Here is a 72,089-nt window from a genome sequence, read left to right as displayed (position 1 = left end):
CTTTAGCATACTAACAGCAAGCTATTTATATGCACCACCTACCGCTGGTAGTACGCAGAGCTCGAAGGCACTTCAGTTTGTTCTCTTTACTACCAGCAAGATGGCGTTATGGGCGAGCTTGAAAGGTCGCCTCGCTCATTTTCCATCACCCTTGCGATGCGCGTGCGCTCACCACCTGCACTTTGCCCTACAGGGCGTGGTAGCCCGTGCGCGCGCGCTTATCTCGTGAGGGGAATGGTGGTTTGTAGGTCTTGTGCTTTCACCGCAAAGTTTGCGTTGAAGTTAGCAGAGCGCACGAAGGTCAGTTCGCTCACTGCAGCGGCCTCGTTTGCGAAAGGAGTGAGGTGCTAGCTAGAAGAGCCAAAGTAGGGGCAGTTGGTTGTGCATAGTCGACACTTGAAGTGCGCTGCTCAAACATAAAGAAGTAACAGGTAGGACAGTTGTCAGTTCGTGCTCGTCCTGTGCATACCTGTGCGATCGTTTCATGCGTCCTTTTTGTTTGAGCAACGCGCTGCAAGTATCGAGCTTTGACAGTTGCTGTTACGCACTCGTCACGTCTGTGTTCTTTTCGTGCGTCTTTCGGGCTTGAGCAGTGCGCTGCAAATTTCGAACTGCTTGCCGATCTCTTCGCGAGACATTCCAATTTACTGCTATGGCATTTATTGCTTCGCCCTTGCGGCGAAACTCTCACTTTTTTCAGTTTAAAATAGGCGCATAGTTGTTAATACGGTGATCTTCGGCTGTCGCAGTGAGCTCGATGTAGTACAGTGCCTTCCACTCTGAGAGTGAACACGGCTCAGCGTGGCCGCGCACGGCGGAGCGCCAGTGCATCCAGCGCGGCCATGCATCGAAGTGAAGTGGCGCAGGCGCATAGGGTCCCACGGGAGCTACTACATCGCGTCGTCTACTGCAGTGCGCGGCTCTTGGTTTGCTGTACTACAGCAAGAGCAGCGCGTTCCTGTGCGCCTGCGCCGTTTCGTTTCAAAGCGTGGCCGCGCTGATGCACTGGCGCTTCGCAGAGGTCTGCCACGCTGAGCCGTGTTCATCCTAAGAGTGGACGCCACTGTACATCTGTACTTATATGAGCCAGTCGCTCCTGTATACGAGCGACGACCGAACATAGTGCCATCGTCAATGACACAGCACAGGAAACTGCATCCCAACCCGCAACCTCGACGCGTGATAAGCACAGGATGAAAATATTTTAATTCGTGCCAAATCAGCAGTTTACTATAATCATACCTGTGACACGCGAAGTGATCACGGTGCAGCCCGTGCTGGATCACCGCTCTATTCGCATCGGGTCACGCCACATGGACGCGTTGGATAGAGATTTTTTTTCATCCGATGACATTAGATCGTGACCGAACGTCTGGGCAGCGATTATAGCCTCTCGTCTATATCATCGTATGAAACACTGTCGTACCGAGTAGCAGCGCCAACTCTCGATGCTGATTGCGCTAGTACGATCGCAGTTCGCCTCGACGGAAATTGCCCGAGCGATATCGGTGTGGCAAAGTCCGGCTCATATCGATATTTTGGATCATGATCGAGAAATGTCGTTGCTACACTGTTGCAACCACCCGGTGTCTACACGGCTGATTTAATTCGGCCTGACAGATTCGGTGCAATCAGCACTTGGGCGACTGGATGCTAGATAGAGCGAAGCATTACGGAAAATGCCCATGTCGCAGCACAGCCGCCGTAACACATTAGATAGCGATTTAAAATGAGCGTTTTGCGGAAGAAAGTGCCTACGTAGCATCGCACACAGACGTAGCGACAACCAGCATGTCAACAAATAGATCCCGCCCATTAATCAGTCCCACTGTTCAAGTTTGGATTACTCGCACATTGGACTACTCGGGACTGCGGTGACCTTAATTTGAATTACGCGTTCCCTGCCAGTTTATTTGGAGAACCTGTTTGGGGCAGCGCTAAGGAACACACGGACAAAGGCACATAGTAGACGCCACGGGCGCTGTCTTTGTCCGTGTGTTCCTTAGCGCTGCCCCAAACAGGTTCGACGATGAACCAGCTCGCCCAAACCAAAGTCTTGCTAGTTTATCTGGGTTTTCTTTTTTCATTTTCTCTGAACATAAACAGTACTGCTCCGAAGGAGCACTAATTTTCCTTTAGAAAAGAAGCACGGCCGCCGCTTCTTCCTTTAAAATAACGAGAGCGCCGAAAGAAGGCCTATGGCGAAGCGGCAACTTATGTCATGGCCCTCCAGTGACTCGAGCATACGACGCACATTGGCGAAATAGAGACAAGTGAGCATTGCAAATAATACTAGAAATAACTTGAGTAACTGTTTATCCTTACGCAAGAGACGGCGTTCTCGGAAGCGTGGCGGTACTCAGAGCTGACCTGTTGCGGGCCCCACCGAAACTCACTCCGCACTCCTAGCAAAAGCGCTGACCAGAGGCGTTACATCAGTTCCTCTTCGTTTTGTGAAGGTGAGGTCCTTCTGTTGCGCGAAAATACAGAAGGGACCGCGTCGCGTTTCAGTCGCGCAGACTTCGTAGTCAAGCATACCGAGTATATTCGAGACTGAATTCTCACGTAGTCTGCGTCAGCAGACTTGCCTTTGTAGGTTTGGAAGACTTTACTCCTAATAGCCGTGACCAACAGCCAAATGCCGCGCAGAACTTGGCATGGCGACCACGCTTAAACTGGAGGCATAGGTTGTTGCAAAGACCGAAGAAACGCTCTGGGTGAACTTCGCCATCGCAAGAATCTCGGAGAGCGAATAGGACGGTGCGCTGGTAAGCAAAGCCCTGCGAAGCCCGCTACCGACACTTCCCTTTGCGGCATGTAAAGAATCTGGCGCGACCTTCCAGATGACGTCACTTCTCTTCGTATCTCTCTCGGCCGCACTCCTCTCCTACGATCCCCATGGGCAGAGGGCGTTCCCGCGGCCAATGTCTGCCCGCTTATAGCGCCGTTGTTTAACTGAATATCGGGAAAAACATTTACATAGGTATGCTATTAGAGGTAAACATTCCGAACTACCAAAAAATTTGAGATTTGAAAACCGCTTCAATGTGCTTTTAAGCTTCATCTTTCAGAGTTGCCCGCACGCACGCACGCACACACACACGCACACACGCACGCACACACACACACACACGCACGCACGCACGCGCACACACACACACACACACACACACACACACACACACACACACACACACACACACACACACACACACACACACACACACACACACACACACACTATACTGCCTTCCCAATTGAAAGTCGTCCTTCGCTTCCCGGTGGACACCTAACCTCTGCCACAAGAAAGCAAAGTGCAAACGCCCTCCGGCTCTCATCTTTATTTGCATCTACCTCGAATTTTCGCTCACGGCCAACGCTGCTTTTTCGCTCACAACTGAAGACGCCACCGCCGACAGCGACACCGGCATTTCTAAAAAACGAGCTCCTTACACTTTCGCAATAATACTTTACTGCGATCACTAAATTTGCAAGAGTTATGGGCCGTCAACTTAGCCTCATGCTATACGCGATAACGAAAAAAATTGCCTTCCGTTTTCAAGTTCTCTTGCTTCTCTATCCTATTTAAAAGATATAAAGAAAACAACACCGCCGCGCATAACGTATGCGTCGTTTCTAGTGGCGTTGCAAAAAGTACAGTCGCGAGAAGTCAGCCTCGTGTAACGCGCGATAATGATAAACGGCATTCTGTTATCTGCCCTAGTTGCTATGACAACCGAAGCGGCCGATGTATATGAAATCACCGAGTAGCAGTTGACCATATATAGCCAGTGCGCGCTCTCACGGGCCAGTCAAGGGTTCGCGTCTGAATTCACATCGCCATGACGGATCTCCGACGAGTCCACCGTTTTCGCGACCACCCCATCGCAGGCGTAAACTGGCGACCGACTCGCTTTGTCGACGAGCTGCCCAGTTCCCGCGTGTGTGGACTCTGCCGCATGATACCGACGAGGACCGTGCTGTTGCCATGCTCGCACATTCTTTGCCAATCGTGCCACGCAGCCAGTCTCCAAGGCGGCAGCAGGCTGTGTCCCTTGGATCAAGAGCCGTTCGAAGAAGCTGAATGTACCAGTTTCGCTTTGCCTGTCAGCACAGCGAACGCCTTGAAGGTGAGAAAGCAGTGTCAGTCGTTTTTAATAACAATAATTGTAGAAGTTTAGCGTCCCGAAACCACGATATGAGCACGAGAAGACGCCGTTGGGGAGGGCTCCGGAAACTTCGACCACTTGGGGTTCCTTAACGTCCACCTAAATCTAAGCACACAGGCTTCTAGCATTTTCGCCGCCATCAAAAATGCGGCCACCGAGTCGTTTATTGGTAAAATCCTAACACTCCTGGTTATAATTGGATTAATGAAGTAAGCCTGTCACTTCCGCTATCCCCAAACTCGCATAAATATTAACCGCACAGCGTTGATTATGACATAGTTTGCGGTATTTTATGTCCCAAAACGACGATATGATTATAAAGGACGCCACAGTGGAGGGCTCCGCAGATTTTGACCATCTGGTGTTTTTTACGTGCATCTTAACCTTAATGCAGGTGCAAGGGCCTCTAGCATTTCGCCTACCTCGAAATGAGGCCACCACAGCCGGAATACGATTGCACCACCTTTGTCTGTAGTCGAACAACATAACCTTTACTGTCACGACGGTTGTTGCTTCGTTTTATTGGAAATTCAGAGAATCACCATAAAACAAGATATTATCGCTCTATCAGCTCATGACTTTTTTTTATATGCGACGCATTGTTCACTATCTTAGTGGCACACAAAGACAAGTACACACGTACTAATCGCTACTGTGCGAGCCAGCTGTTTTTAGAAAGCCAATCTTCTTGGTCACTGAAGCGGTCTCTTGTACAGACGTTATGAATGTTAAAGGCCCCAAATCTTGGTGTTTATTAACGCGAGAGTAGCATATATTTTATCTCTGGTGGTGCTTCTCCTGGAAGAGAGAGTGAAATCTTATTATAAGGAATATGTGCTCGAGCAATGCTAGGCTCAAGCACATATTATTTGTAGGATATTGTATATACACCGAATAATACGTTCAGTGGTTGGTTCGAATTTTCAGTACGGAAACATTACGTGGATCTAGCATTGATATCCCATTCGCTTTCTTTTGTTTTGTTTCCGATCAAGGTTTGTTGCTTGGAACGAAGCTAACGGATGCGAGTACGAGGGCGCCATGGAAGATATGCTGCAACACTTCGAGAAGGAATGCACGTTCCACGCCGTGGAATGTTTGCGATGCGGCGAAGCAGTCTTGCACAGTGAACTGGCAACGCACTACGTGGCTGGGTGCAGTGTCTGTGTTGCTTCAGCACGCAGAGACAACACGTCGTCGGAATGTGGAGCGGTGACAATTGAAGACGTAAGGAATGCCCTCGAAGACGTGAGCCTGTTGAGGGAATCGAACCTCGACCAGCTGCTTCCTGCTATACAGAGTCAGGTCAACGAGCTAACGGAACAAGTCGGGAACCAGGAATCCAGGTTGGCCGAAGTCACAGGCGAGGTTGAATCATCTTTAAATGCAGAGATGCCTGAGCACGCGGCGACGGCTTCCTCGGCTGTCTTACAGGAATCGGCTTCTTGTCAAAATGCAGCAGATGAAGCCAGCACGTCAACGTCGTCACTATCCTGCATGCAGGAAATGTTGATGAATCCAGTGCCTGAAATCTTCTCGGGCCTGTCACCTGGTGTTCTCGAGCAGATGCAGAAAACTTCAACGCAAGACTTTCCACGGCATTTCATTGAATATTATGGCCTTCCTAAAGGTGCATGTCACTTAACGTTGACCACGCCGCTGTCTACGACACTAACATGGAGAGAAGTGCTAGGGACGGTGACGTATGTCGTCACTCTCGAAAGCTGCTCGCGTTTATTGAGTGAATGGGGAAGACTGCTTTGTCGTATCACAGTGCTGCACACGAGGGACTCGTACTTCGAATTTGATGTGCACGCCAGTTTAAACCCTGCATTTCACCATGGACTGAATGTGGAAATTGCTTTTGCTGGGTTGGTGGTCGGCTCTCGGTATTTGGTGCCTTCTTTTGACGTCACTGCGCAAACCGGAGAACGAAAAGAAGCATTCACGCCCTTACCTGCACCTCCGCCTTTCATATCTGATGACGATGGAGCATCGAGGCTAGATTTTCTAAGCAGATTCGAAGCACCGCCTGCTCTATTTGAACTTCAAGGCGCTGGTTACCTAGGTAACGAAAAGATGGTGCTTAAAATTATGCTCTCACAAGAAAACATGCAGGACGGCCACTCGAGCTGCTAGACTACAATCTTAATATTCTTTCCTTCCAAGTTCTGCTTTTTGTACTATGTAACAGCCACTGCTATTGCGCAAAAAATAAAAGAATAAATAAATTGAGCTCCTCGGAGCTGACTGCACTATGTCCTGTTATATCCTCTTTACTACTTCACAAGTGCGCGTAACATCGACTTGCGAGTAGTTTGGAGTTTGTGAACATAAGTAGCAGCTGTAAAATATCTTAGATAGGTAGTTTTTGTATCATTGATGTAATGATCAAATTAGAGTGGGCATCCATATTTACCGCATGAGACGACATCACAGAGTAAAGGCACACAAAACACACGGAGCGCTTACTGACGAACGATATTTTGTTGACACCAGCTTTTATACCCACTAGTGGCGAGAAAAAAAAACGCGCAATAAAAATGCGCGGAGGGAACATTGGTGCAGGCAGAAAACAGACATCCGGCAAATTTCGCAGTCAAGATACTTGATTTCTCTCTGGGACAGTGCAATTGAGGATGCCCTTACACACATGTTCTGGAATCTTGCAAACTCATGTGCTTCCTGTATTTCTCTTTTTAGGGCATCACGATGTTTACCTATTAGATTGCAATCTGTGCACATTGGTTCACAGTGCTCGCTGTCATTCTCTTATGATCGACAATCACTGCAATGTTTGGCCACATGACCGCAAGTGGCTGCGCGTGCGACATTGTCGGGGTGTAGTATTAGTCCCTGGTTAAACATCGTGCAGTTAGTCTCACGTGGTGCTTTGCACGCGACAACGGCAGGGATTAAACGACACCTTTCTTACAGTCGACAGATAGCTTGACATGCCTAGCTTAACATCCTTGTGACTAGGCTTTTCGCTGAGCATCTTACGATTACGAACTGAACATCTCGCGATTAGCCCTCTTGCACATGCTAGCCAATTTTTTTCGGCGCCGTAAAGACTACTTCCATATGAGCACATTTTCCATTTCATGTGGGGATGTGTGAAACATGATGGAGCTAAGGAACAACAATAACTTCTCTTTTTTTTCTTTTTATGACCGACTCTATCACATCTCGAGTTCTAAGATTACGCTTCAGTTTGTGCGACGGAGACCATCAGCTCGGAAGAGTAGCCAGCCTTCGTTTGGCGATTGATCTGCTCCCAAAGGCTTTGTTCTAGGGTGTGTTAACAATTTTTAAAAACATTATTATTGCGATAGCAATTATATGGACAGTCTCGGCTGGATTTTGCCGTCGCCGTCGCCGCCGTCATGCACCGTATATGTATAAGTATGTATATATATATAAAAGCCCCAAAGAAAAATAATTCAGAAAAATGCTTCCGAAGCACGGAATCGAACCAGGGACCTCTTGCTCCGCAGCGAGTGGCGCTATCCACTACGCCGCGAAACGCAGATCCTCCACGTAGCTAACGGCGAGCGTTATATACATACCCTTTACCGCTGGACGGACTCAGAGACGGCAGGCGATAATAAGCGTTTCTTCATTGCCAGCGAGATGGCGCTAGCAGCGCGACGGGCGCATTTAAAAGTCGTCGTCGAGCTCGCTCGCTTCTTATATTTGCGCAGCGAGAACATTGCCCTTCCGTTGTCTGCTCGCGCGGTTTTCTCGCGGTGAGGGGAAGAGGAATGTTTCACGCTTTCACCGTGTTGTCCGCGCTCATGTTACCGAGCGTACGAAAGTCACTCGAGCTCAAGGGACGCCGCTAAACGAACAAACAGAAGATGAGCGCGAACTATCAAGTGTCACAGCTCGACACTTGAAGCACGCTAGTTTCCTTCGCTGCTTCGGCCGCCTTTGCAACAGGAACGCTGTTCAAACTGAGAGTATCCATTGGCGAGCCTCACTTCGTATAGCATTAATTTCTTGCTATCGCATTCATTGCTTCGCCCTTGCGGCGAAACTGTGACTTTTTAAAAACAATGAATAATGGCTCTTTTAACAAGTTTTGAATGGGCTGACGCGAATAGGCTGACGAGTTTTTGAACTCTTGACGCGTACGACGAACATATATGAGAGCGTGGGAAGTGAAAGATATAAAAACCTAATGGTATCATGAACTGGTGTTTCATGTGTTAAAACCAACGGTTCAGGGTGCTCGAGAGAGACGGGATGAACGTTTAAAAACAGTCGCTCAAGTTTTAGGTTGTCACAATGTAAAAACACAAAATAATAAACAAATCTGAAAGTGAGACACACACCTACTTTTTCTAAGCTGCCTTGCCCCTTTTGTCACGCATGGCCAGAAATATATCGCTGAGAATTCACCGACGATTACGGTGCCGACTAATGTGAATCCTGAGCGCAGCTTCGTGTCGTGGCAAGGCCAGCACTGTTTGAAGTCTTGGCTTTCCGCAAGGTATTGACTACGTCATAAATCATAATTTTTGAGAAGTAGGCCAGCACCCACTACTCAAATATTCGTCTTTCTGCGCATAAACGTGGTTCCCGCTACTAGAGTGTACTAGAAAAGGGGAGTGCTCGGAACGGCCGCAGCACCAATGTACAGAAAGTGAAGCCCAAACAGGGTCAATCCACCTGCGGCGCTGCGATCGGTAGTCTGCAATGTGTCGTCGTTTAAGTGTTGCGCGCTGCTGCGCCAAAGTGGTGTAGGGGTAGAATGCCCGCTGCACACTCAACAGGCCGGGGTTCGAATCGCCGCTGTAGATGGTGGGTTTTTATTCTTAGTGTCACCTTTTATAGCTGTGTTAGTTTTCCTTTGTTTCTTAAAACTAGCTACTGCTGCTACGTATGACTAAAAAAGTAACGTAAAATGTCAAATCTCGTTTCGAGTCTCGTATTCGCGAAAATCTCCGAGGCCCTACTTTACGTTTTTGTTCAATCCCGGGCAGTGGCATTGCAAATACCTGCGCTGACTGTCAAATTTCTTCTATTTTACTTCACATTTCGCGTTACTTTTTCAAGCAACACGTAGCAAGTGAAGCTAGTTTTAAGAAACAAAGGAAAAGCAATACAGCTATAAAAGGTGACACTAAGAATAAGAACCAACCATCTAGAACTGCGATTTGAACCCGGACCTTTTGAGGGGGAAGCGGGCATTCTACCCCTGCAGCACTTCGGCGGAGCCGCGCCCAACTCTTAAACGACGACACATTGCAGACTACTGATCGCAGCGCTGCAAGCGGATTGACCCTTTTGGGCTTCCCTTTTCGAAGCTCTTGCCGAGAACTCCCCTGTTCTAGTACACTCTACCGCTACACATGTGTATGGCATTATGTGCACTTTGTTGATGCTGCATGTGGCTGATGACGATGGAAAATTATGGCTTAGCACTTCGTAGTGGGTGGGAAACAATAAACCACACACTCGTTGCGCAATTAGCATTGTGTGATGACTGGTTGTAGTCTTCTGCCACGCTATATTGCATAGGTTAACGCGATTCCTTGCCCGACATGACGCCTCTATCGGGTCCTTTTGCAAATGACTTTCATGCACCAGCGTGGTTTTGTAGTAGAATACTCGACTGCCACACAAAGGGCCTGGTTTCAAATCCCAGCTCGAAGACGGGCAAACTCAACGTTCTCTGAATTTTTTTGGGCCGCCAGATCGTCCTGTGTGTTTCACTACTTAACAGCACGCGAACTCTAGGAGGAAAAAAAACGAACTAGAAAAAAAAAGAGAGATTGCGCGATTGCGCCTATCACGCGTACTTTGTCGAAGAGCCTGTAATTTTATATCTTATGAAAATACAGATGAGCTCTGTAAGTAGTCCCTACTGAAACGTTCCGTAAGCCATTGCCATAATTCCATAGGTTTCCGTACGGAATCCATATGTTATCCATATCCTTGTGTTTTTCACATATTTCCGTAAAGCTCTTACGGAAACTTACGGAAACATTGGAATGGCATTCGGAATGTTTCAGTAGGGGCTGCATGTAGATGTCGGGATAATATTGATTGAGTTCAGTATTATGTGCACGAGCGAAGCCTGCTTAACAAAAAGCCAAGGAGATGAGTTAGACATAGCGAGGCGAGAATTCGCACGGAAAGTGATAACTTCGTAGAAGTAAACGCAGGTATACTCACGGAAATCAACTTGAGTGATTCAGCCTTATCCCCAGAAATGCAAATTATCTGCGTCGCAGCTTATGTACGGAGAGCCAGTATTGTTCTGCAGTCGCGCAGCCGACACTGCAACAAACGGCGTAAGAAGATGTGGCAATTCTGGCGAGTGGATTTAGGCAGATCTCGGAAGTGCTTTTCCAATGAATACCACTACAGCCGTTCAATAGTAAATACGTCATCACTAATTGTACCGTCGGCACAAATGCAACAAAGAGGTAGCAAATTCAAGCTTGCGTTTTCATTAAATACTGAGCATTTCTTAGCGATCTATCTATCTATCTATCTATCTATCTATCTATCTATCTATCTATCTATCTATCTATCTATCTATCTATCTATCTATCTATCTATCTATCTATCTATCTATCTATCTATCTATCTATCTATCTATCTAACCAACCACCCACGTCTGGGGGCTCTCGTGATCGCCTCCTTAGCATGGTGTAGACCGAAATTAGTATGAGAGGGTAAGAGGGTATGACGAATATGACTGTCTGGTCATGACACGTATAACGTGAAAATCCTGTCCCGTACGTCGTCACACCCTTTCCCCCAGGAACATGTGGCACATACCCGTCTACCATGGGCCGCGGTATGCGGGTATGCGCCACAGGTGATTGACAGTTTATACCTTCCCAGGAACGGCGAGAACAGTCATCGGTAATTGAAATGCGAGAGCGTTAAGAAACACAGACATCGGTAGCGTGTTGCAAAAAGTACAGTCACGAGAAGTGAGCCTCGTGTAACGCGCGATAATGATAAACCGCATTCTGTTATCTGCCCTAGTTGCTATGACAACCAAAACGGCCGGAGTATATAAAACCACCCAGTAGCAGTTCACCATGCATAGCTAGTGCGCTCTAACACGGGCCAGTCAAGGGTTCGCGTCTGAATTCACATCGACATGGCGGATCTCCGACGAGTCCACCGTTTTCGCGACCATCCCATCGCAGGCGTAAACTGGCGACCGACTCGCTTTGTGGACGAGCTGCCCAGTTCCCGCGTGTGTGGACTCTGTCGCATGATTCCAAAGAGTACTGTGATGTTGCCATGCTCGCACATTCTTTGCCAATCGTGCCACGCAGCCAGTCCCCAAGGCGGCAGTAGGCGGTCTCCCTTGGATCACGAGCCTTTCGAAGAAGCTGAATGTACCAGTTACGATTTGCCTACCAGCACAGCGAACGCCTTACAGGTGAGAACGCAGTGTCAGTCGTTATTTGGGAAAATCCTAACACTCATGGTTAATAACGGTATTAATGAAATATGCCTGTCTCTTTTGCTATATCGAAACTCGCATAATTATTAACGGCACAGCGTTGTTTGTAACATTATTGTCGGGGTTTTACGTCCCAAAACCATGATACGATTATGAAGGACGCCGCAGTGGAATGCTCCGGAAATTTTGACAATCGGGTGTTTTTTTAACGTGCACCTAAATGCAGTGCACGGGCCTCTAGCATTTCGCCTCCATCAAAATACGGCCACCGCAGCCGGGATACGATAGCACCACCTTTGTCTCTGTAGTCGAACGCTGTAACCACTAGATCATCATGCCGGGTGTTGCTTCGTTTTATTGGTTATTCAAAGAAACGAGATAAAAAAGAACATTATCTCTCTGTCAGAACATGAATTTTATTTTAAGCGACACATTGTTCAATATCTTAGAGGCAGACAACGAGAAATACGCATGTTCTAATTTCTGTTGTGCAAGCCAGCTGTTTTCAGAAAGATAATCTTTTTGACCACAGACGCGCTTTCTTATATTCGCATTATGAATGTTCATATGCAGCTTTTCTGGACACCAGCGGCCTAGTTCCCGTGAACGACACCACGTGGCGTATCGACCTTAAAGAATTCAAAAGTCCCGCCATGACGTATGCAGTGACGCGGCACTAAATAAAATAGAATCAAAAGAAACAGTACACACGCCCCGAGACTGTCGCTTCACCTCAGTGCGCAGAAAAGAGAGCGCTGTGTGTCGGCGTTATCTCGACGGAGACGACTGGCAATGAATCGGCAGTTTTTCTAGACGTGCCACGCCAAATGTCTGGCCGTTATAGACGCGCCCGCGATGCATCAAGAGAATCGTGCTTTTATTTGTTTGTTCAGTTTCTTGCGCTGCCGTACCGCGGTGGGATATTGAAGCAGCATGCTGCTTTCCGAGTTTCTTTTTTCAGCTAGCGGGAGCCATTAGGTTTGGGTACGAACAGGATATTGTGGTTGCATATTAACCAAATTTCCTTTGGTGTACCACTCGGGTGATGCTTGTTTGCTCCTTGCGTTACCTCAAATTAGAACTGGATAAGTTTGAGAACGCTAGGAATGAGAGTAAAAAAGGGAAGTTAAAGATAGTTTTTATTTGTTTTCATTTAGTTCTTACTGAAATGTGGCTGCCACTGCAAGCTTGGCGCCGTCAAAGTGGGTGTGCAGAAATGATACAGTCGTTGAAAGGTGATCTTGTACACCGGAAAATGTGAACTTGGTTAGTTTTTTTGTTAGGAATGAACGTATAGTAGAACATATACGACTGACGTGTTGTGTAATAATCTCTAGATCAGCCGTCTATCTCGCTAAAAAAGGCACTTATCTATCATAATTGCATTTCTTCTTTCCCTTTCTTTTTCTTCCCTTTTTTCTCACGGTCGACTGACTCATATGCTCGAGGTGATTGTCTTTAATCCTGTTGGCGCAGATACACCAATAGGTTACTCTAATGGGCTGGAAGTTCTCCTGAAGCTCTCCTTTCATGTTCTGTAGACGCAGTCTCTTTCAACTTTGCACTACAGCAAGCACAAAGTCGATCATGAATCACCTACTGGCCCAATCGTCCACTTTGATCAGCACAAAGAAATTCAGAAGAGCGAATTATGGCGTTTTTGCGCTGACAACAACGATTGTTAATTCAACATAATATAGTAACTATTCCTACAATCTCTCAAAATCACTTCTTTATTCTGTATCACTCCTGATGTAGAATACAAAATGTATTTGACTTGCTCAACAACGGGTCACAAGACACATCAGAGAAAAGCGAACCCTTTAATTCCCCCTTCTTTCGTTCACCCAGCATATGAAAATTTCTTTAGTTGTGAGTGGAGCTCATTCTGTTGCCAGCCACGAAGATGTGCAGGCGTTCCAAAGAAAATCTTAAGCCTTTCTTTCCAGGAGGTTCCCATAAGAGAACAATGGTGTTTATGCGCACAGGTATTTTGATTAGTAATTTTTCGCTCGATGCAATGACTGAAAAATACCAGTCTTCAGCCACATAAAGCCTAGCGAAATCTGCTTTTTCCTTTAATATCTACTGCTTTTCAAGCAGTAGTCTTCTTCCTCTGAAAGCCCAACGGAAAATGACCCATGTCGAATAGAATGATTACAGCTCCGCTCGAGGGTCTTCAAAACCGGAGCTTTTTTTTTTGTACTTCATGATGCAAAATATCAGCCGCGTATTGAATCCTGGAATCTTCAGGCTTGATAGGAATGTCAAAGCTGCGAAGACATTCCTGGTTGGGATTCTTTTTTGGCTCAAACGTGTAGGCCCACCTTGAAAGTCCCTTCCACTGTATCGGGTAGTTTTTTCTCTATTGTAGATAAGGAAATCATAGTAAAGTAGATAGTAAGAAATATATTATTCAATATGAAATTTTACTGCAACATAAAAGTTGCAATAGAAATACGCGCGAAAGCGACTAAGAAAAATTAATAATATTTCAGAAGACACGATAACTGGCATGTAGCCTCGACTTTAATAGTAGGGATATCTGTACACAGGTGTGAAGTCTGGTTAATGCGCATCAATAGCACAGTGCTATCATAGATGCATGCGTTTTAGAAAACAACCTCTAGACATGGTATTCCCTCTCAGCTTTGTCTGAGTGGAAATAGCTCAAAGAATTGAATTCCTGTCAATCTCATAACATGTTATTTTTTTTTCTTAGATTAGGCCCTAAATCTGCCCTAAATGGTGGCTCTGCGCTGTACAGCGCACACGTGTGCTGTACAGCGCAGAGCCACCATTTAGGGCAGATTTTGTAGTGACGCGGAAATTACCTCCTTGATAGTGAGAAAGTTCACATATGTATACACAATAACCTTCTCAATATTTACTTATGGACAAATATTTGGGATCGTGGAACATGAGGTGAGCATTAGTGAGGTCACGCCTTTTTAGAGTAAATACTTACTCTATCAATATATATATTCGCGACGTGCTTTCTCAAAGGAACTGACAACCAATCGAAATGTGTCACAAGACCCTGGCTGTGAATTACAGTGACATAAACGAGCTTTTTTTTCACCATATGATTAGGATTTGCATTGTTGAATTGCGCTTTGAAAGTCACAATGGCATGTCGCGTTGCCTGACGGGCAAGCCTTCATAGTGCACGAATGAGATGTGCAGAATGCTGTACGCAGTCCGCTGCTATTTACTAAAAATAATGCGTTTAAAGTTAATTCGCACGTTATTAGGCATTCTCGATTTATTCTGTGCTTATAAAAGAGTAAAAGGAGTTGACGTTGAGAGGTGGCTTTGCCTTTGCGACTACTAGTGAACGCATGTCGAGCAACGGCGCATGCGCGCGGCGCTTTCTACATTGAATGAACTTCCATGTAGCACACATCAAAAACCGGAAAAAAGGCATTCCATACCGCTGGGGCTGTTGCATGGGCTTCGCAAGACACTGACCTACGTAGGCGGTGTCACGGCTGGAACGTTAGTAAAATTTACATATATATATATATATATATATATATATATATATATATATATATATATATATATATATATATATATATATATATATAGTGCATTACCGGCCACGTTAGTCATAAACCTGAGGCGATCAAGCAAGGCGAGCTTGATCTGCTCATTAGTTTGATGAACCGTAATTAGGCTTGGCTCGGGAACACAGTGTGGAGGGCAATCTAGTGAGCGTCGAATACTTGGCTCATTGAATCGGTAAGCAGAACTGTAAAGCGAAAAGCGCTTGTTAGTTTTGAAGTCTTCTTCCTCGCTGTTTTCATTCACTCTGTTGTACATTGCTGCTAACAGGGGTACCTGTTAAGGGAAAGTCATCAGTAAAGACAACATGCATGTGTCCATGCCTGGACTTCCCTCTTAGTTACTCCCTCTTATTACTCTTTCAACGACGTGAAGTGGCGTTGCGGCAACAAAGGCAGTGTGTAATCGGCTAATATTCCCTATGAAATTACCTATGCTTTTCAGGAAAGCAGCGTACACTAAAGAACGTGTTAAAAGGGTTTCGTGTCGCCTCACCGCCTCCGTCAAACTTTTGGGTGGGAAGGCGGGCCTTTGTGCCATACCCCCTAGCTACGGGCCTGGCCTCTGGACTCCAAGGTGGCCCCGGTCGGTTGAGGTTAACTAAAATCTGGGTTCCTTTTCTTCGTTATTAAGTAATGGGTTGTGTGGTAATAAAAAATAAAACATTAGAAGTTTACTTGCTCCATTTCCAAAAGCGAAACCGAAACTGCAGCAACTATCTTGGTTGCAATGCTCCAGCGAAAAAAACAGGCAACTAAATCTTCAACAGCGTTGTACTAGTAATAATAATTGCTGGAGTTCTACGTGCCCAAACCATATTATGTTTATGAGGCATGCCGTAGAGGAGGGCTGCGGAAATTTCGACCACTTCAGGTTCGTAACGTGCATCTAAAACCAAGTACACGAGCCTCTAGCATTTTCGCCTTGTTCAAAAATGCTGGAGCCGCCGTCAAACCTGTGCCTTTTGGGTCAGCAGCCGAGCACCGTAACCGCTGTACCACCGTGGCAAACATAAGCAATTCTGAGAGAGACAAAAAAGAAGAAAAAACCGCATTGGGATTCGAACCAAGGCCCCAGCGATTGCGCGCAAACAGCCAGCATGGATGATCAACCCATTCAGCCACAGCGCGCGGCCGCTAGCCCGTGATACGATAGCTCTTATAAAGATACTACGGTCAAACTCTCCTTGCAACGCTCCTTGCAAGTGTTCCCACCTTCCAAAGAGCAGGAACGGAATGCAAAAGTGAAAACAGCTGCTTTCTGTTTGCAAAAATGCGCTGTAGACCATAATTCGATGTTTCGCAGCGCAAGGAACAAGGACGACATTGGAAAACACACACAGCGCTGAACTTAAAACTGACTATATTTTCAAACTTACAGCAATATATATGCGCTCTTCACCAGGAAAGAAAAAAGAATAGAGCAAATGAAGCATACAAAAAATTCCAGAAAAAATTGTAGAAGCCCAAACAATTTTGAAACGTGATAAAAAGTGCAAGAGTGCAGCTTCGCTTGCTCTTTCGAGCAACGAAAGTGAATTTCTCGTAATCGTAAAATATATGTGATATCGATGATGGGTTGTTGCTTCCTGCGACTACAATTTTTTGTACACCAAGCCTGCAATTGTCGCGTGACCAAAATCACGTAACATCGCACATCTACTTATGTGACTACAATCAAGTAACAACTAGCCACGTGACTAAAATCACGTAAAATCAAGTAATTAGTCTCGCCACTAAAATCCCTAACGTCAGGTAATTATTGACGTGACGTGTTGGTGCCAAAAACTTCGGAACAACCGGGTGGCGCGGGGCAACCTCAGCGTCCGCACTGGACTCTAATAAAGATGTACTTTCTCTCTCACGTGACTAAGATCCCATCACGTAACTACTAGTGACGCGACATTTCCCCTTCAGAACCACGCAACAAGTGCGTAGTCTGGGGAACCGACCGAAACCTGAGAAGAATAGATTATCCAAGCCTAGCCATATCCTATAATACTATACTAGCAAAAGCTTTGCCCCTCTAGCAATAGCTTGGTATTACTAGCAAAACCTTAGAAGAAGCTAGGTCGAACGCTAGCTCCGCTTTCGTTTCCAGCCTTACGCAACCAGTACATGCTGCGCACATTTTCATTTACAGATGTTTAAAATGGCATCTTATTGCGGTACGTTGAGGTGGGCTGCGAGTGTGTGCGAAAAGCTGCTGAATCACAGGATTTTCGTTGTGTAACTGGAAGCACCAGTCCCTGGACTTCCCGAAAGCTTTGATCCACACACGTCATACCACACGGACCTATCCGATGCAGCGCACAGTGCTATGTGATGTTAAAGGAGAAGGCATGCTGGTTTTTTTCTGTTCACGTAGGGCGATAGATATGACAAGAGATGAATAAAAATCCCAGTTTCACCGCAAGGACGATGCAATGAGTGCGATAGCAACAAATGAAGTAAAGCTGCAGGCAGCTAACTCAGATGCAGTCTCGCGTAACTCTACAAAATGGTGCTGTAAGAGAACAGAGCCACTCCAGGTAGGAAAGGGGATTTCGCACAGTCTCTTCGAGTTGAGAGCGCAGCATATAGTAGGGTATATGAGCCACCCGCTGATGCTTGTCGAGATAGCGATTTTGATTTCATTTAAGTTAGGGCGAAATCATTGCACTGCGCTTTGAAAAAGAACAAATAATTTTTCCTATTCTTTGATTGGCTTAACTACCTGTTGGTTTCATTAGTAGTGTCTAACAAAAAAAGAACCCCTCGAAAAATTCCCCTTCGTTCGTTAAGATTACGACAAACACTTGCGTTAGCCCTAAAGTAAAAAGCAACTGCAAAAACGTCTAACTTTGTCATTTAATTACTATGCCTCGCTTTTCTAAGCTTAGTTCGCTTCCTTTACGTTGCTGAATGGTAGGTACCTGAGAAGGTCGTAACGACATCATTGAGAAGGGAGAAATAAGTTTCCACCACAATACGCGTACAAAAGCTCGAAAGAGCTTTGTTCACCATAACTTGATCTGTCGTTCTATTCCTTAGGACGTTTATAAAAGAGTAAAGTAAGAATTACAAATGTAGATCTGAACGATGTGATACGCGTGGAGTGTTTAAACATACACTAAAAAGGTCATATAATAAAGAGAAAAAAGAAACGGCAGCTCAAGATTACAGTCAAGAACCGAAACCGAAACGAAAGCTCTTTTTTGTTTCGGCGGCGACATCCTGTGCGAAGCTGCAGAACTAAGTCACGGGCTGAAAAAAAAATGCTGATCCGTCACCAGGAATCGAACCTATGACGGCGCGGTTACGCCGCGCTCTGAACTTGAGCGATTAGCTCGCTCGGCCACGGTGGACGCCTTGTCGCCGGTGGTAAGCAAGGGTTTATCAATTTACCACAAACATTTGAACGACCGCGCTTCATAAAACGCGTTAGGGAACAATGTTATGCCACTTGCGGCAAGTTGAGATTGGCTTCAAACGAAAGCTGATTGTCAGGACTACATGTCATTTCCTGACCATTACCACAACTTGCTTAGTTTTACGACAGTGACCGTTTTTGTCTCGAAAAACAGGCCACATTTTTCGCCGTTTCCATAGACTCCCATTGTACAATCTTTAACTGCTCTGGGAACAAAATTGAAGCTTACTGCAACATAATCGCTGCAGTCTTCTCGTCCGTTTAGGTTCCCAGAAGCGCGCTGTGGTCTGCGTTTTTCAACATTCACCCTCTACATTTAATTATTCGGGAAAAACTCGCCAGTTCCATTGAAAACGCGCTAGCTTCGCGCCGGGGCCGCCAGGGGCGCTGGCTGTGATGTGTCCACAAAAGCTGGATATGAAAGGCCACGAAATTTAATATCTATTAACGCGAGAGCCGCATATGTCTGATATCTGCTGGTTCTTCCCCTGGTAGAGCGAGCGAAATCTTATTATTAGGGATATGTGCCCGAGATTTGCCATGCTCAGGCACATAATATTTTTAGGATATTTTAATGTACACCGAACAATGGGGTCGGTGGTTGGTTCGAATTTTTAGTACGGAAAGATTACTTGGATCTTACAAAAATGCATTGTTCTTGTGTTTTTTTTTCGAATATTTATTGCTGGAACGAAGCTCACGGATGCGAGTACGAGGGCACCATGGAAGATATGCTGCAACACTACGACAAGGAATGCGCATTCCACGCCGTGGAATGTGTGCGATGTGGCGAAGCAGTCCTACACAGAGAACTGGCTACGCACTGCATGGCTGGGGGCAGTGTCGGTGTTTCTTTAGCACGCACAGAGAACACGTCATGGGAGCCTAGAGCGCTGAAACTTGAAAACGTATGGAATGCCCTCGAAGAAGTGAAGATGCTGTTGAGGGACTCGAACCACGACCAGGTGCTGCCTGCTCTACAGTGTCAGGTGAACGAGCTGACGGAACAAGTGAGGAGCCCGGAACGTAGGTTGGCCGAAGTAACAGGCGAGGTTGGATCATCGGTACCTGCAGGTACAGCTCAACACGCGGACACGGCTTCCTCGACTATCTTGCAGCAATCGGGTTGTCGGCAAAATCCAGCGGAAGAAGCCTGCACGTCAACGTCGTCACCGTCCTGCTCGCAGGAAATTTTGATGGATCAAGAGCCTGAAATGTTTCGGAACATTTCACGTCATGTTCTGGAAGGGATGCAGAAAACATCCACGCGAGACTTTCCGCAGCATTTCATTGAATATATTGGCTTTCCTAACGGTGCATGTCGCTTAACGTTGACGAGGCCACTGTCTACCACGCGCACATGGAAAGTGCCAGGAAAGGCGACGTACGTCGCCACTCTCGCAACCTGCGCACTTTTATTGAGCGAAAGGGAAAGACTGCTTTGTCGGATTACAGTGCTGCACACGAGGGACTCTCGCTTTACGGTTCAAGTATACGCCAATTTCAACTCTTTATTTTGCCAGGGATTGATTGTGAAGATTGATTTTGTTGGGGTGGTGTTCGGCTCTCGGTGTCTGCTGCCTTCTTTTGACGTCACTGCGCTCAACGGAGAACGAGAAGACGCATTCGAGCCCTCACCTGCAGGTCCGCCTTTCATATATGATCACGCTGGAGCATCAAGGCTACATTTTCTAAGCAAATTCTAAATACCGCCTGCTGTATTTCAACGTCAACGTGCTGGTTACCTGCGTAACGGAAAGATGTAGATTAAAATCTTATCTCTCACAAAAAGAAAACATTCAAGACGACCACTCGAGCGGCTAGAGTAGCGTCTTAATATTCCTTCGTTCAGGTTCGGCTTTTTCTACTATGTAACAGTCGCTGCTATCGCGAAAATAAAAAAAATAAATTGAGCTCCTCGGAGCTGACTGTACTATGTCCTCTCATATCTTCTTTGCAACTTCACAAGTGCGCGTAACATCGACTTCACAGTAGTTTCGAGTTCGTCATCTTAAGTGAAGTAGCAGCTGAAAAATATCTTGGTAGTTTTTGTATCGTTGATGTAATGATTAGACTATACAGTGCGTCCATATTTACAGCATGAGACGACATCACAGAGAAAAGGCACACAAAACACACGGAGCGCTTATTGACAACCGATATTTTGTTGACACCAGCAAGCCTTTTATACCCACTAGTGGCCAGAAAAAAAAAACGTGCAGAAAGCATGCGCGGAGGGAACATTAGTGCAGGCAGAAAACTGACATGCGTCATATTTCGCAGTCAAGATACTTGATTTCTATTTTGGGACAGTGCAATCGAGGATGCGCTCATACACATGTCCTCCAATCACGCAGTCACACGTGTTTCCTGTATTTCTCTTCTTAGGGTATCACGATGCCTCAGTATTACATTGCAATCTCTGCAAATTGGTTCACAGCGTTCATTGTAATTCTCTTCTGATTGGCAGTCTCTGCAGTGTTTTGCCACATGGCCACAAGCGGCTACGCGTGCGACATTGTCGTGGTTCTTCTTTAATCTTTTGTTGAACATCGGCCAGTTTGTCCCACGTACCGCTTTTCACACGACAACGGCAGGGATTAAATGACATCTTTCTCACAGTTGACAGACGGCTTGACATGCCTAACTGAACATCCTTGTCATTCGCTGTTCTTACAGTAAACCCTTTTGCGCAAGCTAGCAATTTTTTTTTTCTGGCGGCAAAAAGACGACTTCCACAACCGCATGTTTTTCAATCCCCCCTCTTTTTTTTTTTTTTTGAGGTTGTGTGAAACCTGACGAAGCTACGGCGCAGCAACTTTTTTTTTCTCTTTTTGTGACTGACTCGCTGACATATCGAGTTCTAAGGCTACTCTAGATTTTCTGCGCGACGGAGACCTTAAGCTGAGCCTGCTTTCGTGAGGTCACTGGTTTGCTCCTTAAGGTTTCTTTCCGTGGGTTGTGCACAGACATTGCTAAAGTATTATGAAAAACAATTATGTCTCTCTCAACACGTTTCGAATGGGCTGAAGCGTATGAAAGGATAGGTTTTTGAGCTTGGGGCCCGTAAGACCAATACACATGAGAGGGCGTGAAGTGAAACGTCTAAAAACATAAGGCCAACTGTGTCTGAAGTTTTGGCTTTCTGCAAGGTATGGACTACGCCCTAAATCATAATTATTTGAAGTGGGACAGAACCCACTACGCAATTATTCGTCTTTCTGCGGATGATGATGAAAAGACATTTATTATAAAAAGAAAAAAGAAAGAGAGTTTGGTAAGCGAGGTACCCGCTACACGTCTGTAAGGTATTATGTGCACTTTGTTGATGCTGTATGTGGCTGATGACGATGAAGGAACACGGCTGAGCACTTTGCAGTGGGTGGGAAGCATTACAGCACACACTCGTTGCGCAATTAGCTTTGTGTGATGACTGGCTGTTTTTTTTTACTCTAGTGCCACGTTATATTACATAGGGTAACGCCATTCCTTGCCCGACATGACGCCTGTATAGGGTACTTTTAAAAATGAGTTTCAAGCACCAGCGTGGCTTTGTGGTGGAATACTTGATTGCCACGCAGAGGGCCCGGGTTCACATCCCATTTGATCCTTGGTATTTTTTTCTCATTTCATTTTAGATGTGAAGTATCTTATGGCGGAGTTCAATCCGGTGGTGGTGTGCGGCGTGACCACCCTTACTGCGCATGCGCATACCCTCTCCACACACCTACTCTCCACTCCCCCTCGCCATTCCTACTGTCGTCTTTCCCTCTTCCCTTTCCCCTCTCCACCTTCCGTCTCCCCTCCCCCTCTCCACTTCTCCCCTTCCCCTCTTCACTCTTCCTCTGAAACGCGGGCTAGGCATGCCGAAATTCTCTCCTGCGCAACGCCGCGATGAGCACTAGCGCATGCGCGTCCCCTTCCCCCTCTCTCCTCTTTTACGCTGCGCCCCTCTCGCACGCCTGTCGACCGCGTTCCCCGCTCGCCCTGTGAGAATTAACGGTCAGGCTAGAGGGAAGACAAGATGCGCGTAGCGTTCCTCTTCGCGTTCCACGACGCGAGGTCGGTAGCATGCCCAACGAACGCCAACGGAACGCGATCGTGCAAGTGCTCCGGCTTCGCTTCGCCTCATGGTCGCCTTTAGCGGGAAATGGTGTAATTGTTTTTTCAGAAGAGACGCCTAAGAGCTTCGCTTTAAGAAAGTTGTTGCTGTGCCCTACCTTCTTCAGCTTTCACACAACCTCAAAAGAATTGAAATACGTGCGGGTGTCGATGTCATCTTTTCGGCGCCAAAAAAAATTGACTAGCATGTGGAAAAATGTTAATCGTAGCAATGGCGAATCACAAGGATGTTCACTTAGGTATGCCAAGCAGTCTTTCTAGTGTAATAAAGGTATCATTTATTCCCTGCCGTTGTCGTGCGGAAAGTGGTACGTGGGACAAACTGGACGATGTTTAACCAAAGATTAAAAGAGCACGACGACAATATCGCACGCGTAGCCACTTGTGGCTCTGTGGCCAGACACTGTGCACAGAGATTGCCGATCAGAAGAAAATGACAGTGAACCCTGTGAACCAATGCACACAGAGCGCAATGTAATAGGAAAACATCGTGATGCCCTAACAAGAGAAATACACGCATGTTTCTTGCACGTTTCTTCTGGCCACCAATGGGTATAAAGGGCTGGCTGGTGTCAGTGAAATATCAGTTGTCAGTGAGCGCTCCCTGTGTCTTGTGTGCCTTCTTCTTTTTGATGTCCTCTTGCACTGTCTATATGGAAGCTAGGAACCAACTCGCCCAAATGTTTTTTTTCTAGAGTGCAAGTCATGGAGTCGTTTTTCCTTCTTTTTTTCTTTAGCGGCTAGATGCAGTCACGCTTGATTTTCGAAATACGCCTTGTGCTAAAATTCACTTCTACCCAAGAGCCGTGCTCATATTTGCTGGGCTCGGGAAGGTTAAACGATATTTCGAGGAAGCCTCTTGTATTCCCATGTTACGTTAGATAGCGCTAAGGTCATGCGTAATCAGGGCAAGGATGCTGTTATCATATCATCTCCGTCTGTCAGATATTGTTTCGTGATGACGAAAACGCCTGTTTCTATCCTTTGCGGATTGGATAGTACCTACACCTGAATGCAGTTGCTGAAGACTCAGGGCACAGATTTCATGATGACGTCAATGTCGCAAGGTTTCTCTTTTCTGCCCATTAGCCAAGTGATGTTTAAAAATAATAACTTCTGGTCTATTGGTACATCTTAGCGAATACCAGTTGGCATTTGAAAATGTGTTTGAACATCACATGATTGCCGGGGCTACTAATGGAGAATGTATCAAATCGTTTACTACGCATTTATGAAAGAGATATAGTCAAAGCTATCCACGTAAGGGTGTTTTTACAGCAGAGCAATTATACTCGAGGTTTGCCGTGTGTCGTTGAAAGAAAACTATCGTCGCCACGAACCGGCACGTGCTTTCTTCGCCCTCTTCTGCAGCTTCGTCCACTCTGCCTCGATCCCAGAACGCGTGTGCCGATTTCTCCGGTGCGGTTTGGCATAACTTGATGGGCGAGGGAGGGAATACAAAGAGAGGGAAATAAAAGGATAAAAAGCAAGAAAAAGACAGAAATTCTTGGCAAAAAATTTCTGGGCAAGGCGAGATTCGAACCCGCGCACCCAGATAGAAAGGCGGGCGTCATAACTACTCGGATATCCCGGCATTTCTTTCTTTTCTTTCGTGCATATTTATTACGAAATGTGCGTAATGTACATATATAGTGAACGAAATACTCAAGGCGGCCTCTACAAGCGTAAAACAGGTGTTACACAGAAAGAAGTTTCAGGTAACAATGCGTCCTAAAAGGGCATTAATTCGGTGCATTTTATGAACACTGGAAACCAGTCCGGCTGAAACTGTCGTTTGATAAAAGTCTTTTAGCTGAAGAGCAATCTGTAGGAAACGCAACCACGATGACACCATTGGTTCCGCATGCCTGTCTAACATGCGCACTAGCAGAGTCTAGCATTGACTTGTATAGCATAGTATAGCAAAGGTGGGGGGGGGGGGGTGAAGAGACAGGAGAAAGGGAGAACTAAAGCATAGCATGGAAAGAAAGAGAAAGAGAGAAATAAAGAGGAATGAGAAACAAAGATAGAACGAACGAGGAAGAGAAAGAAATACACAGAAATAAAAAGAAATGGAAATATCTAGACCGACAAAAAAGAAAAGTAGAGCAAGCACAGCCATGTATATCGTATTATAGGATAGAGGAGTGAGTGGATAAAAGCCTAGACCCAGCCTTGCCCGACTTAGCGCAAGCTGCGCTAAATTTTTTAACATTTCACGTAAACGCGCGCATCGCGTTCAGAATGCCGTTACGATGAAGAGTGCCAAACGCGGCAACGTTACGAGCCGCATGAGCGCCACAAATTCCAAGAGACATCCCTTCTACTCTCCGGGCCTTTCAAAAATCCCCAGCGACGACCGTGACGTCAACATTCGCTACTGGTCACGTCATCCACAAAAAGAACATGTTTGTGGGCTCGCAGGTACGCGCGCTCGCCGCTCTTCCTCCTTGCACGGCGAGGAGGAGCACTCGGCCAGGAGGAGAGACGAGCCGACGAACTGAGCGCAAAGATTGTAAGAGCGAAGGAAGTGCGGGCCGCTTTTAGATCAGCGAATTCCTGTAACTCCGCTAATACGGCATCGTTTCTCAAAAAATCTCGTGGCTACGTGTTTGTGGAAGACTCGTGCGCAACTGTAACACCACAATTAAATTTCGACCCACGGGTGGTTTAGAGGCCCACTGACTCTTTCGTGACGGTGAGAAAAGTGGGCACATTTTTTAGGTTTTTGTAACTATTTTTTGTTACGAATAGTGTTATAGGTACAGCCTAATAATATATACCATTATAAAGAGAAGTGACCGTACTTTTTAAGGTATTACTTCAGGGAGCCTATATTAAGATATAATGAATATTTATGAAAAACAAAATTTATTGAGCAATGCATAGAACACTTCAAATGTTGTGCTCCCAACATGACAGCGAAGAAACGAGAAATAATCTGAAATGCACAGAACGTTTCCTCAACAGTTATCTACATTATTTGCAAGTTCGAATTATCTAGAAAAAAAAAGCGCATTAGTTAACTTTTTTTTCTGACGAGTGCAAAATGCATGCACACGGTTACACGGTTACAAATCGTGTTACACGGTTTTATTCTTTTTTTGTACAAGTTTTCTAAACACAGCAATACAATGAATATAATTGAAAATAAGATTTTTTATTTCTCTATAGGTATATTAGCAAGTTATGCTTTATAGCAGCACAGGAAAAAATTTCTGTACAAGACAACGCTGAAGATGACACCAAAACATTGTAAAGTATGGCTTCAGCGCACACAATAATGGTATTCTAAACGTGTAAGCCACACGAAAGCCTTCACATTTCAATGTACAATACTGTCGAAATAGGTGGAGCCATGTCTAAAAACATTAAGGTGCGAAAGCAATTTTTTTTCTAAGGTTGGTGTGCCACTGGGCAAGACTGGCTTTACAAGTGGCATTTGTCTGGCAGTCAAGTTTCTTTTTCTCATAGAAATTTTTGTATCTTCTTTGCTTCGTCAATCGCTAGGACTTGTTCTGAAGGTTTTTTTTTTGGGGGGGGGGGGAGGGGGGGTGTATTCGTGGAAGTTCGACGGTGCCCGAATAGATCGGCAGGCAAATGAAGTTCCCCATCTCTGCGGCCGTGACCATTGTCGAAGAACTATAATCCTCGGAATAAGACTGCTTCTATAGATATGCAACCACGCATACTTATTTTTGTTAACACAAATCCCGTTTATTACTTCCGCTCTGAAAAAGGTTCCACAAAAGGCCGATTTTCTTTCTGACGCACATCGCTTCGCGGCGCAACCCTACTCGTCGTAAGCACAAGATGAAAATATATGAATTCGTGCCAAATCAGCAATTTACTATAATCATGCCTGCGACACTCGAAGTGATCACGGCGCAGCCCGTGCTGGATCACTGCTCCATTCGCATCACGTGACGCCACATGGACACGTTGGATAGCGATTTTGTTTGATCAGCTGACATTAGATCGTGACCGAACGTCTGGGCAGCGATTACAGGCTCTCGTCTATGTCATCATATGAAACAAAGTTCTACCGAGTAGCAGCGGCAACTCTCAATCCTGATGGCCCTAGTACGATCCAGTCAGCCTCGACTGAAATTGCCCGAGCGATATCGTAGTGGCATAGCCCGGCTCTTATCGATATTTTGGATCTTGATCGAGAACTAGAAGAGAACTAGTCTGTAACTAGAATAAAAAGTTGAAGAAGTTGAAGTTGAAATGTCGCTGCTACACGGGTGCAACCACCCAGTTTCTAGACAGCTGATTTCATTCGGCATGACGATGTGATCAGCACTTGGGCGACTGGATCTTAGATAGATCAAAGCATGACGGAAAGTTCCCATGTTGCAGCACAGACGCCGTTACGCATTCGATAGTGATTTAAAATGAGCGTTTTGCAGAAGAAAGTGCCTACCATGGCACCCAGACGTAGCCACAACCAGCGTGTCGACAAGTAGATCCCGCCTATTAATCAGTCACACTGGTCAAGTCTGGGCGCGCAGCGGGCTAACGCACAGTGGAGCACTCGGGGCTGCGATGATCTCAATTTGAATTGCGCATTCCCTGCAAATTCCTTTGGGGTTTCTTTCCTAATTTTATTTCAACATTAACAGTACTGCTCCGAAGGAGCACTAACTTTCTTTTAAAGAAGAAACACGCCCGCCACTTGTTCATTCAAAATAGTGAAAGCGCCGAAAGAAGGCCCATCGCGAAGCGGCAACATCCAGTGGCACGAGCAAACGACGGACATTGGCAAAATAGAGACAAGTGCGCATTGAGAATGACGCTGAAAATAACTTGAGCAACTGTTTATCGTTACGCAATGAACAGTGTTCTCGGAAGCGAGGCGGCACCCAAAGCTGACCTGTTGTGGGCCCCGCCAGAACTCCGTCCGCACTCCAAGCAGAAGCGCTGATCAGAGGCGTTACATCAGTTCCTCTTGTTTTTGTGAAGGCAAGTCTTGGTTATGGTGAGATTCTTTTGTCCCGCGAAATTACAGAAGAAACCACGTCGCCTTTCAGTCGCGCAGACCTCATAGTCAAGCATAGTGCATTCGAGATGTAATTCGCACGTAGTGTGCGTTAGCGATTTGCTTTTCTAGGTTTGAAGATTTTGCTCTTAATAGGAGCGACCAACTTTGAAGCCGTCTTGTGATCTCGCGGGAATTCGTAAAATGCGACATCATCGCCACCGTAGGTGTTAATGATATCTGGGGTTTTACGTCCCAAAACCACGATATGATTATGAGAGACGCCGTAGTGGAGGGCTCCGGAAATTTCGACCATCTAGGGTTCTTCAACGTGCACCTAAATCTAAGTACACGGGCCCTTACCATTTCGCCTGCATCGAAATGCGACCGCCGCGGTCGGGATCGAACCCGCGACCTTCGGGTTAGCAGCCGAGCACCGTAACCGCTATACCACCGCGGCGGACCCACCGTAGGTGTTATTGCAGCCAAATGCCCCGCAGAACTCGGTATGGCGACCACGCTCAAACACGGCGCATAGGTTGTTGCAAAGGCCGTGGCAATGCTTCTAGGGAACTTCGCTATCGGGAGAATCTCTCAGAGTGAATAGGATGGTGCGGTGGTAAGCAAATCTCTGAGAATTCTGATTTCAACGCTTCCCTTCGCGGTAAATAAAGGCTGAAGCCAATGCAGCGATCTTGCGCGGACCTCCCGATGACGTCACTTCCCTACATCTCTCTTTCTGCCGTCCTCCTCTTCTAAGCTCCGCGTGCGCGCAGGGAGTTCCCGCGGCCAATGTCTGCCCGCCTATACCGTCGCCGTTAAATTGAATATCGCGAACAACATTTACGTAGGTATGTCACGAGAGGTAAAGATTACGAACTATCAACACACTTGAGAATTGAAAACAGCTCTAGTGTGCCTTTAAGCTACGTCTTTACTAGTTGCACGCATGCACGAACACACGCACGAGCAAACGCACACACGCACACACAATCGCCTTCCCAATCGCCTTGACTTCTCGTTGTAGACCTAAACTCTGCCGAAAGAAAGCCAAAGTGAAAACGCCCTCCGGCTCCTATCTTTATTTGCATCTACCTCGAATATTCGCTCACGGCCAACGCTGCTTTTCCACTCACAACCGAAGACGCCGCCGCCGACAGTGACACCGGCAATTCTACGAAACGAGCTCTTTAACGCTTTCACATTAATACATTGCTGCGATCACTAAAGTTGCAAAAGTTATGGGGCGTGAACTGAGCTTCATGTTATGCGCCATAACGAAAAAAATTGCCGTCCGTTTTCAACTTCTCTTTTTTCTGTATAATGATTTAAAGATATAAAGAAAACACTATCGCCGCGCATAATGTGTGCGTCGTGTCTAGTGGCGTTGGAAAAAGTACAGCCGCGAGCAGTGAGCCTCGGCATTCTGTTATCAGCCCTAGTTGGTACGGCAACCGAAGCGGCCGGAGTATATAAAACCACCCAGTAGCAGTTGACCATATAGTATAGCCAGAGCGCGCTCTCACGGGCCAGTCAAGGGTTCGCGTCTGAATTCACACCGACATGGCGGATCTCCGACGAGTCCACCGTTTTCGCGACCACCCCATCGCAGGCGTAAACTGGCGACCGACTCGCTTTGTCGAGGAGCTGCCCACTTCCCGCGTGTGTGGACTCTGCCGCATGATACCGACGAGGACTGTGCTGTTGCCATGCTCGCACATTCTTTGCCAATCGTGCAGCGCAGCCAGTACCCAAGGCGGCAGTAGGCGGTGTCCCTTGGATCAAGAGCCGTTCGAAGAAGCTGAATGTTCCACTTACGATTTGCCTGTCGGCACAGCGAACGCCTTGAAGGTGAGAAAGCAGTGTCAGTCGTTTTTAATAATAATTGTTGGAATTTAGCGTCCCAAAACCACGATATGAGCATGAAAGACGCCGTTGAGGAGGGCTCCGGAATTTCGACCACTTGGGGTTCCTTAACGTGCACCTAAACATAAGCACACAGGCCTCTAGCATTTTCACCGCCATAGAAAATGTGGCAACAGAGTCGTTCTTTGGGAAAATCCTAACACTCCTGGTTATTAATTGGATTAATGAAGTAAGCCTGTCACTTCCGCTATCCCCAAACTCGCATAAACATTAACCGCACAGTATTGATTATGACACAGTTTGCGATATTTTATGTCTCAAAACGACGATATGATTATAAAGGACGCCGCAGTGGAGGGCTCCGGAGGCTTTGACCATCTGGTGTTTTTTTTACGTGCATCTAAATCAGGTGCAGGGGCCTTCAGTATTTCGCCTACATCGAAATGCGGCCACCACAGCCGGGATACGATTGCACTACCTTTGTGTCTGTAGTCGAACAACATAAGCATTGAACTGTCATGTCGGGTGTTGCTTTGTTTTATTGGAAATTCAGAGAATCACGATAAAACAAGACATTATCGCTCTATCATCTCATGAATTTTTTTTATATGCGACGCACTGTTCACTATCTTAGTGGCACACAGCGAAAAGTACACACGTACTAATCGCTACTGTGGAAGCCAGCTGTCTTTAGAAAGCCAATCTTCTTGACCACGGAAGCGGTCTCTTGTCCAAACGTTATGAATATTAAAAGCCACAAAATTCAGTGTTTCTTAACGCGAGAGTAGCATATGTCTCATCTCTGGTGGTGCTTCTCCGGGAAGAGAGAGCGAAATCTTATTGTAAGGAATATATATATGTGCTCGAGCAATGCTAGGCTCGAGCACATATTATTTGTAGGATATTGTATATACACCGAATAATACGTTCAGTGGTTGGCTCGAATTTTTAGTAGGGAGCGTTTACGTGGATCTAAAAAAATGCATTGATATCCCGTTGTTTTTTTGTTTTTTTTTTCGATGAAGGTTTATTGTTGGAACGAAGCTCACGGATGCGAGCACGAGGGTGCCATGGAAGAAATGCTGCAACACTTCGAGAAGGAATGCACGTTCCACGCCGTGGAATGTTTGCAGTGCGGCGAAGCAGTCTTGCACAGTGAACTGGCAACGCACTGCGTGGCTGGGTGCAGTGTCTGTGTTGCTTCAGCACGCAGAGACAACACGTCGTCGGAATCTGAAGCGGTGACAACTGAAGACGTAAGGAATGCCCTCGAAGACGTGAGCCTGTTGAGGGATTCGAACCTCGACCAGGTGCTGCCTTCTATACAGAGTCAGGTGAACGAGCTAACGGAACAAGTCGGGAACCAGGAAACCAGCTTGGCCGAAGTCACAGGCGAGGCTAGATCATCTTTAAATGCAGAGGTGGCTGAGCACGCGGCCACGGCTTCCTCGGCTGTCTCGCGGGAATCGGCTTCTTGTCAAAATTCAGCGGATGAAGCCAGCACGTCAACGTCGTCACTATCCTGCAGGCAGGAATTGATGATGAATCCAAAGCCTGAAATCTTCTCGGACCTATCACCTCGTGTTCTGGAGCAGATGCGGAAAACTTCCACGCAAGACTTTCCTCAGCATTTCATTGAATATTGTGGTCTTCCTGAAGGTGCATGTCACTTAACGTTGACCACGCCGCTTTCTACGACACGTACATGGAGAGAAGTGCTAGGGACGGTGACGTATGTCATAACTTTCGAAAACAGTGGACTTTCATTGAGCGAAATGGAGAAACTGCTTGTTCGTATCACAGTGCTGCACACTAGGGACTCGCGCTTTAAGGTTGAAGTATACGCCAATTTCAACCCTGTATTTCGTGAGCCACTGATCGTGAAGATTGATTTTGCTGGAGTGGTGTTCAGCTCTCGGTGTTTGTTGCCTTGTTTTGACGTCACTGCGCACAACGGAGTAAGAGAAGAAGCACTTGAGCCCTCAATTATAGGTTCGCCAGTCATATATGATGACGCTGGAGTATCAAGGGTACGTTTTAAAACCATATTCGAAACACCGCCTGGTGTATTTGAACTTCAACGCACTGGTTACCTAGGTGACGGGAAGATGGTCCTTAAAATTATGATCTCACAAGAAAACATGCAGGACGGCCACTCGAGCGGCTAGACTGGCGTCTTAATATTCCTTCCTTCCAGGTTCTGCTTTTTCTACTATGTAACAGTCACTGCTATCGCGCAAATAAAAACAAAATAAATTGAGCTCCTCGGAGCTGACTGTACTATGTCCTATTATATCCTCTTTGCCACTTCACAAGTGCGTGTAACATCGACTTCCGGGTAGTTTCGAGTTTGTCAACCTAAGATAAGTAGCAGCTGTAAAATATTTTAGATAGGTAGTTTTTGTATTATTGATGTAATGATTAAACTATAGTGTATCCATTTTTACAGCATGAGACGACACCACAGAGAAAAGGCACACAAAACAAGTGGAGCTCTGACTGGCAGCCGATATTTTATTGACACCGGCAAGCGTTTTATACCCACTGGTGGCCAGAAAAAACATGCTAGGAACATGCGAGGAGGGAACATTAGCGCAGGCAGAAAACAGACATGCGTCAAATTTCGAGGTTAAGACAATTGATTCCTTTCTGGGACAGTGCTATTAATGATGCCTTTACACACATGTCCTGCAGTCTCGCAATCGCGTGTGCTTCCTGTATTTCTCTGTTTAAGGCATCACGATGTTTACCTATTAGATTTCAATCTGTGTACATTGGTTCACAGTGCTCGCTGTCATTCTCTTCTGATCAAAAATCACTGCAGTGTTTGGCCACGTGACCACAAGTGGCTAGGCATGCGACATTGTCGGGGTGCTCTATTAGTCCCTGGTTAAACATCGTCCAGTTAGTCTCACGTGCTGCTTTTCACACGACAACGGCAGGTATTAAACAACATATTTCTTACTGTCGACAGATGGCGTGACATGCCTAACTGAACCCTGCGATTTGCAGTTCTTACGATTAGCCTTTTTGCACATGCTAGCCAATTTTTTGTCGGTGCCGTCAGGACTACATCCACACCAGCCCATTTTCCAAATTCTTTTGGGGTTGTACGAAACCTGATGGAGCTAAGGCACAGCAACAACTTTTTTTCTTTTTCTATTTTTTGTGACCGACTCGCTGACATATCGAGTTCTACGGTGACGCTTGAGTTTCTGTGCGACGGAGACCATCAGCTCGGAAGGGTAGGTAGCCTTCGTTTAGGTGATTGAATTGCTCCCGGCTTTGTTCTAGGGTGTGTTCACAACACCTTCTTAAAAAACATTATTAAAAACGAAATGAGTAACGGCTCTTTTAACAAGTTTCGAATGGGAAGACGCGTATGAAAGGACGAGTTTTTGAGGTCGTGGCGCTTACGACCAGCGTACATGAGAGGGCTGGAAGGGAAAGGTCTAAAAACGTAATGGTATCATGTGTTAAAACGAAGGGTTCAAGGTGCTCGAGAGAGACGGCATGAACCTATAAAAGCAGTCGCCCAAGTTGGTCGCGGTGTAAAAATACACATTTCGCAGCTTCGTGTCGGGCCAAGGCCAGCTGTGTTTGAAGTTTTGGCTTTCCGCAAGGTATCGACTACGTCATAAATCATAATTTTTGTGAAGTAAGCCAGCACGCACTACTGAATTATTTGTCTTTCTGCGCATAAGCGAGGTGCCCGCTACACATATGTATGGCATTATGTGCACTTTGCTCATGCTGCATGTGGCTCATGACGACGAAGAATTATGGCTGAGCACTTTGCAGTGGGTGGGAAGCATTAAACCACGCATTAGTTGCGCAATTAGCATTGTATGATGACTGGTTGTTATTGTAGTCTTCTGCCACGCTATATAACATAGGTTAACGCGATTCCTTGGCCGACATGACGCCTGTATAGGGTCCTTTTGCAAATGAGTTTGAAGCAGCAGCGTGGCTTTGTGGTAGAATACTCGACTGCTACACAGAGGGTCCTGGTTCATATCCCATTTGATCCTGAGTATTTTTTTTATAATTTTATTTTTGAGGTCTATCGGTCACCTCTTCATGTGTATCGGTTACGCCACCCACGGTGATGGCGATAGCAACGGCGACACCGCTCAATTCAGGAACGGACGCCTAAGAGCTGCGCTCTAAAATCTCGCGGCTTCGTGTTTGTTGATGCGTACCTGCAACGCCACAAATACATTTCTGCTTACGGGTGGTTTAGGGGCCCCTTAAAGTGCTTTTGTTGCGGTGCACTGTTAATTAAAGATGTTGCTATAAACAATAGGCGTTGCATACAACCAATGTTTACGTCTATTTTCTATTAACAGTGACGTCGTTCAGGAAATCGCTCCTTGTGAGACGATCAAAAAATTATCATCGTTATAAACGGGTATGTGCCACAGAAATTGGGAAAATCCCACTACTCACCTCTGGTCCAGTAAAAATGACAAAGGCTTGCACTGAGTCGCGCAAGACTTGAAACAGCTAGCGAAACTGGACGAAAAGTATCATTGTCATAAAGGGGTACGTGCCAAAGAAATAGACCATTTTCAAGCAATCCCAGAGCGCCCCGCGGTCGCGCGGGGCACTATGGAAAAAGCGTGTACGCCGAGCGAGCCGGCTGTTCGCTCGCCTTCTGCTCGTTGGCGCCGTGACATTGGTGGTACCACGAAACGTAAATAACACGCCGCCGCTTCTGGACACATCCGGAATATTCTGCTTACATCCGAAATACTGCACACATCCGGATGCATATGCCTGCATCTCTACGCATGAAATGTGAAAGGATTAACACAGTGCAATGTCGGTATTAGCTTTCGGATATGCATCGGATGTAGCAGTTAAGCAGCATGCGTATTATCGCGTGGCTATATAATCTAAGATGTATTAAATATGAGCTGGAACACCGAATTTATTCTAAAAGGCAGTGCGTGCAAACACGGACGCAAGGAAGAAGTCCAGACACCGCAGGCGCCGACTAATAGCTGGAGAGGCGCACAACGGCGAAAAAAGAAACGAAATCTTAACTGCGCATGCCCGTGCAATAGGCGAACCTATCAATCCGGCACGCGAGGGGGCGTACGTGACAGACATCTGTTAAGGCATTTGATATCTTCTCATGCAAGTTAATCGACGGTTAACTCACACATGCGCTATCACTGCTATCGATATTCCATGCCTCAATAAATGAACGCGTTTCTTCATTCCTGTGCCGGTACAAAACTGCGCTTGTATCCAGTGGTGTAGCCAGGAATTTTGTTCACACACACACACACACACACACACACACACACACACACACACACACACACACACACACACACACACACACACGCTACCGCCTTCCCAATTACAAGTCGTCCTTCGCTTCCCGGTGGACACCTAACCTCTGCCGCAAGAAAGCAAAGTGCAAACGCCCTCCGGCTCTTATTTGTATCTACCTCGAATTTTCGCTCACGGCCAACGCTGCTTTTTCGCTCACAACCGAAGACGCCGCCGCCGACAGCGACACCGGCATTTCTACAAAACGCGCTCTTTACACTTTCGCATTAATACTTTTCTGCGATCACTAAATTTGCAAGAGTTATGGGCCGTCAACTTAGCCTCATGTTATGCGCGATAACGAAAAACATTGCCTTCCGTTATCAAGGTATCTTGCGTCTGTATCCCGGTTAAAAGATATAAAGAAAACACTACCGCCGTGCATAACTTATGCGTCGTTTCTAGTGGCATTGCAAAAAGTACAGTTGCGAAAACTGAGCCTCGTGTAATGCGCGATAACGACAAAACGGCATTCTGTTATCTGCCGTAGTTGCCATGACAATCCAAGCGGCCGAAGTATATGAAATCACCGAGTAGCAGCTGACCAATATATAGCACTGCGCGCTCTCACGGTCTAGTCAAGGGTTGGCGTCTGAATTCACATCGCCATGCCGGATCTCCGACGAGTCCACCGTTTTCGCGACCACCCCATCGCAGGCGTAAACTGGCGACCGACTCGCTTTGTCGACGAGCTGCCCAGTTCCCGCGTGTGTGAACTCTGCCGCATGATACCGACGAGGACCGTGCTGTTGCCATGCTCGCACATTCTTTGCCAATCGTGCACCGCAGCCAGTACCCAAGGCGGCAGTAGGCGGTGTCCCTTGGATCAAGAGCCGTTCGAAGAAGCTGAATGTTCCAGTTACGACTTGCCTGTCAGCACAGCGAACGCCTTGAAGGTGAGAAAGCAGTGTCAGTTGTTTTTAATAATAATTGTTGAACTTTAGCGTCCCAAAACCAGGATATGAGCACGAAAGACGCCGTTGGGGAGGGCTCCGGAAATTCTGACCACTTGGGGTTCCTTAACGTGCACCTAAATCTAAGCACACAGGCCTCTAGCATTTTCGCCGCCATCGAAAATGCGGCCACCGAGTCGTTCTTTGGAAAAATCCTAACACTCCTGGTTATTAGTTGGATTAATGAAGTAAGCCTGTCACTTCCGCTATCCCCAAACTCGCATAAACATTAACCGCACAGTGTTGATTATGACATAGTTTGCGGTATTTTATGTCCCAAACCGACGATATGATTATAAAGGACGCCACAGTGGAGGGCTCCGCAGATTTTGACCATCTGGTGTTCTTTTTTACGTGCATCTAAATGCAGGTGCACGGGCCTCTAGCATTTCGCCTACATCGAAATGCGGCCACCACAGCCGGGATACGATAAGCACCACATTTGTGTCTGTAGTGGAACAACATAAGCATTGAGCTGCCATGTCGGGTGTTCAGAGAATTTAGAGAATCACGATAAAACAAGACATTATCGCTCTATGATCTCATGAATTTTTTATATGCGACGCATTGTTCACTATCTTAGTGGTACACAGCGAAAAGTACACACGTACTAATCGCTACTGTGCAAGCCAGCTGTTTCTAGAAAGCCAATCTTCTTGGCCACTGAAGCGGTCTCTTGTACTGACGTTATGAATGTTAAAGGCCACAAAATTTGGTGTTTATTAACGCGAGAGTAGCATATATTTTATCTCTGGTGGTGCTTCTCCTGGAAGAGAGAGAGAGAAATCTTATTATAAGGAATATGTGCTCGAGCAATGGTAGGCTCAAGCACATATTATTTGTAGGATATTTTATACGCACCGAATAATACGTTCAGTGGTTGGTTCGAATTTTCAGTACGGAAACATTACATGGATCTAGCATTGATATCCCGTGCGCTTTTTTTTTTTTGTTTTCCGGTCAAGGCTTGTTGTTGGAACGAAGCTAACGGATGCGAGTACGAGGGCGCCATGGAAGAAATGCTGCAACACTTCGAGAAGGAATGCACGTTCCACGCCGTGGAATGTTTGCAGTGCGGCGAAGCAGTCCTACACAGAGAACTGGCAACGCACTACGTGGCTTGGTGCAGTGTCGGTGTTTCTTCAGCACGCAGAGACAATACGTCGTCGGAATCTGGAGCAGTGACAATTGAACACGTAAGGAATGCCCTCGAAGACGTCAGCCTATTGAGGGAATCGAACCTCGACCAGGTGCTGCCTGCTATACAGAGTCAGGTGAACGAGCTAACGGAACAAGTCGGGAACCAGCAAACCAGCTTGGCCGAAGTCACAGGCGAGGCTAGATCATCTTTAAATGCAGAGATGGCTGAGCACGCGGCCACGGCTTCCTCGGCTGTCTTGCAGGAATCGGCTTCTTGGCAAAATGCAGCAGATGAAGCCAGCACGTCAACGTCGCCACTATCCTGCATGCAGGAATTGTTGATGAATCCAAAGCCTGAAATCTTCTCGGACCTGTCACCTAGTGTGCTGGAGCAGATGCAGAAAACTTCCACGCAAGACTTTCCTCAGCATTTCATTGAATATTTTGCCCTTCCCAAAGGTGCATGTCACTTAACGTTGACCACGCCGCTTTCTACGACACTTACATGGAGAGAAGTGCTAGGGACGGTGACGTATGTCATAACTTTCGAATCATGTGGACTTTCATTGAGCGGAATGAAGAAACTGCTTTGTCGTATCACAGTGCTGCACACTAGGGACTCACGCTTTACGGTTGAAGTATACGCCAATTTCAACCCTGCATTTCGTGAGCCACTGATCGTGAAGATTGATTTTGCTGGAGTGGTGTTCAGCTCTCGGTGTTTGTTGCCTTGTTTCGACGTCACCGCGCACAACGGAGAAAGAGAAGAAGCATTTGAGCCCTCAAGTACAGGTTCGAATTTCATATATGATGACGCTGGAGTATCAAGGCTACATTTTCTAACCATATTCGAAACACCGCCTGCTGTATTTGAACTTCAAGGCGCTGGTTACCTAGGTGACGGAAAGATTGTCCTTAAAATTATGCTCTCACAAGAAAACATGCAGGACAGCAACTCGAGCTGCTAGACTGGCGTCTTAATATTCCTTCCTTCCAGGTTCTGCTTTTTCTACTATGTAACAGTCACTGCTATCGCGCAAATAAAAACAATAAGTTGAGCTCCTCGGAGTTGGCTGTACTATGTCCTGTTATATCCTCTTTGCCAGTTGACAAGGGCGCGTGACATCGACTTGCGAGTAGTTTCGAGTTTGTCATCCTAGGTTAAAGAGCAGCTGTAGAATATCTTAGGTGGATTTTGTATCGTTGATGTCATGAATAAACTGTAGAGCGCATCTATATTTACAGCATGAGACGACACCACGGAGAAAAAGGCACACAAAACGCATGGAGCGCTGACTGTCAACCGATATTTTATTGACACCAGCAATCCTTTTATACCCACTAGTGGCCTGGAAAAAACGTGCAAGAAACATGCGTTGAGGGAACATTAGTGGAGGGAGAATATAGACATGTCTCAAATTTCGTAGTCAGGATACTTGATTTCTTTGTGGGACAGTGCTATTGAGGATTGACTTACACACACATGTCCTGCTATTTTGCAACCGCATGTGCTTCCTGTATTTCTTTTTAGGGCACCACGACGTTTACCTATTAGATTGCAATCTGTGAACATTGGTTCACAGTGCTCGCCGTCATTCTCTTCTGATCGACAATCACTGCATTTTTTGGCCACATGACCACAAGACTACGCATGCGACATTGTCGGGGTGCTCTATTAGTCCCTGGTTAAACATCGTCCACTTGGTCTCAAGTGCTGCCTTCCACACGACCATATCTCGGCAAACTCACTCATGAGTCGGCTCGCTCAGGTTCACTCAGATCAAGCCGTGAGTCTGAGTCTGTGTGAGTCCGGGTGAATAATATTTTGACGAGCTTGAGTTCGAGTGAGTCCGGTCACGAAAAAAATTTAGTGAGCCTGAGTCCGAGTGAGTCCGGTTCAGGAACACTTTGGTGAGTCTGAGTCCAAGTGAGCCCTAAGGGCAAAATATATTTCTTGAGTGAGTCTGAGTGAGCTCCACGCCTTTTTGCCGATCTATCGTTCTATCTACACCATTTCAGCATTACTTTCAGCCTTATGTCGGCTCACGTGTATACTCCCGTCGACTTACAAGTACTTCAAAGTCCCAGAGTTGATACGCCAGCTCAGTATTTATTGATCATAGGCGTGAGTTAGAGAGGCAGGGGGGGTAGGGGGGGGGGGGAGGTGCCGTGACTTACCCCCATAAACTCTTTCACAGGAAGTTCTTGATAAAAATATCTCATGTGCGTCATCTCCTTCAATAAAAAAAGATGGTTGATCCCCCTGTCATAGGAATCGGCATAACACGAAAGTGAAACGTGTCGTCCCAGAAGTAGTTGATTGCTTAAGTGCACTGGTATATCGGAGCTTATACAATGGCTACTGTTGTTTGGCAGATATAAGACCGCTTGATGTGGTCGCACTTACGTTGACGCCTAAAGGCACATCTCCGTACCGCCGACTAACGCCCATGATCATGATTTAACCCTTGCAGTAGCTGAAATTCTTAACATATACGTGGACACCGCATATGGTGAAGGCCACGCAAATATGGCCTCAACAAGCACACAATAAACACTGATACGCGATATGCACTGCTAGAAAGCGTCGTGAAACGCGAAGAGAGACGCAATGCGCGTTGTGTGTTCCCTCTAGCCTGGCAGTTAATTTTCACAGGGCGAGCGCGGAAAGCGGGGCGACAGCCAGGCGAGCGTCCGAGAGCTATGTTTCGATATGGATGGATGCTATGAGCGAGGTTTGGCCTAAAGCCACCACCTCGCGGTGTGTTAAACGAAATTACACTTCTATTGGAAACGCGCCGAATGGGACGGTCGCAGCAACGTGCGTTTTTTTTTTTTTTTTTGAGCCTGGTGGCACACATGTCACCCCGTTAAATGGATGGAAGGATGGATGCTCATAGCATCCATCCTTCCATCCATGCAAGAGCACTGTGCGAGGAAAGTGTGAAAGATGAAAGGTGCGATATTGTAGGCTCCATTACGTGTTTGGCGGTAGCTCAGTGGGCTAAACGCCCCCCCAGCCATCGTCGCGAACCGAGAGGTCATGGGTTCGACTCCTGTCCACGGAACTTTTTCTCAGTTTTTTTTTCTTTGCCATTTCATGGCGTTCAATTTGCTGACGTATTTCTGTGACGGAAATATGTGATGAAAATCTTGGTGGATGCCGGCATAAAATACTTTCATGTTAAAAATGTCCTTAATGGATTGCAACCACTGATACACTCATATTTGAAGGTATACCAGGTCAAAGGCGCCAAGTAGACCACCAATTATGCCAGATATTGGGGATAAAGAGCATTGACACCACGGTCGAAAAAGCCAATTATACGCCGACGGACTCAAGAGTCGACTCACTCAGACTCAGATAGAGTTGTGAGTCTGAGTATGAGTGAGTCCGAGTGAGTAAAAATTTGGTGAGTTTGAGCCCTAGTGAGTCCGGTTGAGAAAAATTTCAGTGAGTCTGAGTTCGAGTGAGTCCGGTTGAGGAAAATATTCGTGAGTCTGAGTCCGAGGGAGGTCTAAGGGCAAAATATACTTAATGAATGAATCTTAGTGAGCTCCGCATTTTTCGCCGACCTATGCACACGACAACGGCAGGGATTAAATGTCGCCTTTCCTACAGTCGACAGGGGGCTTGACATGCCTAACTGAACATCCCTGTGATTCGCCGTTTTTACGATTAGCCTTTTTGCACATGCTAGCCAATTTTTTTCGGTGCCGAAAAGACTACTTCCACACCAGGACATTTTCAATTTCTTTTGGGGATGTGAGAAACCTGACGGAACTAAGGCACAGCAATATTTTTTTTCTTTCTCTTTTTGTGACCGACACGCTGATATCTCGAGTTCTAAGGTTACGCTTGAGTTTCTGTGCGACTGAGACCATCAGCTCGGAAGGGTAGCCAGCCTTCGTTAGGCGATTGGTTTGCTCCCAAAGGCTTTTTTCTATGGTGTGTTCACAACCATTTTTAAAAAGAATATTAAAAACAGAATGAATAATGGAATAGGCTGGCGCGTACGACCGACACATATGAGAGGGCGGGAAGTGAAAGGCCTAAAAACTTATGGTATGATGAACTGGTTTTCAATGCGTTCAAACCAAGGGTTCAAGGTGCTCGAGAGAGACGGGATGAACATTTAAAAACAGTCGCACAAGTTTTAGGTTGTAACAGTGTAAAAATACAAAATAATCAACAAATCTGAAAGTGCGACGCCCACCTAGTTTTTCTAAATGGCCTTGCAACCTTTTTTCACGCATGGCCAGAAACAAATCGCTGAGAATTCACCTACGATTACGATGCTGACTAATGCAAATTCCGAGCGCAGCTTCGTGTCGGTGCAACGCCAGCTGTGTTTGAAGTTTTGGCTTTCCGCAAGGTATCGACTACGTGATAAATCATCATTTTTATGAGGTAGGCCAGCACCATTTACGCAATCATTCGTCTTTCTGCGCATAAGCGATGTACACGCGATGCTTATGTATGGCATCATTATACCCTTGTTACACAGACAGCCTAAACCTCGGTTAGTGTAACCGCGGTTACGCGTAACCGCGGTTCGCCTATGTTACACGGTATGCGAAACCGCGGTCGTGCCAAACCGAGCTTGGCGACCTCGGTTTGGCAGTTAACCGAGAAAATGGCGGCCTCCATGGAGGACATGTGCACGCCGGCGAGCGTTCGTGAAGAACGAGTTGGACTGCACGAACCACAGAAGGCCTGATTAGGCTTTGGGAAAACAATTTGCGTCATATACGGAACACCTCAAGGAATGCGAAAGTGGACGCGGCAATAACAGCCGACTTGAACGCCGGACTACCGCCAGACGCAGAGCCATTCACGCCAAAGAAAGTCCGCTTTAACCGAGGACGCTTGTCCGCCGTGTAAACCGTGGCTCAACGCGGTTAACCGTGGTTGGTCGTAACTGCGGTTAACGTGCCTGTGTAACAAGGGTATTAGATGCGAAGTATCTTATGGCGGAGTTTAATCCGGTGGTGGTGGTAGTGGTGGTGTGCGGCGTGACCACCCTTACTGCGCATGCGCATACCCTCTCCACACAACACTCCTCTCCACTCCCCCTCACCATTCATCCTGTCCTCTTCCCCTCTCCCCTCCCCCTCCCCACTTCCCCTCTCCTCTTTCGCCCTCTCCACTTCCCTTCTCCCCTCTCCTTTTCCACTCTTCCTCTAAAACGCGGGCTACACATGCTGAAATTATCTCCTGCCCAACGCCGCCATGAGCACCAGCGCATGCGCGTCCCCCCCTCTCTCTCCTCTCCTACGCTGCCCCCCTCTCACACGCCTGTCGACCGCGTTCCGCGCTCGCCCTGTGAGAATTAACGGCCAGGCTAGAGGGAAGACAAGACGCGCGTAGCGTTCCCCTTTGCGTTCCACGACGCGGGGACGGTAGCATGCCCAACGAATGCCAACGGAACGCGATCGTGCAAGTGCTCCGGCTTGGCATCGCCCCATGGTCCCCTTTAGCGGGAAATGGTGAAATTTGTGCACTTTGTTGATGCTGCATGTGGCTGCTGACGATGAAGTACAGTGACACCTCGGTGATACGAATCTCACGGGACCACCAAAAATATTCGTATCATCCGAAATTCGTATCACCAGAAAGCATGGGAAATTAGCATGCGAAAATGGCGTACATTTTCATTTATTGTTTTTCATGGCCGCATCAACGTCAGGAAGAACCCTGTATAATTGTCAGCTAAGTTTTTAGATGTCGGCAATCATAGCAGTACTCGTAAATATACGGCCCGTACGCGCGTACTTATTTAATGAACCAGGTGCGTTGTGACCCGCGACAGCAGTAGCCCCTTCCAAATTTTAGTATGCTTTTTTTGCATGATAACATAGCTCTGCAGCGAAAGTAACGTAAGAAGCACTTTGACGCGATCGATCAAGGCCACAAAATTACAGAACCACGGTCCTGTGTATACATTTTGTTATCGCGGAGGTGTTGGGGATGTTTTAAAGACGATAGTCTTTCTTGGGATACTTAAACGGAGAAATTTTGGTCTGTCTTTCTGTCTGCCTTTGTTTGTCGGCACGTCGCTCGATTCAGCCACTCGGCCAAAGTTGAACCACTTGCCCAAGGGCCAGCCATCTTGAACGGCTGACTAGGTTCATACTTGTGTACATTGTCGATCAAAAAATGCCAGGCCTGCACTGAAACCGCAGCACAGCCACAGCGAAAGCTGGAAGAGCGGCGTTTCTAAAGCCCGTTGGAAGATCTCTTGGGGCTACAATACAAGTACACTAGAAAGGTACCCACTACGCCATAAATCAAAATTTTTGTGAAGTTGGGAAGCACCTACTAAGCCATTATTCGTCATTCTGCGGAGAAGCGGGGCACCAGCTACACGTCTGTAAGGCATTATGTGCACTTTGTTGACGCGACGACTGATGACGATGAAGAATTATGGCTCAGCCCTTTGTAATGGGTTGGAAGCTTTAAACGGCCCACCAGTTATTTAATTTGCATTGGGTGACGCCCGGTCGCTATTTCCCTCTCTCGTCATGCTGTATAACATACGTTGACGTGGGAGAGAGACGGGGGGGGGGGGGGGGGGGGCGAAGAACTTTACTGAGACCCCGAGGAAATGGATCATGCGCTTATGGGCTTCCTTGGCAACCAATACAAGTGCACGTGCGAGGAACCCACTACGCTATGAATCATTGTAATTTTTGAGAAGTAGGGAAGCAGGCACTGTGCCATTTTTCGTCATTCTACGGAGAGTCGTGGTACCTGCTAAACACATGTAAGGCATTATGCGCACTTTGTTGATGCTGTGCCTGATGACGACGAAGAATTATGGCAGAGCCCTTTGTAATGGGTTGGAAGCATTCAACAACCTACTCGTTGCGCAATTCGCTTTGTGTGACGCCTGGTTACAGAATTCGCGTTGTGCGACGCTTGGTGCTTACTTTACTCTTCTACTACGCTATATTGCATATGCTAATGTGGTTCCTTCCCGACATGAAGCCTGTAGAGGACTTTTCTGCAAAGCAGTTTCAAGCACCGGCATGGCTCAGAGGTTGAATACTGGGCTCCCACGCAGAGGGCCCAGGTTCGAACCTCGTTCCATCCTGGAACTTTTTTTTCTTATTTCGTTTTTTTTTTCTTATTTCGAGCGATACTGGTTACGGACACCGGCGGCGGCGGCGGCGGCGGAAAACTACGGCGCCAAAAACGGCCGGTGAAATGATCCCATAACAGCTTTCGCTGTAAAAAGCGAACATTACACACATTTGGGAAGGTTTACGGCCGTGCCCGCACAAGTGCGACCTCAACGGTCGCGGATGTTGACGTTGTGAGGCCTGACTCCTTCGCTAAGTCCGTTCACGCCTTCTTTCGGTCCTCGTCCATCTTTCGTAGGATATCTGATGCACGAGGCAGGCACGTGTAAACACAGTACAACGATAGCAGCGCGCGTCTACGCATTAGAAAAAAAAAGCATGGCGCTAATGTTCTCTATAATCTAAACACGAAGGCACACGGAGCCACATAAGAGCCTCAAAGATTCGCGAACACAATATCGGAGGCCGTGACGCGACTCTGAAGGTTTATTCTGACCGTAAGGAAAGTTTTTTTCTTACACCGTGATTCTGACGATTTGGCGGTGCGGCGCGCATGCCCACGCTTGCGTTCCCGCGCTCGCATGTGCTTGGCGCGTCTTCCCCGACAACGCGGACAGCACCTCTTCGTACCTGGGCGGTAGCGTACGTTCGTGTCAAACGTCGCTGGGTGAAAATCGGTTCGCAACAACCGTACTCCATTACCTTGCAGGCCAATGGGCCTTGGTCGGGACCAACAAAAAATTCGTATCACCCTGAAATGCGTATGAGCTGTGATCGTATCACCGAGGTTTCACTGTATTATGGCTGAGCACTTCGCAGTGGGTGGGAAACATTAAACCACATACTCGTTGCGCAATTAGCATTGTGTGATGACTAGTTGCAGTTGTAGTCTACTGCCCCCTATATAACAAAGGTTAACGCGATTCTTTGCCCGACATGAGGCCTCTATAGGGACTTTTTGCAAATGAGTTTCAAGCTACAGCGTGGCTTTGTTTGTGGTAGAATACTCGACTTCCACAGAGGGCCCGGGTTCAAATCCCATTTGATCCTGAGTGTTTTTTGATGATTTTATTTTAAAACGAAAGGGTTTTCTGCCGGGGTCCACCAAGACATTCATGACGTGTTTCCGTCCCGGAAGTACGTCAGCAAAATGATCGCCATCAGATGGCAAAGGAAAAAAAAGTATAAGAAAGAGTTCCATCGACGGGAATCGAACCCATGACCTCTTGGTCCACGACGATGGCTTGCGGGCGTTTAGCCCAATGAGCTACCACCAAACACACAACAGAGGCGACATGAACGTGCCTTTTATCTTTCACACTTGCCTCTCACAGTGCTCTTGGATATTTAGATGGTATGAGCGTCCCCTTTATAACGGGGCGGTGACATCTGTGCCACCAAACTGGAAAAAGGCAAAAAAGAAAACAAAAAAACGCGCCGTAGCAACGACCGTCCCATTCGGCGCGTTTCCAATACAAGTTTAATTTCGTCAACGCTTTAACACACCGTGAGGTGGCGGCTTCAGCGCATGCCTTGCTCATAGCATCCATTCATATAAACAATTAGACCTCCGACGCTCGCCTGGCTGTCGCACCGCGTTCCCTGCTCGCCCTGTGAGAAGTAACGGTCAGGCTAGAGGGAAGACACGACGCGCATAGCGTTTCTCTTCGCATTTCACAAAGATTTGAAGGAGTACATATCGAGCATTAGTGTTTATTATGTGCTTGATTATACCATCTTTGCGCGGGATTCACCATATGCGGTGTCCGCGTGTATGTTAAGAACTTCAGCTACCGCAAGGGTTAAATGATGATCATGTGCGTTTGTCGTCGGTACGGAGATATGCCAGTAGGCGTCAACGTGAGTGCGATGCGTCCACATCAAGCGATACTATATCTGCCAAACAACAGTAGAATGAAGGAAAGAAGATGACTCTTAAGGGCTCGTTTTCTTTGTTAGACACAATATTAACGACAACTAACAGACAATAACGCCAAGGAAAGTATAGGGGGTGTTATCTGTAGTATTTAGAATATAAATGTGAAGAAAGTAAAGTGGACGAAAAGATAACTTGCCGCCGGCAGGGACCGAACCTGCGACCTTCGAATAACGCGTCCGATGCTCTACCACTGAGCTACGGCGGCGGTCATCCTCCCGTCCACTTTATGGGGTATATATGTGCATTTCAACCTTGCAGTGTTAGTCAACGCCAATCGCAGCCATGGCTCGCGGCTGCGATGACCTCAATTCGAATTACGCGTTCCCTGCAAGTTGCTTTGGGTTTTCTTCTTTAATTTTCTCTGAACATAAACAGTACTCCTCCGAAGGAGCACTAACTTTCTTTTAGAAAAAAGCATGCCCGCCTCTTCTTCAATTAAAACAGTGATAGTGCCGAAAGAAGACTCACCGCGAAATGGCAACATATGTTATGGCCCTCCAGTGACTCGAGCATACGACGCACATTGGCAAAATAGAGACAAGTGCGCATTGCAAATAATACTGGAAATAACTTGAGTAAATGTTTATCGTTACGCAAGAAACAGCGTTCTCGGAAGCGTGGCGGCACTGAGAGCTGACCTGTAGCGGGCCCCGCCGAAACTCGCTCAGCACTCCTAGCTAAAGCGCTGATCAGAAGCGTTACATCAGTTCCTCTTCTTCTTGTGAAGGTGAGATCCTTCTGTTGCGCGAAAATACAGAAGGGACCGCGTCGCGTTTCAGTCGCGCAGACTTCGTAGTCAAGCATAGCGAGTGCATTCGAGACTGAATTCTCACGTAGTCTGCGTCAGCACACTTGCCTTTGTAGGTTTGAAGATTTTGCTCTTAATAGCGCTGACCAACTTTGGAGCCGTCTCGTGATCTCGAGGGAATTTGTAAAATGCGGCTTCACCGTGACCGTAGGTGCTATTGCAGCCAAATGCCGCGCAGAACTCGGCATGGCGACCACGCTTAAACACGGGGCACAGGTTCTTGCAAAGACCGTAGAAACGCTGCTGGTGAACTTCGCTACCGCAAGAATCTCCGAGAGGGAATAGGACGGTGCGGCGATAAGCAAATCCCTGTGAAGCCAGCTGCCGACGCTTCCCTTGGCGGCATGTAAAGGCACAAAATCAATGCAGCGATCTTGCACCGCCCTCCAGATGACGTCACTTCTCTACGTTCCTATCTCTGCCGCCCTCCTCTCCTACGCTCCCCATGTGCAGAGGGCGTTCCCGCAGCCACTGTCTCCCCGCTTATGGCGCCGTTGTTTAATTGAATATCGCGAAAAACATCTACGTAGGTATGCTATAAAAGGTAAAGATTCCGAACTACCAATAAATTTATGAATTGAAAACGGCTTCAGTGTGCCTTTAAGCTTCGTATTTAAGAGTTGCAGGCACGCACGCACGCACGCACACACACAAACACGCACACACACACACACACGTACGCACGGACGCACTCACAAACACGCGCACGCACAGACACTATTGCCTTCCCAATCGCAAGTCGTCCTTCGCTTCTCCGTGTAGACCTAAACTCTGCCGCAAGAAAGCAAAGTGCAAACGCCCTCCGGCTCCTATATTTATTTGCATCTACCTCGAACTTTCGGTCACGGCAAACGCTGATTTTTCGCTCACAACCAAAGACGCCGCCGCCGACAGCGACACCGGCATTTCTACGAAACGAGCTCTCTAGCACTTTCGCATTAATACTTTACTGCGATCACTAAACTTGCAAAAGTTATGGGGAGTTAACTGAGCCTCATGTTCTGCGCGATAACGAAAAAAATTGCCTTCCGTTTTCAAGTTCTCTTGCTTCTGTATCCTAGTTAAAAGATATAAAGAAAACAACACCGCCGCGCATAACGTATGCGTCGTTTCTAGTGGCGTTACAAAAATTACAGTCGCGAGAAGTGAGCCTCGTGTAATGTGCGATAATGATAAAACGGCATTCTGATATCCGCCCAAGTTGCTATGGCAACCGAAGGGGCCGAAGTATATAAAACCATGCAGTTGCAGTTGACCATATATAACCACTGCCCGCTCTCATGGGCCAGTCAAGGGTTCGCGTCTGAATTCACAACGACATGGCGGATCTCCGACGAGTCCACCGTTTTCGCGACCACCCCGTCGCAGGCGTAAACTGGCGACCGACTCGCTTTGTCGATGAGCTGCCCAGCTCCCGCGTGTGTGGACTCTGCCACATGATACCGACGAGGACTGTGCTGTTGCCATGCTCGCACATTCTTTGCCAATCGTGCACCGCAGCCAGTACCCAAGGCGGCAGTAGGCGGTGTCCCTTGGATCAAGAGCCGTTTGAAGAAGCTGAATGTGCCAGTTACGATTTGCCTGTCAGCACAGCAAACGCCTTGGAGGTGAGAATGCAGCGTCACTCGTTTTTTAATAATAATAATTGTTGAAGTTTAACGGCCCAAAACCACGATATGATCACGAGAGACGCCGTTGTGGAGGGCTCCGGAAAATTCGGCCACTTCGGGTTCTTTAACGTGCAGCTAAATCTAAGCACACAGGCCTCGAGCATTTTCGCCGCCATCTAAAATGCTGCCACCGAGTCTTACTTTGGGAAAATCCTAACGCTCCTGGTTATTAATGGGACTAATGAAGTAAGCCTGTCACTTTCGCTATCCCCAAACTCCCATAATTATTAACCGCATAGCGTTGATTCTTACATAATTGTTGGTGTTTTAGGTCAGAAAACCACGATATGATTATAAGGGACGCCGCAGTGCAAGGCTCCGGAGATTTTGACCGTGTAGTGTTTTTTTTACGTGCATCTTAAGCTTAATGCAGGTGCACGGGCCTCTAGTATTTCGCCTACATCAAAATGCGGCCGCCGCGGCAGAGATACGGTAGCGCGAGCTTTGTGTCTGTAGTCAAACACCATAACCATTACTGTCATGACGGGTGTTGCTTCGTTTTATTGGTAATTCAAAGAATCACGATAAAACAAGACATTATCGCTTTATCATCTCATGAATTTTTTTATATGCGACTCATTGTACACTACCTTAGTGGCAGACAGCGTAAAGTAAAGACGTACTGATCACTACTGTGCAAGCCAGCTGTTTTTAAAAAGCCAATCTTCTTGACCACTGAAGCGGTCTCTTCTGCAGACGTTATTAAGGTTAAAGGCCACAAAATTCACTGTTTATTAAGGCAAGAGTAGCAGATGTCTCATTTCTGGTGGTGCTTCTCCTGGAAGAGAGAGCGACATCTTATTATAAGGAATATGTGCTCGAGCAATGCTAGGCTCAAGCACATATTATTTGTAGGATATTGTATATAAACCGAATAATACGTTCAGTAGTTGGTTCGAATTTTCAGTACCGTAACATTAGGTGGATCTAGCATTGATAGTCCGTTGGCTTCTTTTTTTTTTCCCATCAAGGTTTATTGCTGGAACGAAGCTAACGGATGCGAGTACGAGGGCGCCATGGAAGAAATGCTGCAACACTTCGAGAAGGAATGCACGTTCCACGCCGTGGAATGTTTGCAGTGCGGCGAAGCAGTCTTGCACAGTGAACTGGCAACGCACTGCGTGGCTGGGTGCAGTGTCTGTGTTGCTTCAGCACGCAGAGACAACACGTCGTCGGAATCTGAAGCGGTGACAACTGAAGACGTAAGGAATGCCCTCGAAGACGTGAGCCTGTTGAGGGATTCGAACCTCGACCAGGTGCTGCCTTCTATACAGAGTCAGGTGAACGAGCTAACGGAACAAGTCGGGAACCAGGAAACCAGCTTGGCCGAAGTCACAGGCGAGGCTAGATCATCTTTAAATGCAGAGGTGGCTGAGCACGCGGCCACGGCTTCCTCGGCTGTCTCGCGGGAATCGGCTTCTTGTCAAAATTCAGCGGATGAAGCCAGCACGTCAACGTCGTCACTATCCTGCACGCAGGAATTGTTGATGAATCGAAAGCCTGAAATCTTCTCGGAACTGTCACCTCATGTTCTGCAGCAGATGCAGAAAACATCCACGCAAGACTTTCCTCAGCATTTCATTGAATATTATGGCCTTCATAAAGGTGCATGTCACTTAACGTTGACCACGCCGCTTTCTACGACACGTACATGGAGAGAAGGGCTAGGGACGGTGACGTATGTCATAACTCTCGAAAATAGGGGCCTTTCATTGAGCGAAATGCAGGAACTGCTTTTTCGTATGACAGTGCTGCACACTAGGGACTCACGCTTTACTGTTGACGTATACGCCAATTTCAACCCTGTACTTCGTGAGCCACTGATCGTGAAGATTGATTTTGCTGGAGTGGTGTTCAGCTCTCGGTGTTTGTTGCCTTGTTTTGACGTCACTGCGCACAACGGAGAAAGAGAAGAAGCACTTGAGCCCTCAATTACAGGCTCGCCTTACATATATGATGACGCTGGAGTATCAAGGGTACGTTTTAAAACCACATTCAAAACACCGCCTGCTGTATTTGAACTTCAAGGCGCTGGTTACCTAGGTAACGAAAAGATTGTCCTTAAAATTATGCTCTCACAAGAAAACATGCAGGACGGCCACTCTAGCTGCTAGACTACCATCTTAATATTTCTTCCTTCCAAGTTCTGTTTTTAGTACTATGTAACAGCCACTGCCATTGCGCAAATAAAAAAAATAAATTCAGCTCCTCGGAGTTGACTGTACTATGTCCTGTTATATCTTCTTTACTACTTCACAAGTGGGCGTAAGGTCGACTTCCGAGTAGTTTCGAGTTTGTCAACATAAGTAGCAGCTGCAAAATATCTTACGTAGTTTTTGTATTATTGATGTAATGATTAAACTATAGAGTGGGCATCCATATTTACAGCATGAGTCGACATCACAGAGAAAAGGCCCACCAAACACACGGAGCGCTGACTGACAACCGATATTTTGTTGACACCAGCTTTTATACCCACTAGTGGCCAGAAGAAAACGTGCAAGAAACATGCGCGGAGGGAACATTGGTGCAGGCAGAAAACAGGCATGCGTCAAATTTCGCAGTCAATGTACTTGATTTCTTTTTAGGACAGTGCTGTTCAGGATGCCCTTACGCACATTTTCAGCAATCTTGCAAGCGCATGTGCTTCCTGTATTTCTCTTTTTAAGGCATTACGATGTTTACTTATTACATTGCAATCTGTCCACATTGGTTCACAGTGCTCGCTGTCATTCTCTTCTGATCGACAATCACTGCAGTGTTTGGCCACAAGTGGCTGGGCGTGCGACATTGTCGGGATGCTATATTAATCCCTGGTTAAACATCGTGCAGTTGGTCTCACGTGCTGCTTTCCACACGACAACGGCAGGGGTTAAACGGCACCTTTCTTACAGTCGACAGGTGGCATGACATGGCTAACTGAACGTCCTTGCGATTCGCCGTTCTTACTATTAGCCTTTTCGCACATGCTAGCGAATTTCAACGTTCTCCCCACAATGCTAATACAACAATTAAAGGCGTAAATCATAAGTGCGAAGCAGATTAAACATATCACTTATCTCTGTGGCGTAGTACGTACCAAACAAATATAAATGTCTGAACGTTATGAACTCTTATGTGAATACATGTAGAACTGTTTTGCGGCTAAAGCATGTCACTTGTTTCCACCCTGATGCAACCAGCTTGTGGTACGGCCACTGCCGCTTTGCTGGCCCAATGCCTTGTCTGGGGCAACTGGCCGGGGGAAGGCCAGTTACGATCACGTGATCAAACGTGGCAGCGCCCGTGCGACGTGGCGGAAAATCGTATATAGCCTAGAGTGTACCTCGCAAGTGTACTCGTATTAGTTGCCAAGGAGGCCCAGAATGCCACTATGATCCATTTGCTCGGGACTTCGGTAAATTTATTTCCGTCTCTCTCTTTCTCACGTTAACACATGTTATATAGCGTGGTAGGAGAGTGGAAAAAACGGCCGGGCGTCACACAATGCAAATTACGCAACTACTGGGTCGTTTAAAGCTTCCAACCCATTACAGAGGGCTCAGCCATGATTATTCATCGCCATCAGCCACCGCATCAACAAAATGCACATAATGCCTTACAGATGTGTAGCGGGTACCTCGCTTTTCCGCAGAATGACGAATAATTGCGTAGTAGGTGCTTACCAACTTCATAAAAATTATCTATGGCGTAGTGGGTACCTTGTAGTATTAGTAGCCCCAAGAGAGTTTACAACGGGCTCTAGAAATTCCGCTCTTCCAGCTTTCGCTGTGACTGTTCTGCGCTTTCCGCGCCGGCCTGGATTTTTCTATCTGTTTCTTTTTCTCTTTCTTTCCCTTTCTGTACTCGTCGTGTTCATCAGAGTTATTGCATCCCGTACCAAACAAATCGGCGCACGTGTTTTGGCAGCGAAGCAGAAAAGCAGCGTATGATGAAGAAGATGAAGAGCGAGGGTGCCGGTTCCTGGTGATGGCAATTTTCTATCTACGACACACGGCAAACCTCGACCTTAACATCTCTGCTGTAATAGCAACGTTAGCTGACATTGTGTTCAATCTGTTCCCCGCTCCAACCTTTTGACCCTACCCTTGCGAGAGTACATTTCGTGGTCTGCTCTCGCGATTGTCGCCTTAACTTCGTTATATATATGCAAGAATTAGGATAGGACGATAAGAGCGCAGAGCGAACTTGATTAACGGGTTGTGGTATGACTGAAACGACTTCCCTGTCACGTAGGTTCAAGCTGTTTCCCTCAGTTACGGAACGGGGGAGCCGAAACGTTTTTCAGATGAAAATATGGAAAATATTTTCATTGCTTTTAGATGGAAATATTCTTATTCATTGACCAGAGAGCATTCCACCCACCTCTTCTCCGCTAATGATTTCTTTGAGAAAAATACAAAGAGGTACCGGCGTTATCAAGCGCAGCGGTAAATACATCGCGACGTTGAAAAAAAAAAAACTGTTTTTATGGAAAATCTGAAAAAAAAAAGCTTTACCGCTGTCTTACTTCCCTGAAGCGGCTGAATTTTGAACTTAGTAATTGGGAAAACGGCATCGCACTTTGGGGTGGAATGGGGAATTTTTTTTTCGGTTCATAAGTTGGTAACTTTCATTGAAGTTTTATTTTTTTTTTCTACTCCAAAGAAATTAGAGGAAGTCAAACGGAATATTTCGTACTCGGCTTTTCAACTTCATATAGCCTTTCATGAACAACCGTCCACTTTATGCGCTAGTGCTCTAGAGAGTGTGATTACTTCCAGTTATATGGATTCATCTCTTTCGGAGTTAAGCCGGTTGAAGTTCTTTGTGAGTACGCGAGGGTAATTAACGGCAGTTACGTTTTTGTAGCTTGATGTTGTCTTTTAGAGTGGCTGAGTGAATTATCTGAGCTGAGCGGAGCGAAGCACAACTCTAAATTTTCTCGTGCGCCGGAGGAGAAATTTCATGCTCAATTATCATTTAATAAATTTTGACCTCCCTGGAAACGAATAAAAGGAAATTGCACGCGCCACTTTAATAAATAACTTTTTTTTCCTATTTATAGTAGAAATCTGAACCCGCATATGTAGGTCACGTGTGCTCTAGCTTACTTTTTTATACCTTTTGAAACCTAAACCTTAATGTTACTAACTGCGTGTTTGTCTCAGACAAACACGACTATTATTATAAACCAATGTGGCGTTGGTTTTCGGTGTTGGCGTTGTGATTCCGCACTGGTTTCTGTAGCTACGTTTGTTTAAGCTCATTATTATTTGTTCAACTAAAAAAAATCTATTGCAAATAGCATGCAGACGCCACACCAGCAAGCCCATGTTTTCAGTAGGCATTACTTCTATTTTAGTTCAATCACTTTAGAGGGCCATAAGCTTTTTCACGTTATGTTCTCGTAATTACGTAGCTATAATATAGTGGCACGATTCCAAAGTGACACCCTTGGTCATTAATTCTGAGACGATGTATTGATTCTGCCTCCCCCCCCCCCCTCCCCCGAGAGCTTTCTGTACCTTACGTGGGTTTACCCTGCCTCCAGGATCAGAGGTACTCCAACCTTTCTCCACCTCGCCTGGTTTTGCACTGATTCCGTGATCCGCCAACCTTTGACTCAGCAACCACTTGATGAGATGATGTCATCATTTCACGTCATGTCATGTGACATCATGTTGTTGTCATGATGACGTTTCAAATTTTCGCGATCTGGGAAGTCATGATGGCGTCATATGGTGACATCATAACGTTATGATTTATTACACCGCTCGTGTAATAAATCACGGCCGACGGTCCATTTTCGTGACTGATGAGGCATCTAAGGCTTTCACCTTAATGAATAGATCAGAGTTCAAGCCGCAATCGAACCACGGTACTCAGCGTGGCAGTCAAGTGTTCTAACCACTAGCCACGATAGCTCTTGAAACTACTTTGGGAAAATATCATATACAGGCGCGACGTCGGGTGACGATACAAGTCAACAGATGTAATAATGGCTGACAGAAGTGTAGAGTCGAACCAGGTGTCACACCACCAGGACAGTGTAATAAGTGAATGGTTCAGGGCTTCCCGCCCGTTAGAAAGGGCTCAGCCGTAATTCATCATTCATCATCAGTACGTAGGTGCATGTATTGCCATAAGCAGTGAAAGCACGATGTGCTGATAGACAAAAATTATCACATTGAAGTCATTATTATTTTTTTCGGCCTGCTTCGTCCTTCCTGAATGTTGTGCAGCAAACAAACTGCAACCCTGCTTTTCACCCGGCTTTTCCTTTGCCTTTTTTTTGGATGCCAAGCAGCTTTTGCACTGGGCTTTGTCCGTAGTTCCATTGGCGATCGTCCGTTTTCTACCACCTAGAATAGCCATCTGAGCACGCGCTCGCGCCGAGTAGTCTTCTTCCTCTTGTTCTTCGACCGCCTTCAGGATGATACGTGCAGAGCGTTTAGTAAAGTTAACTTGGTTTAACCTAGCTGCATTTACACTCTCACTGACTCTCACTATATCTCTTTGTTGCATTGTGGGTGAAAACGACGGTGCGCTGATACGTGTGTTTTCGACCACGGGAAAGTGTCGAGAAACTTTCGTTGTATCTTTACTCACCATGCATGGTATCACTCGGCTATTGACCGTTAAGCCTCGCCTATCGATCTCATAGGACTGGTGTGCTCGGAGAACTCCGTCGACATTCCTGCAGAGATCGACAGTCGTTGACTTTCAGCGACGAACCACTTAATCTTATCGTAAGGAGCTACGAAAGTCTCCGCTTCAAATGTATGGCCTCGACTTATCTCGTTACATCTGGAAGTGACGTTCCGGTCTAGCAAGCTACCGTGCATGTACGAACGAATATCGGGGCATATGATGTCTCCGCAGTGTCCAGTGTAACGCCCGAGCGCCCCTTATTATGAGGCACCACGGGCAACGGTGCCACCCCCCCCCCCCCCCCCAAGCGCCAGTGTCTCCACTGACTAGCCACTTTCGCCGACCAACATGCGCACACCTTCATGCCCGTTCGAGCAAAAGGAGCTGAGCTGGTGGAAAAGTTCTGTCGTCAGGATTCGTCTCTGGCGCTCCAGGTGTGCCTCGCTGTGTTTGTGAACGCCAAATAAGTAAACAAACGGGAAGTGCCTGGTGTCACCGAGGCTAGGTTAGTTTCCACTCCTGCTATAAAACTACTAACGTATTGCTTCCTGATTTATTCGTTCATATCCACTGTCCCGCCGTTCACAGTTGCCTGCCTTCCCAAGAAAACGAGACAGTGCTGCTGAAAGCTGTAGAGCCCGTGTAAGCCAATGAGAGCTGCGCTTGTTGAGCACGCTTAGGCAGATGCAGATGCAGTTAGGTGTACCTTCGTACACAAACGTCTCTTTTGATACAGCAGTTTTTTTTTCTATATTTTGCTCCCACGTATTTTTCCTTTTTTTTTTATAGAAGCTCTCATGCTTTTTTTTAGAGCGGGGTCGCCATTCAGGTACCCAAACGTATGTAAGATACTCACGGCAACAACAACAACCACAAAATGAACTTACTGCTTTTGTAGCTTTTGTTTCATATTTTATTAACTATTACCTGCATCAAGAAAGGTTTATTCATCCATTTATTACGGAAACCATTTAAGAATGAGCGCTTGATGAATACGAAAGGATCGTTGAATGCAATTTTACGTGCTATCTTTCATGTCTGAGGCCTTTGTTGTTTTGAATGTTTGCGAAAAGCTGTAGCCAGTATCACTAAAAGTGCCAAGATCTTTTAAACATCATACATTAAAAGAAATCCTGAAAATGGAACGAAAGAAATAACAAGCACTCAATCGGCAAACGAGGAATTGCCAATACTCATTTATTCTTGCACTGCGCCTCGCTCCATCACTGAGACATGACTTGCTACCCACCATTCAGATCCACCCTTTGTCACGAGTGCTTTCTGGGTAAAAACACTGTTGTAAACTATATATGATACCGAACTGGTCCAACGTGTACTGTAGGTCTGTGTTAGTGGCGTTCTCAGAGCTTCTAGCCAATTAGACACCAGTCGAACGTTCCAGAACCATTCTTACGTCGAAAAATCTTTATGGATAAGGACCACGTATAGGCGTTGTCAGATTCGATCCCAGTCAAGAGACAGGAATAACCCTGCTTTTAGTAATGACACCTTTCTCTAGGGACACAGGAAATTCAATGGCTTGTACATTAAGTATGTGTTGCGAGGTAGTGCACACTTCTAACGAGAAGGACAGCTCTGTATTAATGAGCAAGGCCCACGGGAAACCAGACGAGGGTGTGTAATATCAAAGAGTCCCGCTATCTTGGTCACGTATCTCTTTTGCCTTTCAGCAATGTTATAAGAACGCGTACCCGTACGTCTTGCTCGTCTAATTACAACACGAAGACTCACTTAGACTTGCGCACGGGCATGTATAATAAATATGTACGAATGACATGTGCGTCTCAATTACGCCTGCATGCCGAAGCCTTCTAGTTTGCAGAACGCAGCTTAGACCTCCTCTCTTTCTTGTGTAGATTGGCGCATTTTGTTTGGTTTGGAGTCACTTCCTCTTCTGTAATAACGACCGTGGGCGTGCGCAGAGGGAGGGGGGGCAGGGGGGCGGTCGCCCCCCTAGTCACCTACGAGGGAGGGGGGGCGCAAAGTCTACCCCATACATTGAGTTAATAGGGAGGGGGGTGCTGCGATGAACCTTAGCCCGCCTCCGCCCCCCCCCCCCCCCTGTAGTGGAACCCTGCGCACGCCGATGTTAAGGGTATTGAGTTTAGAAACAGCAGGAGTTTATACTGCCGTGCTACCCAACTCAGCTTGTGTAAGTGGACAACCCTTCACTGGAGATCCTCCAAACATTCTTGTCGGAGGTCACTGAACTAATTGAAATTGAGAAGAAAATGGGACAATATTACCTTTCCGTTGATACTGTGACAAGTGCGTATTTTTATATGAAAAAGTGTATCATGGCAAATGTCCGATACTCTAATTTACTAATAATATCTGGGATTTGACGTGCAAAACCACCATATGAATATGAGGCCCGCGGTAGTGGAGGGCTCCGGAAGTTTGGACCATCTGTTGTTCTTTAGCTGGCTATTCCGCCACCTATTCAGTAGGTGGCTGTTCAGGCGACACACTCACGGATTCACGCACACGCATACGTACGCACACCATTACTCAGCATATAATAAACTGATAACTTTCTTCAAGAAGGAGGAGGAAACAAGCGGAAAGACAGGGAGGATAGCCAGTTCTTAGACCTACCGGCTACCCTGTGCTGAGGAAAGTGGTAAGGGGGATAAAAGGTGATAAAAGGTGATAAAAAAAGAGATATTACAACAAAAAGAGAAGAGTAAGAAAATAAAACAAGGAAAGGAGAATACGGCACCGCTTAAAGCCTTTCTCTAAGACCAGTTGTACGCAAGAAACGCAATAATGACTTCAAAGCCTTCTGTGCTGAGGACGGACTCGGCCAGGGTCCCAAAACCCTTTGTTCCGACAAAGGGCGATTATCGAGTCTATCTAATGCATCGGAAAGTTCTTGTCTTGGCGCACTGAAAGGGGCACACTCACACAGAAGGTGGGCGATCATTTCTTCGCAGCTGCAATTATTGCATGTAGACTCGTTGGCCATTCCATTCAGAGAGGAGTAGGCATTCGTTAAGGCCACGCCAAGCTACAGGCGGCCCAGAAGCGTCTCCTCAGCCCGAGGTATTCCTGACAGAAGACGGAGCTGGAGATTGGGATCCAAGGTGTGTAGACGAGCGTTGGTGAATTCCGTCGAGTTCCCCTGTGCAAGTGTGAGTTCACGTGCCAGCGAGCGAGGCCTTGTAGCGGCGTCGGTACTGGATCAGGGTGTATCTTCAAGAAACTGCGTATTACGAAGATGCAGCTTGTTTCTCAAGTGTCGAAGCAGTGCAGTGCTTATCGGTTCTTTACATCTGGATACGGGCACTGCGAGCATATTTGCTTTTCACATCTCTAGTTTCATTCTGCTGTTCGTCTTTTTTGGAGCTCTGCTGCGACCTCATGAAAGCAAGGCGAACGCACTTTGCGCGGAAAGCTTGTGTGGGCCTGTTCGACGCAAGCCATTCCGACGTTACCGGCGCAGCGCAAACAAGTATTTCAAGTAAATTGGAACAGACACGCCAGGATGCTGTCGACTGACTGCAAAAGACGGCCGCACTCCAATTTTGAAAGGCTTCAGCTCCCTTTCTCCTTTGCTAAAGCACCGTCTTTACTGAACTGGACTAAACAAGCTAACGAGCGGAAGAAAACAGCGTAGCAACCAGGCTGAATCTTTCTGCAGTTGATTGCAGCGTCACTACCTTGGACCGTAGAACTTCATACTAGTGCACTAAAGGGAAATCTCGTGCTAGTGTCTAAGGGAGAACCATGGGTTGCAGATACTTCAGCCAGCATGGGAATGATGGATAGTATGTAGATTTGCCCAAGCTTCGCTCTTTCGGCTCCGTTTCACCTTCAGCTGTTTTGTCGAAAGATAATGTTCAGCGAAAGATCAGCTGTCCCAGTTGACCACCTTGACCCTTTTAGTCTGAGCAATGTAGATCAGCTCACAAGGCTCACAATGAGTCATTCTTTTATTCATAAAAAAAGTCGGAACGCAGCAATAAACAAAGCCACAAGTGCTTTCGAAGGCGAAAGCACGAAGACTAGGGAAATCCATGCACGACCTAATATTCCAATGGTGGCTGAGCGATCGAAGCGCAGCAGTGCCCTCTAGTAAACATTTAGAAAGTTCCATGCCTTGAACGAGAAGGAAGCAAACAAGCAATAAGCGGCCTCTGCAGTAATGAAGACATCTGGAAGCGTCAACACTCCGTAAGGAAGCACAAACTTTCAAGTTTAGTCAGTCACAGAGTAAGATGCAAGTAAAGCGCTGACGCTCCCGTAAATCCTTGCGGCCCAGCCAATAGGGATGGAAAAAAGTAGAGAAAAGTATGACGTCACGCAGCCAGTCTTGGCAAGTCAGAAGCCTCGGTGGTGCGTTTCCGATTCGTCGGAAATCAGTATTTCGTGCGATACAAGTGCATCCGATTGTTCAAGAACAATGAACTATCACAGTCTTCTTTAAATTTGCATAATTGCCGCATTCGCAGTTAGACTATCCTACAATTACTCATGTACGCATCGGTGCATGTCATTGGCTTAGCCGGGGTACCATATACCAGCATATACCAAGTATCATATAATTTACTACGGTAATGCTATGAATTGCGTGCGTTTACAGTGGTGACGGGATTGCTGGAGTTTAGGATGGTCCATGTTTAGAACAAATGGTTAACAATTTAGAGCACTGTACGCAACCTACTATGGGACACCAGCTAGCTGTCCCGAAATGGTAGTTAGCATTTCGAACAAAAGGTTATTGATTAACAGTATCCTTCATACTCTACTATGGCAGAGCAGTATGCCGTCCCGGTTACAAGTGCCAAGGATACCGGCTTTTATAGCAAAGCCGTATGCCTCTCGTTCGAAAATTTCGTGGCGCGAAACATAAAACCCCAATCACCAACAGACGCTCGCGTGCTCCTCTGTTAGCAGATTCGCGCGCTCCTTGCGTTTGCACCTCAGACGCTGAGGGAGGGCATTCGGAGAGGTAAACAGACGAGCCTACGAACGCGTTCGCCGTAGACTCGTGCAAAACTGCAACGCCAGAACTAAATTTCGAGCTCTGGGAGGTTTAGGTGCCCTTGAACAATTCACGGCAAACGGCATATCTTTCTTTGCAATCAGGCATACAGCACAAAGCTCAACATTCGTTTCAATAAAGACAACCACAAAACAAGCATCAAAACCACATGATGGATGATAAGGTGTCGGTGAACAATGGGAACACCCCCCCACGCGTTCCCTGTAAAGATTAGGTTGCTGCTACTCTTCACTTCATAGAAGGACTTTGCATGACGTCAAACGACCCTTCCTTCTCCCCGCGTGTTTCCCGCTTTGATATATAAAATGGAGACCCGTCTAACAACTCAGTCAGTTCTTTCTGAAGCTGACATATGTAGACCACGGAAATTAAAGGCACCAGAAGAATAGCTGGAGGTAGGGACAAATTCTTGTTGCTGAAAATGATCACGGAACAGCTTCGCTGGATATTCACAATCGCAGGGCGCGATGGCAGTTATCTTCGCCATAAGAACTATCGCTAGAAACAAATGTAAAAGTAGAGCACTACGTGCTAGCTGCAATTTTGTAACTCTGAAACGGCTCGAGGCATTCGAGCTAACCTTAAACAAATATGCCCACAATTTCTTCTACGAAAAACGGTCCCCGAAATGTATTCTTCATAAATTCGCAGCTGCCGCAGAGCCTTTAGCCTATTTCTTTATCATCTCCAGAATTATGGCAACCAAGGCATTGTTAAAATTTTTAACGACAACACACTTGCACCAGCCCCTGCAGACTGATAGTTATGCCGTATGACGCATAACATAGAGCCGCATAAGACTGCCGGCCTGTGACATTGTGTGTTTGCTCCGCCTCTCTTTCTCTTTCCCTCTTTCTTTACTCTTCTTTTAATCTCCGCCATTTCTTTCCCCTGTGAAGGGTAGTATACTGGTTAACATCCCGGCTTATTATCCTCCTGTTTTCCTTCTCTACCTTCTCAATCGCGTAAGATATAAATCGCAGTCTGAACAGCCGCTACGGAAGCACGTGGCAGTTTGAGCTGAGCCTTTGGTGGAAGGGAAGAGTTCGAATTAAGTAACTAAAATTATATACTTAACGAACTTCCCCTAGCTCTAAAGGCCAGGGATGCCGTGCTCGCCGGGCACCAGTTTTACGTTCTCAAGATACAGTTGACGATCATAATTACGCAAATGTCTGTTTAAAAAAATTGCGTTCGGACAAGTCACAATTGCACCTCTGTGTAGCAATATACAGGAATACAGCCAATGCGAACGAAGACATTCGCTATCAAGTGGCGCATGAACATGTTATGGTCAAAGGGCACCAAAACATCGCATAAATTGAGCATAATGATGTGTCCAGTGATAATGGGTAATTATGAGGTAGCTTTATGGGGGCATACACGAATATAAGATACGTATACCTGTAGTGAAAGTAAAGTACAGCTATTTAGAAGGCGATGACTGTCGACCGTGGTGGTATGGTTCCGGTGCTCAGCCGCTGACACGAAAGTCGCGGTCTTCTATCCTGGCTACCATCCCATGTAGTGCGCGATGTCAGTGCACGTTAAAGAACACCGGATGGTCAAAATTTCCGGATCCCTTCACTACGGCGTGCCTCATAATCATATCCTGGTTTTCGGACGTAAAACTTCACAAATTATTAGAGACTTTGAGAACTGGGGACCCAAGACACTGAGTCCCCAAGCTGCGTTGGGCAGGCTACTCTTGCGTTTGGAGGAGGAGCAGAGTATGAGAATTGGGTCGAACGCAAGCTGCGTTGGGTCAAACGCACGGGGCGCCACACGTGGCGAAATCAAAATCATGCGAGACGTGGGCCATATTGCGTCGTGGCCTGCGCTGCGTCTGCGTCGTCTCGCTGGCGACCCAAGACGCCTTGGAGACCCACGATAGTTTTCGATTTTTGGGTCTTGAGACAACGCTAACGCAAGAGCCCAAGAGTGGCTTGGGTTCTGCGCATACGCCCTGGCGGCTCGCAGACTTCTTGAGTCCCCAAGTTCCTTGGGGCCCCAATTCTCAAACTCTCTATTAAGGCCATGGTCACACGAGCACTGCATCCACATTTACGAATTCACTGTCCTTTTATTGTGCGCATGATCTGCAGCAAACTCCTGTGGTTTATAGGTTGGCTTGTTTTGGTACACAGTGTGCAGACGGGCGTGCACGCTTGCAACGGCCAATTTGAAAGTGACTAAGAGGTTGAAAAGCACTGTACTCCGTTTCATACATAGCCGACAACACAGTGGAGGCTGTTCAAGTAGTTCGGCCAGCAAAATATACCACTCCATTTTGCTGTTGCAAGTGCTCGTGCAGCGCCTCGCTCGTGATAGCAGGGCAAGGGAATGTGCGTTAAGCGTTGCCTCAAATAAAAAACAAAGAAACGAAGACAACGAAACGCGCAGATGTATAGAACAACATATTCACAGCCGTATAACAGAGTTGTTTACCTCTAAGACACAAAAACATCTAGTTTGTTACTCAGCATAAAACTGAAAGGAATCACATTGTGAATACGAAACAAGAATGGACTATTTCCTGACGCGAACACATCTACTGCAAGAAGTCTCGCTGGCTGCCGTAGCTCAGAGGTAGAGCATCGGGCGCGTTATTCGAAGGTCGCAGGTTGGGTCCCTGCCGGCAGCAAGTTATCTTTGTCCACTTTACTTTCTTCAGATTTATATGCTGATTACTACAAATAACATCCCCTATACCTTCCTTGACATTATTGTCTGTTACTTCTCAATTATACTCTGCAAGGAAATTCAAGTCTTCAGGTTTAGTCTTTCATAAGGTGCAGATAAAATGCGGATGCACTTCTATGTATTTGGAGGGAAGCCATGAGGAAAGCAAGCAAGAATTAGGAAATAGCATGACGTCAAGCAACCAGCCTTGGCAAGCCAACCACCACTGTGGCGGTTGGCTTGCTAAAGCAAGATGGTTATTAGTGGCACAAGCACAGAGCGACACGCTTGTTTCTCTTCCAAGCACTTCCTGTAAAGTACTACTTCCGGTTCTCGGAGTATTTAGAAAATTTGTTTTAAAAATTGAGACTGGTAAAATTTCGATGGTTTTGGTTCAAGTTAAAAAATAAATTGCATACATATGGCATCGGAGCATAAGTTTACCTAATATAACCCGCCATGTTGGTCTAGCGGTTATGGTGTTCGGCTGCTGACTCGAAGGTCGCGGGATCGAACCCCGGCCGCGTTGGCCGCATTTCGATCGAGGCGAAATGCTAGAAGCCCGTACACTTAGGTTTAGGTGCACGTTTAAGAACACCAAGCGGTCAAAATTTCCGGAGCCTACCACTACGGCGGCTCTCATCTCATATCTTGGTTTTCGAGGTAAAACCCCAACAAATACAATTATTATTACTTAATAGAAGGGTCAATTACCTGTCAGGATAATCATAGGCGTGCGCAGGGTTCCTCATTAGGGGGGGGGGGGCAAAGGGTCGTCGCAGCGCCCCCCCCCACCCTTCTAAGTCAATGTATGGGGCAGATTTTGCCCCCCCCCCTCTTAGGTGACTAGAAGGGTCAATGTACGGGACAAATTTTGCGCCCCCCCTCTTAGGTGATTAGGGGGGGCGGACGCCCCCCCTGCCCCCCCCCCCGGTGCGCAAGCCTATGAGGATAATTAACAAAAATTAACTGAATAAATTCATTCAAAGAGCAGGGGGTTTTCATGGGAGCAACTGTGATGGTAGCGGCACCTGTCTGAGCAGATCTCAGACACGCGCTTCTTTCAACGTGGCCTCTAAGATGCCTTTCGGCGATGCCACGAAACACAAGGTTGACCCAAGGATTACACCAGGGCACATGAACGCCGACCTGCCAGTGCCGGAACTAGACACCTAAGTCAATGATTAAGGTCGCCTACCATTTTAAATGCGAAGCATTTCTTAGCGAACTTCTACGACTGTGAGCGTATCTATCTATCTATCTATCTATCTATCTATCTATCTATCTATCTATCTATCTATCTATCTATCTATCTATCTATCTATCTATCTATCTATCTATCTATCTATCTATCTATCTATCTATCTAGCCACCTACGACTTTGTGCTCTCCTGGCCGTTTCGTTCATGAGGTGTACACCAAAACTGGTATGGCATAACATGACTATATGATGAACATAAATGACTGGTCATAACATGAAAATCATGACATGCCTGTCATGTACAGCATGATTTACATGGCACAGTCTTTGTGCTCTTGCGGCCGTTTCGTTAATTTGATATATACCAAAATTGGTATGACTTGACAAGAGTGTATGGCGAACATAAATAACAGGAGTTTATATGAAACTAATGACACACATGTCATGTACAGCATGACTTACGAGCCATGCTCATGATGCGCTGGCGGACGTTTCGCAAGCTTGATATACACCAACACTGGTACTACGCGACATGACTGTGTGACGAACATAAATAACAGAAATTAACATGAAAATCATGACACGCATGTCATTTATAACATGAATTACGTGCCACGCTCATGGTGCGCTGGCGGACGTTTCGCTAGCTTGATATACACCAAAATTGGTATTGCGCGACATGACTGTGTGACGAACATAAATAACAGGAGTTAACATGAAAATCATGACACGCATGTCATGTACAGCATGACTTACGTGCCACGCCCATGGTGCGCTGGCGGACGTTTCACTAGCTTGATATACACCAAAACTGGTATTGGGCGACATGAATGTGTGACGAACATAAATTACAGAAATTAACATGGGATAGTGGGAAAAGAATCACGCGGACCCCGATAGAATAAGGAATGAAGAAAGAAACTAGGACTTTCGTTGGTTTGGCACTGTATATTTTCACTAACGTTTCGTCTGGTGGACCAGACTTTGTCAAAGTAACAAGCACATCGCGGTGGGTTTCCTTATAAACACGCTTAAAGTAGATAGTTTCAAAGAACTTATCGATAGCAAGAATGACAACATAAGATAGTTGTCACACGCAGTCGACATAGATCCATGCGCGCACATTTGGGACTCGTGGCAGCGAAGTCAGGTTACACAGAGTAAGATAGATTGCACACGCAGTTGATATGGCATTACACACTAGTGATATGACAGAATTAATGGATTGCACGTCACATGGAGGAATAGGCGGGGGGGGGGGGGGATGACATCAGATCTGCGCTTTATCTATTTTTTTCGCGGGAACGTAGTCACACGCTAGCATTAAACTGCAAACAGTCTGAGATCGCAAACAGAAAATCTACGCAGCACTAAGATCAATTTTTACTTTTTAACTTCTCCTGAAGTACGCTTCAAACACATCAAGGTTAATACGACAAAAAACTAAAAAACAGCACAGACACCGTACATGATGCACACAACTCAGTACGTATGCACGTAGTCTGCTACTAAAGCTGAAAAATAGTGGGTGATTACCAACGTAAACGTAGAAGAAACACGAGCGATATTAGAAACAGAGCTGCCTATCCCGTTGAAGACCAGGTTACGATTAATAGTGCTGAGTGGGAACGCTTGCTAGTGTGCCTGTGCTTTCGTTGATACCGGATGAGACGGTGTTAAACTTATAGATTAGGTAAGACTCGCGGGCTTCACGATCATGCTGAGAACGAAAGCCTGACTCAAGTATAGTGGCCCGAATATTTTCAAAAGAATGTCCAGGTAAACGAATGTGTTTTATAATGGTAGGCTAGGAAGCTTATTGGAATGCGATCTATGGTTGTTAAAGCGTATTCTAAATGAAGTTTCCGTTTGGCCAATGTACTGTTTTTTGCAGACGGTACACTCAAGCATGTATATAACGTTAGAACTATCGCAATTAAATGAACCTCGAATGTTGAGGGAGAAGTCTGAAAACGTGCTAATGGCTTTCTGTGTCGTTTGCATATGTACGCACACCTTACAACGTGCTTTGTTGCAGGGTGCACAGCCAGTTATCTCGGGCTTAATTACTTTCGATGACGTTAATAAATCTCGAACATCTCGAGTATTTTTCCTGAACCACCTCGCGTTGTGTACCGATGGTCTAAAAATCTCCGAGATTTATTAACGAATGTCAATGACAAACAATGACCTCTATGACAAACAAGACTATATATGCAGCTCTTTGCTGGCTGCTTCGCATTACATCGATTCCCACATTGCGTGGGATCTGCCGGCTTTTTTTTTCACATTTTACCAAAAATCAGTATGTCATGCGATACAAAGGCATCCGATGGTCCAAGTGCAATGAACTGTCATGGTAGCTTTTAGTTTTCATAATGACATGATCCACAGTTATAATATTCGTAATCATTCATGTAGGCATCAGTGTATGTCTCTAAGACACTTCCTTAATTTAGAGGGATTCTAAAGGGAAGAGAATTTGTAAGCGAGAAAACGACGAAATTGAGAAATTCGAGTGACGCCCTCTGTCATCCTTTGCGGGTAACTCAATAAATGACGTCACATAATGTATTTTGACCACTTAACGGCTTGCAGGTGAAAAGTGAATTTGATATACTTTAAAAATAAATAGACGTGCGTAAGCCACAGTTGTTGCTACATATTCCGGCCGTGGAGCTCTCAGACGCCCGCTGTTCCACAGAAATCGGCTGTTGATGTGGTGACGTCAGGGCATCGATTCAGCGCGGGTGGTTCAATTTGAACAGCGGCACCAGGGACTTTCGAGGGATGTTTTGGACAAAAAAAATCGTTTATTGGCGCTGAGAAAGCGGTGATGCGCTCGAACGCCGGCAAGCAATCAACCTAACCAAAGTTAACATGCTCTTTTATTGTCCACTTAAGGACAACAACCCATTGAATACCTCCCCATTTATTTAGCTTGTACAACCGAGACGCCGTGGCATTTGGGTAGCCTGCTCGCCTATAATACGGAAGTCGTTGGTTTGATTCCCATCCCGAACAAATATGTCAAAGTTTCTTTCAGCTCGATTACTTTGTTTTGTTTGAAGGAGCTCTGTGAAATTGTGCGTAAAATTGATCATTCTTTGACCTGTTCCGGTTTTTTATTGTTTAGATGCATCGGGATAATATAACGCTCACGAACAACGCCGACGACGACAACGGCAGCGTAGATTCTGTAACACGGGGCTCTTGACGTTTTTGCGTTGAAACTGACAATTTGAAAAGCAATACATATTGGTCACGTGGTTTGGACGGTGAAGCAAGCAAAACACAAGCTGATACAGACGAAACATATCTTGGGTAAACTTGTGCCCACTAGAAGGTAAACTCAAAGTTTTACAGTTTTTGTTGATGAAACCCGATCACATCAAAATAAAGAAATAAAGGTGCATGAATATATGAATGCGTGTTTAGGACAAATGACGATGGTCTTGTGTACAACACTGTGGCAGAGCGGCAAGCTGACCCTTTATGTGTTCAGAAAAAAAAATATGTAAATGATCTACAGTACTATATAATTTACTACGATAATGCTATGCATTGCGCGCGTTTGTAGCCATAACGGGATTGCGGGAGTCTGGGATGGCGCACGTGTTCAGAGCAAACCAGGAACGATTCTGAGTACTCAGTTCTCTACTGTGGCACAGCTGCGCGCTGTCCCGTCAGGAGATTGGCAGCACCATTGAGATATCGTGCAACTGACACATGTGCTTAGAATTTAGAAAAAATGTAGACAGTCTAGAGCACTCTGTGCTCTACTATTGGAGAGCGTTGAGACCAAGCCTCCTCTATTTTTTTCCAATGTCAGTGCAACCGCTCGCTCCTGAATGGGAACCATTGGTCCACCTTAGTTCAGGGAGCAATCGTGGTGCGACGCCGCCCTAAAGGGTGCGACTGCTTGCGCACGGCCGCTAAATAAGCGTCACACGCGCGTCTGAGTGCGTTGCTTTAATCACCCTTGGTTACCATCGAGGTGCGATAGACGCGCTGTCTACCTCCAATATCATGCGTCTGTCAGATTGGTTCCTTCGTGTTCCTACCTTTGTGGCTCGCAGCAGAGCCACCACCGCCTCACGGCGCTCGTGTGGCACGTCTTAAAAGGCGCATGCAGCAGCGTCGCAGGGACGCGTCCCCGTTGGTAGCCCGAATAGCGCCACGAGCAGAGACGCGTCATCTCAAAGCACCGCGTCTCTTAAGCAATCTTCGACAAATCGCACCGGTGCGCACCGGGGCGCCTGGGCGCTACGATGATTGAAAGAAACGGCGCCCCGGGGCGCCCCGGTTTGATGAAGATGCCATTAGACAGCCAGCGTGACAGCCAGCATAGGGATCATGAGAGATACAAGACGCCGACCCACGGATCTGAAGAGATCTGAACAAAAAATTATAGGAGGCTATCAGAAGCACGGCACTGCGAAAGCAAGCCCAGGCTGTCCAGGGGGCACAAGAAAAGCCGGAGCGTCACGGCGTTCTGTCCTCTACGTGGGCGCGGCCAGCGGTTACAACGGCCTCCCATTAGGGGTCCTTCCTGTCAGTAACTCCTTAGGATCAAAGTTCGTTGTGTCTGTCATGTGACATCCGTCGTGAGACACCGCCTAAAGGGTACTCTCCCCAAGAACGCAAAACACGCATGAAGGCTGCGAAGGGTAGCCGACGGAGGAGAGTAGGAAAGGGCTAGAGGAGAGGGTGGTAAACGGCTGGAACGGGCGCATCTGGCTGGCATCGAAAATAATCAGAGGAGGCGCTTTTGAGCTCACAGACGCTTCTGAAAAAACTGTCAATAGAGGCAAATCGCGAGACAGCACTATGTGATAGCTATATTTCTGTAACTCTGAAACGGCTCCAGACATTTGAGCTAATCTTGAGCAGATATGCCCACAAGTTCTTTACGAAGAAAGATCCCCGAAATGTATTCTCAGTAACTTCGCAGCACCCGCATATCTTTTAACCTATTCCTTTTCTTTCTCGAGAATTAAGTCAACGAAGGAATTGGTAAAATTTTTAAGGACAACAGGCTTGCACGAACGGCTGTAAACTGATAGCGATGCAGCATACCGCTCAAGACGGCCGCACTGTGAAGTTGTGTCTGTGCTCCCGGCCACTGCGGCTGCATTTTCGATGGAAGCGAAAATGTTTGAGGCCCGCGTGCTTAGATTTAGGTACACGTTAAAGAACCCCAGGTGGTCGAAATTTCCGGAGCCCTCCACTACGGCGTCTCTCATAATGATATCATGATTTTGGGACGTTAAACCCCATATCTTAATTAATTAATCTGTGCTCCCATTCTCTCTCTTTCTTTACTCTTCCTTCAATCTCCCCTATCCTTTTCTCATGTGCAGGGTAGCATACCGGTTATGCTAAACTGGTTAACATCCCTGCCTTTCCTCTCCCTCCTGTTTTCCTTCTTTGCCTTCTTAATCGCGTAAGATATAATTCGCAGTCTGAACAGCCGTTACGGCAGCCGGTGCTAGATTCAGCTTAGCCTGTGGGCGAAGAGAATACTAAATAACTAACTAAAATTATTAATTAACGAACTTCCCCTGTCTCTAAAGGCCAGAGATGGCGTGCTTCCCGGACAACAGTTCTACGTGCTCATGCTTCAATGGACGGTCACACTTCACCAAATGTCTGTTTCTAAATATGTGTTCGGACCCGCCTCAACTGCAGTCCTGTGAAGTAACGAACAAGAATACAGCGAAATCAAAGTATGACATACGGTGTCCAAGGGTGAGTGAGCCTGTTATGGCCAAAGGGCACCAATGGATTGCGTAACGTGAGAGAATAAATGGGACCAATGATAAACGGACGGCTGTAGGAGGCCTAAGGGTGCATAAAATGCATACAGCTGTAGTGAAAGTAAATTATGGTCATATAATAAGCGATGATCAGGCGAGCACTGCGTCCACGCTTTCGAGTCATTGACATTTTATTATGCGCATAATCTGCAGCAAGCTCCTGCTGTTTATAGGTTGGCTTCTCCTGGTATACGGTGTGCAGGTGGGAGTGCACGCTTGCAAGGGGCAATTCGAAAGGGACCAAGGGTTTGAAAAATTTCAGCCAGTTCGACGGCCTGAGAACTGTTCGCTGTCCGCGCGCGAGCGTATGTGACCGGCTAGCCAGGTCACGTGGTATTGTAGTCCGCCGCTAGAGATTGAAATACGCGCTCTTACACTTGATTGGGCAAAACGAGATCGTGTGACCAGCGGGCTCAGGCAATGGCGTTTCAGCGAGTGCCTCGTGTCATATTATTTGCAGCGGCCGCAGCCGGAATCCTGGAAAGTGCGCGTTTCGTGTTATCTACATGACCCTCTTACGCACCCAGGTGCGTGGCCTTGGTTTATTATAATTTATGTCTCTAATTAATGCAATTAATGAAAGTGCGAATTGCTTTACCGGTATTTTGTATGGAAAGGCGTCATTATGATCATTTCGTTTTATTTATTTCCAGAAAAGGATCATCATTATCCCTTAGTTTTATTTCTTTTTTTACTCACTCCTCCCTCTGGTCACGTGACTTGCGTGACGCCCCCTGCTGCTGCTTAGTCTGCTAGTGTCTTAGTCTAGTGTGTTGCTGCAGCTGGAGCTGCACACTAGACTAAAACACGGGTAAAAAATTAGGAACATACACTCGGAAAAATTCACGCTAGGGAACCGCATAATGTTGCCATGTATGCAGCTAAAAAGCGCATGCTGCATCTGCAAGAATGTGGGGAGAGATTAGCAGGTTGTTCGTTGTGCCTTCAAAAGTATACGAGCAAACTTCGTCGCCATCAGAACATACCCAAAATTCGCGAGTGTACTCTTTCGCGTATCTATTTTAACCCACAAAAGATGGCTGACGTTCTTGTTTTTCCAGGTATAAAGAATAAGAGCACGACCGAGCTCAGCTACCCTTCACACCATTTTTTCTCCCGACTAAATCTATACTGTTTGCATACTCGCGCTCGTCTGAGTGGTGGCTTTACCGGTAGGATCAACACCTTGCGAAGGGCCACGTAATCCTGCGAAAAAACCTACTTGGCATGTGTCCCACTGCTCTGCCAAAGTATAGCCCAACCTCGTTATAACGAAGTAGCATCTAGACCATAAATTAGTTACGTTATACCCGATATTCGAACAAGACTTTAATTTGGGCGAGTTGGTACATGCTTAGCTGGGGAAAAACGGCGAAAAAAGGATGAGGACGCAGGAACACAGTACACTGGACGAGCGCTGAACTTACAACTGACATATTTCTTGCACCAGCCGCTCGTTTTTACAGCTCACCAAACCGCGCACACTAGTCCCATCAAATCACCCATCAAAAGCATCAGGTAGGCAAACTACATTGTCATTGAAAGCTATCACGGGTACTTGAATTTCACCGTGCGCACGCATCTTCTACACTCACATAAAATGAACACAAGTGACAAACCAATAAAGCCAGCCCCTAACTAGGATGAACAAGCAACAGGAAAAAAAAACATTTAACAGTCTATTTTCGAGGCGCAGGCTAATGTGGTAGCCCGATATTCGTTGTAACAGTAGAGGTAAAAATCGGAACTAACAAACAAGCAGACTAGCTCGCGCGAGAAACCTAGATAATAAGATGCATTATTCCAGGCTTCAAGTCCACCAAAATCGAGGCGATCCTTACCTCTCTCTTTGTGGGATTTCAAACTAGGTAGACGGAACATGAGAAGGTTACATCACAGAAGAACAAAGTTCGTTTGACAAAACAAGCTTGCGTTCACATTTACATGGCGAAGGATGTGATCTGTGGTTGATCAAGGGTGTTTCAACGTGGTTGTGCACTGTCTTTAAATATTTTGTTTGCTGTTTATATGCTACCTTTGGGGTTTTGCGCCTCACGTGAAGCAAGTATTTCTTCAAGTTCGATAATGTATTAGCTCTCACGTTTTCGGTTTCAATTTATATAGAAGAACTTCATTGAAATTAAACATGCCCTAAAAAAGTTTCTACTCTCATTCGCTATAACCAATAATTCACTACGTCAGTGTTCGCTATAACGATGTTCAACGCTATTA

General features: G+C 46.4%; 2 protein-coding genes across 2 annotated transcripts; both read left to right on the top strand.

Annotated features, from left to right (window-relative positions):
* The first annotated feature begins 29,238 nt into the window (after positions 1 to 29,238).
* Positions 29,239 to 55,195, top strand: LOC125756175 (TNF receptor-associated factor 3-like). The gene is made up of 3 exons (XM_037674181.2): positions 29,239 to 29,539; positions 49,465 to 50,305; positions 55,140 to 55,195. Exons 1-3 carry the CDS (start codon positions 29,252 to 29,254, stop codon positions 55,193 to 55,195), a joined length of 1,185 nt encoding a protein of 394 aa, XP_037530109.2. The 5' UTR covers positions 29,239 to 29,251.
* On the top strand, positions 35,481 to 38,040 carry LOC119407284 (uncharacterized). Its single transcript, XM_037674177.2, has 2 exons — positions 35,481 to 35,793; positions 36,816 to 38,040. The coding sequence occupies exons 1-2, from the start codon at positions 35,506 to 35,508 to the stop codon at positions 37,956 to 37,958; spliced, it is 1,431 nt and encodes a 476-aa protein (XP_037530105.1). The 5' UTR covers positions 35,481 to 35,505; the 3' UTR covers positions 37,959 to 38,040.
* Positions 55,196 to 72,089: the final 16,894 nt, after the last annotated feature.

The sequence above is a fragment of the Rhipicephalus sanguineus genome, chromosome 10 (assembly GCF_013339695.2).
Source record: "Rhipicephalus sanguineus isolate Rsan-2018 chromosome 10, BIME_Rsan_1.4, whole genome shotgun sequence".
Lineage (NCBI taxonomy): Eukaryota > Metazoa > Arthropoda > Arachnida > Ixodida > Ixodidae > Rhipicephalus > Rhipicephalus sanguineus.
This window is presented reverse-complemented; position numbering and strand designations above follow the sequence as displayed.

What these genes read in the sequence shown, in the direction of transcription:
- LOC119407284 (XM_037674177.2), top strand. Translation starts at nt 35,506, where the DNA reads ATGCCGGATCTCCGACGAGTCCACCGTTTTCGCGACCACCCCATCGCA. An exon ending in GCACAGCGAACGCCTTGAAG is followed by an intron (nt 35,794 to 36,815) that starts GTGAGAAAGCAG and finishes TTTCCGGTCAAG; the next exon opens with GCTTGTTGTTGGAACGAAGC.
- LOC125756175 (XM_037674181.2), top strand. Translation starts at nt 29,252, where the DNA reads ATGGCGGATCTCCGACGAGTCCACCGTTTTCGCGACCACCCCATCGCA. An exon ending in GCACAGCGAACGCCTTGAAG is followed by an intron (nt 29,540 to 49,464) that starts GTGAGAAAGCAG and finishes TTTCCCATCAAG; the next exon opens with GTTTATTGCTGGAACGAAGC. An exon ending in CAATTTCAACCCTGTACTTC is followed by an intron (nt 50,306 to 55,139) that starts GTGAGCCACTGA and finishes TCGATCTCATAG; the next exon opens with GACTGGTGTGCTCGGAGAAC.